The sequence below is a fragment of the Macaca fascicularis genome, chromosome 7, assembly GCF_037993035.2.
Source record: "Macaca fascicularis isolate 582-1 chromosome 7, T2T-MFA8v1.1".
In the NCBI taxonomy this organism is placed as follows: Eukaryota; Metazoa; Chordata; class Mammalia; order Primates; family Cercopithecidae; genus Macaca; species Macaca fascicularis.
This window is the reverse complement of record NC_088381.1, coordinates 107,813,273-107,885,361: the sequence shown is the minus strand read 5'-3', so window position 1 is coordinate 107,885,361 and position 72,089 is coordinate 107,813,273. Positions and strand designations below refer to the sequence as shown.

The 72,089-nt window shown below is 36.8% G+C and overlaps 1 long non-coding RNA gene across 1 annotated transcript; it reads right to left on the bottom strand.

Moving 5' to 3' along the window:
- Nucleotides 1–22,984: 22,984 nt before the first annotated feature.
- Nucleotides 22,985–45,862, bottom strand: LOC102137020 (uncharacterized). The gene is made up of 3 exons (XR_010587911.2): nucleotides 45,718–45,862; nucleotides 25,359–25,433; nucleotides 22,985–24,206 (listed from the first exon to the last, which is right to left on the bottom strand). It is a non-coding gene; the product is annotated as an uncharacterized lncRNA (long non-coding RNA).
- Nucleotides 45,863–72,089: the final 26,227 nt, after the last annotated feature.

Here is a 72,089-nt window from a genome sequence, read left to right as displayed (position 1 = left end):
AGCACAGATGTTATTACCTGATACCTACTCTATTGATACCTTAAGCTCTGAATCTGTTCCCAAGAGCTTCTGGGCTAAAAACAGTTCAGATGTAGGGCACATAAATGATGCTGAACCTATAATAGCCTCAATTGATCTGGCTGAGTCCCTGGTAAAATTAGCCCAATACACACTAAGGGAGAAATGCCAACTATTCTATCTGGTACCTTCTGAAACAACTCATTAGTCTCTGTATTAGACCTAGTATTAACTCTGTTCTGTTCATTGAAAAGACAAATAGGTGCAGCTACTGTTTTTTGCAAGTTTTAAAGGCCATTAAAAGACTGTGCTTCCTGCTTCCTGTGTTCCCTAACCCTAATATCATTTTCTCCTTGATCACTGACATAGCTATTTACTCTCTAGTGTTAGATCTATTCTCAGCACTCTTTAGTGTACACTTATCCCCAGACTTAATGTATCTATTTGCAATTCTCCTGGGAAAATCAACAATATACTTGAATAGTTATACCCCAGGATTTACAGAAGTACTCTCTTACTCCTTGCAAATAATTATAAACTTAGAGACATTGACATCTCAGTAATCCACTCTTATAGAGTATGTTGATGATCTTCTATTTTACTCTCTGAGAATCTTACAGAACTAATTCTCTTCACTTGAAAAGAGCATTACCAGAAAGGAAACACAAAGTGTCTTAATATAAACTCCAATTTGTCAGTCCTTTACTCTACTCTTTTACAGATTAATATGGCTTAATATCACAAAGGTTTAAGGTATATACTCAAGATTACCACCAATAAGCCAAAATGAGTTCTCATAAATATAAACCACAGGAACCCCTGAATGACCTACAGCCTGGAAACCTGGTTTCAGGGAAATGACATCACCGTAAGACTGCTCTTATACAATTCAGTCCACAGCACTCCCCGATTGTCAACATCCTGCAACATAGTGATACATTTGGTAACAATCAATGAACCTACATTGACACATCATTATCAAATACCTTTTCAAACAATATAATTTTAAAATGTTGACTTTTATCTAAAAATAAAAGTTTACTGGACAGGACCTTATCAGGCACTATTAACCACAAACACTGCAGTAAATTTCTAATCAACTCTTGAATTCATATTTCCTAGATAAAGATGAAAAAATGTGTATTCTTCAATTGTTGATATATATATATTATATATATAAAACTTTGTATATATTCAAAATTTGTCCATATAGTAAGGCCACAAAACAAATCTTAATAAATTTCAAAGGACTGAGGTCAAACACAGTGTGTCCTCTAGCTTCAATGCAACTAAAATCAAAGCAAACAGAAAACTAGAAAAACTAGATATTTTTTAACACTAAGAAGCCATTAAATGGCTAATGCCTCAAAGAAATCATAATTGAAAATAAAACATATTTTGAACAATAACAAGATTCTGCAATACTGAAAATTTTCAGATACAGTTAAAATTACTTGGAAGGAAATTTATAGACCCAATTGCATGCATGAACTGAAAAATAAGAAAAATTAAAAATTAGTGATTTTAGTATCTATATCAAGAATTTAGAAAAGAACAGTACCCTAAACACTTCAGAAAAGAAGAAAATAAATAATTAAATAAACATATAATAAAAGAATAAATAAAGCCAAAACTCAGTTTTTTGAAAGTCCTAAAATGAAAATTCTCTAGGAATCATCAATGGAAAGAGAAGACATAGATATCCAGTATAAGGAATTCAGAAAGATGAGCTAACTACAGATGTTGCTACTGTTAAAAGAGATAAAAGTATATTATAAATAACTTAAGCAATATATTTAAAATCTTAGATAAAACAGTCATTTCTAGAAAGATATAAGTTACCAAACTGTTTAAAGAAGAAAGAAAAGAAAAAACTGCAGTCTTTCTATTACTCCATAGGCAAACTTTCTCCACACATTCCTGTCAAACATTTAAGAACAAGTAATTTCTATCTTACAAAAGCTCCTCCAGAGATTTTAAAATGACACAACGCTGCTCTTTTTACTGTGTGAAGCTAGCATAATCTTTATAACAAATCTATGAAGGACAATACTGAAAAAGAAACACTCAGTTCTTTCTAATTCAAATATATATACAAACGTTCTAAACAAAATTTTTCAAAATGAACATTAAAAATTTTACAAAGGATAGTATAGCAGAACCAACTTAATTTATCACTGAAATGCAAGGTTGATTTAACATTAGAAAGTAAACTAATGCTATTTCCACATCAGAAGATTAAAGGAGAAAGGTTATGCCATCATGTTAATAGATGCAGGAAAAACATAATAGATAAAATTCAACATTTTTAATTACATTGTTTGAAAACATATTTGATAATGATGTGTCAATGTAGGTTCATTGATTGTTAGCAAATATATCACTGTTTCAGGATGTTGATAATCAGGGAGCTCTGTGGACTGAATTGTGTTCCCCCAAAATCATAAATTGAAGCCCTACCCCTCAATGTGATGGCATTAGAGATAGGGCCTTTGGGAGGTGATTGGGTTTAGATGAGGGAATGGGGGTGAGGTCCTCATGATGGAATTAGTGCCTTTATAAGAAGAGGAGAGTGCTCATGCTCTCGCTCTCTCTCTCACTCTCGTGTGTGTGTGTATCTCCACCATATGAGGACACAGTGAGAGGGTGTCCATCTGCAAGCCAGGAATAGGGCCCTTACCAGGAACTGAATCTGCTAGAAAGAACCTTGATCTTAGACTTTTCAGTCTCCAGAACTTTGAGAAATAAATGTTTTTTGTTCAAGCCACCTAGTCTGTGGGTAAATCTGAAGTCTCATCTAACTAGCGTGGGACACAAAGTAAAAAATATATATTTTTTAAGTAAAGAGTTGAGCTTCATGACACCTGTCATCTGCTATTTGGAAAGTATTTACTATCTTCATTTGGTTCAAGGAAGTCAGCGTCCCATCCTTGGGAATAAATTCATGAACTATAAGAAAGGAAGAGACAGGTCATGGGGACTAAAGCACAATGTTGTCAGAGGAAGTGATTCCCAGGAGTTTTAGCCTCACGTTCTGGAGACAGGTGAATGAGTCTGTATCCCAGCTCTGCAGAAAGAGACAGGAGGACAAGGAGGGAAGAACCTTTGATAGTTCTAGTATGCTATTGTTACATATAGAACAATTATTCTATTATATATGTAAAATGATGAGATAAATTGATCTTAAAATCCCATAATTTTTTGGTTATATACCCAGTAATGGGATGGCTGGGTCATATGGTACTTCTAGTTCTAGATCCTTGAGGAATCACCATACTGTTTTCCATAATGGTTGAACGAGTTTACAATCCCACCAGCAGTGTAAAAGTGTTCCTATTTCTCCACATCCTCTCCAGCACCTGTTGTTTCCTGACTTTTTAATGATTGTCATTCTAACTGGTGTGAGATGGTATCTCATTGTGGTTTTGATTTGCATTTCTCTGATGGCCAGTGATGATGAGCATTTTTTCATGTGTCTGTTGGCTGTATGAATGTCTTCTTTTGAGAAATGTCTGTTCATATCTTCACTGGGTATATACTCAAAGGATTATAAATCATGCTGCCATAAAGACACATGCACACGTATGTTTATTGCAGCACTATTCACAATAGCAAAGACTTGGAATCAACCCAAATGTCCATCAGTGACAGACTGGATTAAGAAAATGTGGCACATATACACCATGGAATACTATGCAGCCATAAAAAAGGATGAGTTTTTGTCCTTTGTAGGGACATGGATGCAGCTGGAAACCATCATTCTCAGCAAACTATCGCAAGAACAGAAAACCAAACACCGCATGTTCTCACTCATAGGTAGGAACTGAATAATGAGATCACTTGGACTCGGGAAGGGGAACATCATACACCGGGGCCTATCATGGGGAGGGGGGAGGGGAGAGGGATGGCACTGGGAGTTATACCTGATGTAAATGACGAGTTGATGGGTGCTGACGAGTTAATGGGTGCAGCACACCAACATGGCACAAGTATACATATGTAACAAACCTGCACGTTATGCACATGTACCCTAGAACTTAAAGTATAATAAAAAAAAAAATCCCATAATTTTTTTAAAAATTCTATCTTACCACTAATGGGACAAAATATTGCTTTGCTGAGATAATAGACTTACTTTTATTATCAACTTTCTATTCCATGTACTCTGATAACAAACATAGTTTTTATAATCCATGTCAAACTACCTTCTTCAAGAAGTTCGGGTTGGATATAAACAGAAACATGAAGCTGTGACTTGAGTCACACTAAAAGGCTCAGGCCATGGCAGAACAACTGAATAATCAGTGTCAGGGTTAGGTCTTGGATGGCATTGGGATATATCAAGGAAGACAAGGAAAAGTTTAGCACAGAGGTAGACAAAAGTAAAAAGCTATTATCAGGTAATGAAATCATTGAGTAAATACCGGGATAAGTGCTTTGAGATGACCATATTAAGGTAAGTCTAATGCCAGGAGTTGTATATAGTTGGATAAAAGGGCCATTAGTCAGAATTTTATGCTGAATCCAAAATCAGAGTGTCTCTTCAACTAACAACAGAACAGTCAGCTAGCACAGATCCAAGTATAGAGAAAGTGTGAAGATTCAGACAGGCAGAGTAAGTGTTGTGGAAGACTGTTATCATCTCACTGAAGAAATTATGTTAGAGCAAAGGTTAATCAGACATCCTCTGCAATATGTCCCTTCCATATACAGGGCTAAAATGTCATGGCCTATGGTATTTCTCATGCTAAATTACATTCAACCACTTTGTCTAATAGGGCCTAGTAGGGAGGGGTTTTACAGTAAGATAAAAAGACAATATCAAATTTCCAACAATAAAATACCACCATTCTAGAAATGTCTCAAATTTAAATATAAAAATCCGATGTATTATAAAAATTTTCTATGAGAAATTGAATATAACTTTTTTTTTTTGCAAATTAAGGCTGAAATTTAAAATCCCAAAGTCCAGACTCAAAATATCTCACCTTTGTGGATTAATTAACATTCAATTATTACCTCCCATCCCAACCTTCTAATTCTCAATCTCAGCTGTTATAGTTAGGGTTCTTTTACCAGATGAGGTTCTGGCTTTTTTACTGGAATCAGTGTGCAGTCCTTTAGGAATTATGTTGTTGAATTATTCAGTAAGTTTCTCTTGAGCCTTGCTTTAAAGAATTCAAAGTATAGTAAGACAAGATTTTTGCAGTTCTGTTCTGATACTCTCCAAATTTAGAATATAAGCCAATTCCCAGGCCATAGAAGTATTATTAGAAGTAGTTAGGAATGCAGTTGGAGTCAGTTTACCTCAGTTTTTTTTTTTAATCCAAGAGCTGTGAACATAAACACAAATGGAAGAACTAGCCTATAAAAATTTAGACTGTGCTAATTTTGTTTATGTTATCTTAGAAGGGGTAGAAATCCATCAATACAAACTATTCTCTCAACAAGTGACACTGGAAACATTACTGTATTTTCTCAACCTATAGAAAATTTAGAATGTCGATAGACCATACTTACTAATTTTAATTTGAAACATCTTTCTTTTTCAACCAGCATATTTCCCCCAAGTACTGAATTAAATGAGGACTCCACTTGAAACTACTGTGTTCACTTTCTCATGAGCAGGCATTTTCAGTCCTATATCACATTGGCTATTTCCTGTGCCTCTTGTAAATTTCTTCAGGACTATCTCACCTACTTCCTAGGGAGCATGTTTTCTCATGCAGCCATCCCTGTAATGTGCTGTGACACACTGATGTGCTGTGAATGGCTTACTCATGTACTGAGTCTTGTGTCCTCCAGGCAAGTCATAGCGTTGGTACATTTACTCCACTGAGCAGCAAGATACATTATCAGGTTCAATACGTGCAATGACATGAAAAAGGTTAGGAAATACTGAAACCGATCCAGAACCAAACTGAGGACACCTAATGAGGTATCTCCTGAGTCTGCAGACAGGCAATATGAATACAAGATTATTCCCTTTCTTAATCTTCAATGCCATATACAATAAAATGCAGTTTGGGACAGTAAATCTCACTGTACCTGGCCAGGTCTGTCAATTTATATCTAGAAGAACTACACCAAATCTCAGTGGCCCTCACAGGACTCAGCTGAAAAGCAGTAAATACTCTTCTGCATTTTACATGCAGAATATATTTTCCCTATAACCAGTCCTTGCCCCTGTTGCTTCAGATTTATAGGATTGTTTGTAGAGTGACCATATAACTGATCAAACACTTTTGGTCATAAAATGAAACACTTAAAAACATTATCTAAGTTTTTCCTGAGGAAACTGGCATATATAGCCACCCTAGCCATCCAGAAGCAAGCCAAAAGCTAGACAATAGGTTAATTTGATAAAGTGAGACCCTGAGAATGTATACTGACCAGAAACTAGGATTGCTTTCCTGAGGATGAGTCAGGGCACCACCAACAGGGGGAAGTTCATGGCCCAAGGAGGGAAGATCACCACTTAGAAGCAAATAGTCACCAATGGTTCTCCATCTTTATCTTCTACTTCTCAACAATTTTTGACATGTTTGATTCTTTTCTCTGTTGAAAATCTCTATGTACAACTAGGTAAACTCTCTTATCAGATTTTTCTGCTACTTCACTGCTTGCACTTCCTCAGTTGTGTTAGTTAGCTCCTCTTCCCCGTCAGACTTTTAAATGTTGGATTGCCTTAAAGGACTCCCCTCAACCTTTTTCTTAGTGCCATCTCCCCTTAGGTGACCTTTCTTCCCACAAAATCCCTTAAAACAATATCTATGCCAATAGTCCTGCTAGTCATATCTCCAGACTAGTCAATTCACCTTTGCTACAGATTAATAAACTACTTGACTTGTCACCACCACTGCATCTTAATAAAACCCAAGTAGGACACACTTTCTACCCTATAAAGTGTACTTATCCTCAAACATTCACCAAAACTCAGTGAATGGCTCACTCTTCATATGGTTTCTCAAACCTAAAAACTTGGATTGATGCTTGAGTACTCTTTTCTTTCCCATCACACTCAACAACCAATTTACCAATTACTTTCTGTCTCTATCTCAAATATACATCACCTACTGGATCATTTCTTACTTTTTCCATTGCTAGAACCCTAGTCCAAACCACCATCACCTCTCACCCGGAACACTGCATTAACTTCCCAACAGATATCCCTGTCTCTCGCTCTCCCCAATGGTCCATCCTCTACAGTGTTTTTCTGAATTGATATCCCCATATTCTTCTTTTCTCAACACTATTGGCATGCCATTACAACCAGAATAAACTTCTACCATGGCTCCTAAGATCCTGTGTATTCTGGCCCTTGCATACCTCTCTGATCTAATCTCTCTCCACATTCACTACACTCTAGCCATACTGTCCTTATTTCTGTCCCTTTAATAGCCAAAGGTTGCTTACATCCCCAGGGCCTTTGATCTTGCTGTTCCTTCTGTTAGGGATGCTGTTCTCCAGGATTTTTGCACATTACTCAAGTTCCAAGCCAATTTTCTCAGAGATACCTTTCTTCACTGTGCTAAAGTGGGCCCTCCCATTGTATGTCCTGTTTTACATATATTTACATATGTGTGTATGTATTTGTCTATGTGTATGAAAAACACTTTTCAACTCCTGAAAATATGGGCCAATGTGACCTCCTGGATGCAGGAACTCTGAATTATTCACTGCTTAAAACAGTACCTGGCACCTAGCAAGTACCATTAAATATTTCTGAACTGACAGGTATGGGATATCTGTCATTCTGAAAAGCATAACTTAAATTCATGGAAATACTACCTACATCTCAAAACTGTATGCCAAGATTTTTATTTTCACAATCAATTTCCACTCTGAACTTTTTGTTCATTTCTCAGTTCGTTTTTCATCTTCTTCCACAAGACTGATAGCTTTCTTTGTTTCAAGTCTTAAAATAGCTATCATCATAGACTAATAATATCCACAAGTTGGAAATTTTACAATATGCTTGTTTTTATGTACCATCATACTTAAAAATATTTATGCAATTTCTGGTCCATCTTTGTTCTTTATTTCTTTGCTTGCCAGTGGAACACAGATACAGGTCTTACAGATCTCCTTCTCTAAATATAGTTCCTTGGTCTTGTTGCCACCACTACATACCTCTCTTGCACCCATACCTCTCATAAATTCCAACATCTGAGAGTTACGGAAAATAGGAAAAAGGGTAAAATAATTTCTTTCTTAACATGCAGCTCTACTTGTTCATTCCCTGCCTATGGCAAAGAATACACAGATCTCAGGGATGCCAATGCTATATACACTCGCCTCCAAGCTCTCAGTAACTAGGCTTTTTTTACTCACAGCTTCACAAATATATTCAGGCACCTTGGAAATTTAATACCATATTACCATTTTAAAATTATATTTCTTAAAGGTCTGTTTCACATTTTTAGGGGGTGGAAAGAGACTGACTTTTTGTTGACAAAAATACTATATAAAAACAAATTTGCTTCCTAAGCCTTGTCCACTGGTTAAGTAGAATCTGGTTATATAAAAAACCCTACAAAGCCACTTTCCTGTATTTCTTATTCTTTTGTCACATTTCACTTTTCTTTAGTAACTGTATAAACCAGAGTGCTTCCTGGGAGACATATTAAGGAAATTAAATTCAGATTTAAATTACATTTTATGAAAACCACTCCTTCCAAGTAAACAACAGTATACCAAGGGTTATTCAAGATCAGCGTTTAAGCAGACTATAGCTTCTGACTTTGGCAGCCTACAATTGCAAGTAGGTTTAGGTTGCAAAAAATGTAAAATTAGGATTTTGAAGATACATTAGCACTCACATATTCATTGCAGCAGTATTTACAACGGCCAAGATGTAAAAACAACCTAAATGACCATCCACAGATGAATGGATAAGGAAAAGGTGTTATACACATACAATAGAATAATATTCAGCCTTAAAGAAGAAAATTTCTTGGCTTGAGACAACATGGAGCTAGGTGCAGTTGTGTGCTTCTGTAGTCCCTCTGCCTATAGTCCCAGTGCCTCTAGAAAGCTGAGGAAGGAGGAGGGCTTGAGGCCAGGAATTTGAGGCTTTATTGCATTGTGATAATGCCTGGGACATGGATGAAACTTGAAGATATTATGCTAAGTTTAAAAAGGGAGTCACAGAAAAACAAATAATGCATGATTCCACTTAATATCAGGTATCTAAAATAATCAAACTCATAGAAGCAAAAAGTAGAATGCTGATTGACAGGGGCTAGGGAGAGAAAGAAATGAGGAGCTGCTAATCAATGTGTGTAAAATTTACTATGTGAGATGAATCAGTTCTAGAGATCTGCTGTCCAACATGGTGCCTAGGGCTAACAATACTGTTTTGTACTACAGAAAAATCTATTAGAACGGTAGATCTCAAGTTGTGTTCTTACCACAATAAAAAAAAATTAAGGTTTAGCCTATGTATCAGCACTGTGAAAAGGTTTTTATTTTATTCTTTTCATTTAAGGGCACTGTCTAATTTGGCAAGAGCATAGACAATTTACATTTTTCCAGTTATGTAAGGAGTTATGTGTGGAAAGTTGGCTTAAATAAGTATGTTTCGTTTCAGTGATATTTCAGCTTCTCTTGTGGATGGTGCCTGAGCTGCTTGGCTGTTCTGTCTCTAAATCTAGCTCAGGTTTTACTACCTTGTTGAGCCTTTGCTTTGTTCACCACAAGTTGTACCAGTTGTGCCGGCACCCTTGGGCCAGCTCTACGCAGCCAATTGACCTCAGAGCTGGTTTTTCTACTGTGCTAAGCCCACTCACAGGATGTATTTCATACCTATTTGATATGCTAGTTCCAATACTCAGGAACTTCACCAGAGAGAAGAGGTTGGAGAATGCTAGTAAGAGGAGATCATAGCCTCACAGGAAAGAATAACCAGAAAGACATGAGACTAGAAAAACAGGAGGCCAGAGAGGCACAGGTAAGTAAAGAAGAGATTGAGGGAGGACGTCAATTAGCAGTACAGTGAATCAGGCACTATTTTTAACATAGTATTATTCCTAGACATAAAGTGACCCAGATAATAGAAAAACAGAATTAATTGTAAAATGATTCAGTTGTTTAAAAGTAATGCTAATCAAGTTATATTCTTAAAGCACATACTATTTATATCTAATTACTTTGCAGGAAAGTACTGCATATTGTTAAATGCTGAAGAAACCTGAGTGATTTCAGTTGGTTAAAACAATAAACGCAGCCTGTTTGTGCTCAGTCCTCATGGCCTCAGCATTTGCTTCTCTAAATTGGCTCATCGAGTATGACTGTACCTTAGAGAAAATCTGATTTCACTGCAAACCACAGGAAGAGTATCAATTCAGAGATGAATAATTTCTTTACAATAATCCAGTTGATAAAAGCAGAATGTAAAAAGTTTTAAGTACAAAGAAGGAATTGTTGGACCGGGAAAAAATAATAATATTAATTGGTTTCAGGTTTAGTTCAAGTTTGCAAACAGTAAATCTTATTAGTCATTTTAGGTATTTGGTTTCTACGAATGACAAATCCTTTTATTTATATTTGCTTCCACCTAGATACATATAATAAAGAAAAGGATTATGATAATCCACTTTAATGCCATCATACAATAATAGAAATCTTTTTACCCCAGCAACCAAAATTTTCCAACTGGAAAAAAAAAAACACTAGGAAAAATCAGAAGCACATATAGCTAGGAGTAGGAGGATGGCAAGTAACAAGAGAGCAAAAACCCTTTGCAAATACTTCTCACTTATATTTTTTATTATCTCAGCCAAAAGGAAGCCTATCTTTTCCATTCCCTTTTTTGCAAAGCTATGCTCATTTCTTTCTAGTCATTCCCACCTTCTAATAGCCACTGTTTCATTTGTTGAGAAAACAAAATTATATGCTTAAATAACACACATAAAGTTTTCCATTCGTAGAGTCCCATTAATCCCATACTATAAGAAAATAAATGCAGTATATTAAACTTCAAGCCGAAGTAATGCCTGTAAGATTGCTGTGCCTTCATTATTCTTGTTAGTCTACTCCTAGTAGGCTTTGTGTGCATGTGTATTTATATGTGTACATGTGTATTTATATCAAATTTTATTCTTTAGTAGGCTGCAAAAATGTAAAATTAATGTATAACTGAAAAATTGTAAGGTAAGAAAACACCTATTGTATGTGATTGAAAATAATGACACATAGTGAAATATGTGCTTTTAATGTAGCAAATTTAAGTATTATGACATTACTAATGCATTGGGTGTTTTCCTAATCTAGCCTAGCCAGTAAAACTTAAATAATGTTGACCACAGAACCCATCCTAAACCATTCTTCTGAATAAAGGTATGTTTATAAAATTAGAATAGATATTTCCTTCCTCTGTGACTCTCATGGCATTAAGAACATCTAAAATTTAGAATTAAAAGGAGTGGACACCGTTTTTCTACCTAGAGAAAAAAGTAAGCACCAGAAGCCTGGGTTGAATTCAGTGCAGCATCTGAACATCATGGCCAGAACCTGAGTGAAAACATAAAAACAACCGTCAGCACCCTTCATCCACAAGCAGGGCTCTTCAGTGCTTGCTTGGTGGCCTTCCTGATTTTACCAAGAATGCATCCATTTCCAGCATAGTCCAAGTGTGGTGCCTCAGGTAAAACTGACCAACTTCAGTTTCAGGGACTCCCTTTAATTTTTTTTTAAAGCAATTCCATTGAACTCAGTTTCCAGAGACTGGTCCAGGATGGTTATATGTGGTAGGCCATGGCCAGGCCTGCTGCACTAAAAATTGGGCCTGAAAAATGCAGTAAGAAATACAGCCTGGAAGAATGTACCTATATTTCCTTAGGTGGTAATAGGTGGAAACTAATAGTACATACTCCATTCTGAAGCAAAATAGTACAAAAGGCAGAAAACCCAAGTGGCTTGGCAGATGTCCCACTTTGCGCAAGCTTCAGAGACCACCAAATTTGGGTGTGCAGACTTCAAGAGATTCAAAAGAAGACACTGGGACTTTATGCTCTTAAAGAATACTTTATGTATGCCTTCTTCATTGCCTCTTTGAGAGTACAAGAGTAAACAAAACTAAAAGTAAAATAAGCCAACTCCTATGTATTGTCACCATTTCTCAGACATGAAATAGATGATTTGTTCTGGCCAGCTCTTGGAAGAGTCAGTAGGACTGGTAAGTACACAACAAGGGAGGACTGATGTTAGAGTGACACCACCAGGCTACCCAGATAACCTACTACCACTAGGATCAGGGTCACTTGATCCATGGAATTTGAGGGAAAACTTCTTGGAAAACACATGTAATTTAAGGAGTAGGATGTTAAGACAGAAGGTTTGCCAGCTCTGCCAAATTCCTGTCTTACAGGACCGCACATCAGCTGAAAGCTTCTAAGATGTGGGCATCTTTGTGGAGATTCTGGGGCATTTGGGTGTAGAACAGCCAAGTTATGAAGGGTTGGGACAAGAGTTTCGATGCAGAGCTGACTTTGTGTATGGCCTGAGTCTTTCCTCTATAATTCTTTAGCAGTCATGGCATTCATAAAAATGCCCATAGACCTGGAAGCCTAGAGACCAGGCCTTCTGGCCATAGGTTTACTAACCTTTTCACTTTCTGCCTTCTCTCCTTGGAGGACTCTAGGTGAAGGTTCCCAGCAAGAGTGACCACCTCCTTCCTAAGGTCATCCTTAGGCCACAGTGCCAAGTAACGTTCTACCCCAATTGGACCTGTTAACTCAAAACTAACGTGGATTAGGTAGTGTGATTGTTCAGCAATGCTATAATTAAAGATACTCCAAATTAGAGCTTAGGGAATCAGGATGTCTTGGTAAGCCCCACCTCGTCCTTCTTTCACAGGTGATGGGCTCTTTCCCAATCTTACTGGCTATTCTACTGAATCATAAGTAAAGCTACAATTACAGGAGGGAGTCCCAGGCCCTCTCCTAGTAAAGAAGCAGCAGAAACATTAGACTAAGCAACAAAAGAAGGGAAGGAATTCAGGTACCATCTCTAAAGTAGAGATGGGTGGTGCTGTTTAACTCTCTTTACATAAAGAGAAGTTCCAGGTTTGTGGGGAGACATCAATGATGTCTGTGATAATGATTGTCGTCCTATTGATGTTTTGTGAGACACCTGGTACTGCTAACTTTGGGTAAACTCCACAAGGGACAACAGAGGAAGAGAGGCATAGCATCATAGAATCACAGAAATGTCTGGTATGACCCAGACCCTGCCTGGGGTGTATATGCAGTAGTTTAGGGACTCTTACATTTAATAGTAAGAACATGCAGTACTATGATGTGCCTGTGAGCCAGATGGCCCCTGTCCCACTACATATCTCATGAGGCCCAGACTCTCGGCACCACACCATTCCACCTCTCCTGTTGCCCGGAAATTGCTCAGCACTGATGGAATACTAATCAGTAGTTCTACTTCCAACTGCAGAGATATTAGGAGGGAATGTTAAGGAGATAAGATATGTGGCAGGCTAGAAGGTATTCTTCACAAATCACCCAGCACCCCAAGGATGAAAGGACATTTTCAGAGCTAGTTAATGAGGCAACAGAGAACTTTGTACCCAAGACACATGTTACTTAGTTCTAACTAGCTTTGGCACACAACAGTGTACTTCAGTGCATCACAATGGTGAAGGATAGTAAAGAAAATATTCTCCAATTTGTTTGGGGGGGAATCTTATAAAGTATATTTCTTATTAATTTATATTGGAATAAATGGGAAAAGTAAGTTATCCTTCTCAGTAGAAATGCCTTTTTAAGGTCTCCATAATTTAAGCTTAATGCAACTGTTCTTAGTAGAGGTCAGTAAAATGAAGAGCTATCAAAATGAAGGGGTCACAAAGACCAAACCCACTAAATTTAAATTCCACTTTTTAAATTCCAAGAGCCAAGCCCTCATTATCATTTGTGCCGGTCTTTAAATCTAGATCGCCCATTTGGTCTGGCCATCTTCTACTTTAAACCAGTGAAACATGAGTATAGAGATTAGATTGATAGCAGTTTTTTATAATGTTCTCTGTTCATTAATTGGTTAGGTGTTTATCCAAATTATATATTTATTGACTATTTAACAATGTATAGACAACAACCTTACTTGTTTGACATTTTAAAGTATTTCTAAATCTACACATTTATTGTATCAGGGAGACACTCTCTTTTATCAAATTAGACAAAAGATAGAACCTAGGCAATAGTTTACATTAAAGATGAAAAAGGCAGAAAAGTTACAATTGGATAAATCCAAGAAATTAACTTGAAAAGTCTATGAAAATGTTATTACAACCATGAGGGAGTCTATCTTGTTTGCTAATATCACATGTATCATATGTATCCTCTATGAAGTACATAAAAATGGATAATCTTACATTGATTTTTAATCTATCGTATTCACAAGCACTCAAGAAACTAAATATATCTTTGTATAAGCATGAATTATAGCTGTACTTGGGTCCAATGAGAACATCAATTGTTTCGACTAGTTTATAACTTTTACAGGTGCTTGAGTCATTGATCTTTGGAATTTACCACATTGGCCAATTTTCTTCATATAGCATTGCTATCAATAAATATTGATAAACTTATATAGATTTGCTTTAGTCATAATTCATTGCCTCTGTTTTTCTTTAGTTTCAGTTCTTTATTTGTTGCCATTACTTTATTTTGTTTTCTTGTCTCACCCATCTTTGTATTGACATTCTAGTGTTGTTTACAATGGCTTTCCCTCTTGAAATATTCATTAAAAGTGTTTAATATCTAACTTCTTTGGTATATTCAGTAAGCATCCACTATTATCATTCATTTATGAAAATTGTGAAGGCTTCTGAAATACTAAGACATGCATAAATAAAAGACTATTTCTTTTTCTTTTTTTTTTTTTTTTTTTTTTTTTTTGAGACGGAGTCTCGCTCTGTAGCCCAGGCTGGAGTGCAGTGGCCGGATCTCAGCTCACTGCAAGCTCCGCCTCCCGGGTTCACGCCATTCTCTGGCCTCAGCCTCCCGAGTAGCTGGGACTACAGGCGCTGCCACCTCGCCCGGCTATTTTTTGTATTTCTTAGTAGAGACGGGGTTTCACCGTGTTAGCCAGGATGGTCTCGATCTCCTGACCTCGTGATCCGCCCATCTCGGCCTCCCAAAGTGCTGGGATTACAGGCTTGAGCCACCGCGCCCGGCCATAAAAGACTATTTCTAGTTACAATTTTATTAGAAGGTTTTGTGCTTTCATGTGTTTAATGTGAATGTTGGCATTATCATTTTTACTGCTTAATTAACATGTTTAACGTTCAATGAAATATTTGTGTATACCTACACACTCACAAATATTTCTTTGAGCATTTGAGAATACACACACATGTACACCACTTGAAAATGACACTGCCCTGCTAATACTCCTAACCCTCCAAGGTAACACTCCAGAATGAAATGATCAGCCTTCACATCTCCTACATCATCCCAGAAACATGCTAGCATCCAATACACTGCAAGTCATCGTGCACTTAGTCTTCTTTCACATAATTCTGAAGGACAACCCTGTGTAAGTTTACAGATTATGGATCAGATGTTTCTTTTAAGACATGGATGTATCTTCAGTGTAAAGTAGCTCTATTAGTGAAGTTCAGTTCCAATCTTTCAAATAAAATTCGCACTGATTCTATTTTCAGGAAAAACTAAGCTGCTTGCTTTCTTTCGTGGCATGGTCATATAAATGTTAATAATTTTCTCCTTATGGTGATATAGTATGCAGTGCACAAATTGGCAGACTAAGTGTCATTGTGTCAATGAGGCTTTAGATCAATAAGTTATTCTTTCCAGGTAAAGGTCTAAGACTTTTATTTATGCAGGCTGGACCAATGGTCTTTAATAACATTTAAATTCAAAATAAAGCTGTGCTTTATGAAGTAGATGTATGTAGGTGACCTCATCATGACTTGGCTCATCTATAACATGATTTCATCTCTATAATTTAAAGGCAATTCTAAAAAAAAAAAGAACTAGTATGTATACTGGGGATTGAAAATGACAAATCCTCATTCCCTAAAACAAAAGATAATTCAGCTAAGAGATGATAGCACTGAGATTCAAACCAATTAGGCAAAATTGATATCCATCTTGTACTAATATGATGTGAAACATACATCATTTTGGCAATTTAAATTTCCCCATAAACAATTTGGAAGTTCTTTATTTATCAATAATGACAGCCAATATTTGAATTCTGCTTTAACTATTAAACACATTCATAAGTATTGTAAGTGGGAAAGTTGATAAGTGACAGTTCTGAGACTCAAATTTCGATCTTTTTCTCCCAGTCCAGTGCTCTTTTCGCTGGACTTGAGACTATCCCCCGGATCTAAACCCAGATCCATTAGTCATGTGCTGAAATGTTGGAGTTTAACTCCTCTGGATTTCAGGGTCCTTGTAAGTAAAATAAAAAGACTGAATTTAAGAGATCTCGAAGCTCTGTTTTTAAGTCTATGATTAGAATAACAATAAAAGAAATTGATGAAATATGAAATTATGTTTTCTAAATGGAGCCTAGTGATTTGCAAAACATGTGCTTGTCTATAGAACTAAGAAGTATTGTAATATAGCAAGTAAATCATTTTGTGTGTGTTTCTTTATCCATAGCACATACTATCTAAACTCATAGGTTCCCTAGGAGGATTAATAGTAAACTAAAAAAAAAAGAAATATAAACACATATTGTAATTTTTTATGAGGTAGAGCAATATGTAATTTTATTGTTTTATAATTTTTGTTATATATTCTGTTTTATAACAGATTTACTGAGATATAATTCACATTCAACAGAAGTCACATTTATAATATGTATAATTCAGTGACTGAAAATACTCTGCTTTCAGCCCTTTGCTCACTTAAAGCTTGTGTCAATCTGCCTAAAAGAACATGTAGCTTCTTGGATCGGAGATTGTAAAGTGGCAATCCTCACTTTTATTTTGTTCCTTAAAATGCTCCAGATGTATTCAGAGTCATTGTTAAAGTCCTGCATGTTGTAATTCACTGAAAAATGAAAAATTTAGGCCAAGAGTTAGTCCTTTGACACCAGCTGAACAGTCCTCCCTTGTATTTCTTCTTTTCATACCTTTTCCAGAAGCCTTTATGATGACTGAAAATGACAAAGAGAGAGTGAAAGCAAATGTCAGCCAAAAGAGAGTTGAGTGGAGTAAGTTAAATGTTCTTTTCTAAAAGACCTTTAAAGTATAGCAATTATAAGGAGGGAGAGATGAGTTATGAGTCAGGATTTGTGCTCTGAATCTGATAGCATATTTGAACATATTTATACAATGAAGAAAAATGAAGTTCAGTAAAGACTATAAAATACCTGATAGTTTTGCTATTTTCTTCTGTGTCTTTTTAGTCTGCTACATTTTTTCAAACTGTTCTACTCAAATAAACCAAAGAAGGGCGTGTGTGTGTGTGTGTGTGTGTGTGTGTGTGTGTGTGTGTGTGTGTGTGTAATATGTATCAATCCATCATGGACTGCTGTGTATCTCTATGTTTTACCATTAACTATATTCCTAAAATTTTCAGTAAAATAGATTCTCCAGAGATACATTTATTTTATCTTAGAGTTTCTATAACTCCCTGGCAAATTACTATAGTATGAGAACACCAAATAGATTTGTATTGCACATCCATTCCTGTGTCTTGAATCCATAATCATAATTTACCTTATTTGTTTTAATTTAGAGGTTTTGAAGTTAATGAATGCTGAACCACTTTAAATAGTCTCTAGCTGCACTTACTATGCTCTTCTCCTTTAACTACCATTTGTGGGACTGGTAGGAATATACACATGGTAACTGAGCCTATAATTACCAAAAGGCACACACAGTTGGGCACTCAAAAGGAACATAAAAGTTTTTCATCCTTTACTTTAGGTGCTTTTTCAACCTTTGTCCTTTAATATACATGTGAGCTTAGAAAATACTTTAAAAACAAACAAATGAGTTAATTCAGGATTAATGATTTTCAAATTAAGATAGAAAACAAGACAGTAGGAGTGGTCTTTATTTCTCTTTTTAATCTTTGTTCCGTCTTCCAAACTCAATTAATTTACTTAAAAAAAGCTTTCTAAGCTATTGCCCCATGTCTTTCCATTCCCAGTCTACGTTAGGTGGTACTTTGAGCTCTCAGAATATCTTGGACTTGCCTCTAATAGAGCATTTATGACACATTTATAAAATAATGTTCTATTTGCTGATCTACTCCCTAGAAAGTGAGCTTCTTTAGTTCAGGAACCATGTGTTTCATTTATCAAACCCTAGTGTCACCCTGTGTTTAATACGTGTTTGGTAAGTGATAATTAAGGACTTCATACACCCAAAACCATGGATTCTCCTGTCCTCCATTCCATTTTGGTATTTACTGATCTTCTATTACTTGTTTTAAATGGATGTGGACCAGAGCCAACCATTTTTAATCTCAGCTAGAGCTCTCATTTGGCCTTTTCAGATGAATTAGATTGGATTTGCATTCATCTTACAGTTTAAAAATCTTCTCTACAGAAAAAATTTACTTTTGATTCAGAACAATATCTCTGCATACAATGCAGTGACCCACTGAAATTTTAATTTAGAAAGGGAGGTCTCATTATATGTGAGATTAAGTTGATCTCCAGGGGATAATTTCAGAGGCTTCAGGAAAGATCTCTATCTAAATCCCTTTCTTATAAGTCCAACATTGTCCAGTCCATTTTTTGGTCTTATAAATAAAACCTGGGATGCCTACCTCATTATCAGCTATTAGCAGTGGCATCTCAGTGTGAATTGATTTTTCTGCTATATTCTCAACATCTACCGGAGATCAACAGCCCCAAAAAGTATGGTTTTGTTAGACAAGAAGTAAAAGATAAAAGGTTCGCTCAGGAGCCTGTAACACTAACTTCCTGGGAGGGAAGAGAGTGGTGGTATCTCATTAGCAGTCTGTAAAAAGTCAGAGAGTAGCAGAGGCCACTGGGCCTGAGAGGTAAAAAATGGAAATACCTATTGCTTGTAGGAAACTACAGTAAGGTATTAAGGGAAGACAGGGCAAAAGACAAAGTTTCTCAACTTTAAAATGTTATGTGTGGCCTGTGTAATGTCATTTTTTAATGACGATGACACAGAAGAGGGGAGTAAGTGGCTGATATGGTTTGGCTATGTCCCCACCCAAATCTCAACTTGAATTCCCATCTGTTATGGGAGGGACCTGGTGGGAGGTAACTGAATCATGGGGGCAGGTCTTTCTGGTGCTGTTCTTGTGATAGTAAGTCTCATGAAATCTGATGGTTTATAAAGAGGAGTTCCCCTGCATAAGCTCTCTCTCTTTGCCTGTCATCATCCATGTAAGACATGACTTGCTCCTCCTTGCCTTCAACATTGATTGTGAGGCCTCCCAGCCATGTGGAACAGTTAAGTCCATCAAACCTCTTTTACTTCCCAGTCTCAGGTTTTTCTTTATTAGCAGCATTAAAATGGACTAATATAGTGGCCAAGTTTACCCTTCTAGGTCTAACCCTACTCTACTCTCACATTTAACAAATAGTCCTGCAATTCAATATTTTGGCAACATATCTTTATACACAGCAGATTGTGTAGTCACTTAGTGAATTAATGCAATCAGTTCTATTTGTGTTGGTTTTGTTCATGCAAAGTGAAAGACAATTTTGCATTGCAGAAATAACCCTTCATATAGAATATCTGCATAAGTATGCTTCAGACTTAAAGTTCACTTCTCACATGACTGGAGCCTCCAAAATACAAATAGTGTCCATATATCATTTCAGTTGGAATCACTTATACAAATATCTACCACTGGCATTCTGATTTTTAAGCTATTATTTCATTTTAAACTGACAATAAAAATCCTGCTGGACAGTTTATGATATATAATCAAATCAATGTCACTAGAAGGGTGAGGAATAATTTGTAATTCAAAGCATAGAAAATCATGGACTTGCTTCTGGTTATGAAGAAAGGGCTCTCTAAAGGAAATACTGTTGACACTAAAGACACAGGAAAACACTACCGATAACTAGCACTACACAATCCCTTGCTTTTAAACTATACTAGAAACAAAAACATTTTACAACCTGATTATTTACTTGGGTCTCACATCTACCTCAAGAGATACCTGATGCAGTTTTACTCAGCTTAATTACATAAAGCCAAGACCAATGTTACATAAGTAGTTGTAAGATCCATCAGGGCTGGCATCAGTTTTCCTACATCTTAGTCCATTGTTCTTTTCTCCATACATGGTTACACCAGAATCCCTTAACCCTTTTGTTTGGTTATATTGGCATGTACGAACACCCTAGATCAGCAGTTCCCAAGACTTCTGATTTCACAGACCAGTAAAAAATTAGAGAAACTAATATAGAGATTCTAAACCTTTATTCTTATAACAATCAAGCACTTCCCACCACAAAAAAAGGAGAAATGTTAATTTTCAACAAGTCAAAAGAGCAGCAACACAAAATAAAAGGCTTTTTGTAAACTTGAATAAATTTAGTTTCATAGAAAAGTCACTATTTTACCTTTACCTTCTCATTTTGTCACATACAGTAAAAGAGAAGAGCCTTTCATGAGTAAGTGTAATGGAAATCTCTTTTAAGGTAACATTAGCTCATTGTTGGTAGGGCCTCATGCACGGCTAAAGGGGGTTAATTAGTTTTAACCCAATACACATCTATTAACTAACTAGCTATTATTTATCTAGATCTTAAGTAACATAAACATCATAACAGCTTGACCCCTGCCTTCAGATAGCTTAGGATCTAATAAAGAAGAAAAGAAACAACAAATATAAGCAAAGATTAAGAGAAATACCATAACAGAGGAATAAAGCAAGATGTGAAGGCTGAAAGAGAAACAGACTATTTACTTAAGTAAATCAGAAAAGCCTTCAGGGTGAAATTGGAAAATGAAAAAGGACTTAAGGAATGGGTGGCACCTCAGGAAACAGAAGAGAGGGAGAAAGTCTATATGTGTATGTTTTGGGGGAACCATAAGAATGGGGAAAGAGCATTCCAGAAAATAATAGAAGCAAAACATTGGGTACAAAGTTTACATCCTATTTCAGTAATAGGTTATGTGTAATTATTAAAGATTTAAAGAGGAAATTACTATAGTATAAGAATACTTTCAGAGGAAACAGTTTAAATTTGTTATTTGGGAAAGTTATTAGAGTATATATTATTTCAAGTGCAAAGTTCATTGATTTTCAAATTTCAATCATTGAATTCATAATCCAAGGGGCAAAAAAAGTCTCCATAAAATAAAACATTTGTTATAAGTCCTTCGTTGCATTTTGATGATCCAAAATATGTGTCCCTCATACTGAATTCCATGATGAAGAAAGAACATACCACACAGCACTGGCTACAAGATACATGGAAGAAAAGGAACATGATCTAAGAGAGAGAAAGCAGACTTCTGGGGAGAAGCTACCATAAAGTCAAGGAAGAACTAGGGTGGGGGAGGGGGACTAGAAACCAATTCTATATAGGTATTAAAAAGTCATTCCAATTATAGGATGGCATCAATCAGGGTGACCAGCAGCCATGGAACCCTTAGCAAGGGTTGAAATAATGAGAAAAGTAAACAGGAGCACTGGTTTTCCAACTGAAGTTTAGAACAGGGAGATCTACACTTTTCTGCACTCTTCAAAAGCTGGTATTAGAGACACAGAATAGAGAGTTATGAAGCCCCAGTTAGACCATACACCCAGGCCCAATAAAGTCAAGCAAACTGGCCTCCACAGGTAGTATTTAAAGAGCCAACCATGCAATAGCATTGCTGGCATCAAAAACATTTCAAAAGTTTTAACCCTTGGCTATAGAACACCAAACAACTTATTTCCAAACCTCAATCGCCACTGCCTAATACTAGACTGAGTTAAATTGGTTCCCAAATAAGCAAGGCTGATGGAAGATGGCAGACTTCTCATCCTGAAGCATATTGATAAGTTAGTTTGGGTTCAAGTAATGATGGAGTACAACCCTAATTTTACTGTTAGTACCCTCTTGCTTATTATTCATTATCAGCTTAATCTGTTAATTGATCACATTTTTAATTGTATTATTCTTTTATCCACTGAAAGAGATTTCTGTTCCCTTACAATTTGTCCTTTCACATTGGCACCACTTTTTGGCACCACTACCTTCAAGTATCCTTCCACTACTTCATTTTATTTATAAGAGGAGATTTATATAGAAACATGTATTTCAGTTTTTGTTTTATAAAAATATCAGTTCCACTCATGTTAGATGGAACGCATAGTCGAAAATGGCAGCTGTAGGACTGAAGGCTTCGTTTCTTGCTGACTGTTGGATGGAGGCCACCATCAGCCTGTAGGCTCTCTCAGTTCTTTCCTCTGTGGGTCTCCCAACATAGGCAGCCCACCACATGGCAACTTCCATCTTCATGGTCAACAAGAGAGTGAGAGACTCCAGCAAGACGGCACTTCATCTTATGTCATGTAATTATGTAACCACGTATGCACAGTCACATATATCTCATCCCCTTTGCATATGCTAGAGCTTAGAAGCAAGTCATATTTCCCACTCACGCTCTAGGGGAGAGAGTAAGGACATGAACACCAGGGGTCAGGGACCATGAATGCAACCTTAGATTCTGTCCACCACAATTTATTTATTCCACAGGCTAAGTAGTTTTAAATAAGGGGAGCCACATTTATAAGTCAGGTTTTTCTTTCTCCTTTAGTAAATATGATGAAACTGAGGATATAGTCACATGTAAAACCAATTATTATATTAACTTTCTTTTGGATGTCAAGTTACCCAACCTTTACCTTTATAAAAATGGTGCCAGAATCCCCAGTACAATTTTGAAGTACTGTCAGACCAAGCCAGGTGCAGAGAAGACAAATGTGATCTCTTGGTGGCCATTTTTTGCTGTGCTGCAAATCTCTTTGTTGCTTCCTTGTTTTGTCTTTTTACATTTTTAAGTTTAATTGAAATATCCAGTAACAAATTTTAGTACTATCACAGGCAAATATATTTTTTCCATTGCATTAATTTTTATATTTCCTTTAATACCCTTTGTTTACTGAAAAGAAACATACGCAAAATCACAATTCGATATTTTATTTTTAGAATATCAGCTATGTTGTAGTTAAGTATGTTCATATGTCAATATATTTGTAATATGTGTATCTATCTACTTATATATGTATACTCTTATACAAGATCATAACCCCTTCCTTTTAAGGTTTCTTGTGTTATAAATACTAATATTTCTTTCCTTCTTGTTAGGTTGATTTTCCTTTCATGGGCATCGTTCTTAAATTTGAAGACATTTGTTTGGCACTATATGTGCAACTTCTTACATACACATACACCTTTCCCAAAGTAAAGAACAGCAATACAATAATAATTTGAATTTTACTGAACTGTCTTCCTGACCTTGGTATAATACCAAGGTCTTATACTAATTTATTTCATATTCTGTTTCTCATTTTATCTTTTTGTTCTAACTTTTTAAATGTTTCTTAAACATTTTACTACATATAAAAAAGACTTTTTAAGAGATTTATCAGCAGCAGTTCAATTTTGAAAGTCAAATTAGTGCCAAGTTACTACTGTAAAGATAATCTATGGTACAAAAGAGCATACATCTATTAAGAGAAGATACTATTTACTTTCTCTGAATAGTCACTGCATGGAATAGGTTTAAATTAATGACATGATCTTGGTTTTTGGAATAATGCTATCAAGATTGTATGGAATATGTTAATGACTAGAAAATATGTCTTAGACTCTAATTGTAATTATAACTAACTTCCTAGCAAGCTAACAAAGTTGGGCAGGTGATCTATTGGTTTTATTTGAGATGAACCACCTATTGTTGGCATTTCTGTACCAAAATATTTATTCACCCAACATCACTGCTTCTTTTGCAGCAATCCTTGGTAGTAACTGCCTAATTCCAGTACCCAAAGTACCACAGGCCTAGGAGAGGAGCAGGTTCAACATTATCCTATTTCTGTACTTCACAGATTCTAAATCATTATTCTTCCACCTTTATGCAGAACATATTTTGCTTTTAAGACTTACTTGAGGCATATGGAGATTGAAGGTTTGTGTCTTACTACTCACCGCAATGAATGAGCAAGTCAATCTTAAAGTTGTGTACAAGGAGAAAAATCCTGAAACAGAAAACAAAATACCATTTTAGTAATGGATGAGTACATATCTAGTGTTCCCAGTGTGGCATCAGAGAACAAGACAAAAAAGACTTTCTGCATCTGTACCTTTGAATGTGTTTCACACACAAGTCATGAAAAACTGAAAATGTAGGCAGTATGGTTCCCCAAAGAAACTGCTACTGTTTATATGCTTAATTCAAGGGATAAATAATATAAGAGAAAGCATCATGCATATGTACCAATCATTATGAACAGTAACATCATGTGGCATGGTTTAGCTGTGCCCCCACCCAAATCTCACCTTGAATTGTAATAATGCCCATGTGTAAAGGGTGGGGCCAGGTGGAGATAATTGAATCATGGGGGGAGTTTCCCCCATACTGTTCTCATGGTAGTGATTAAGTCTCACAAGATCTGATGGTTTTATAAATGGGAGTTCCCCTGAACAGGCTCTCTTGCCTGCCACCATGTAAGATGTGTCTTGCTTCCCCTTCGCCTTGTGCCATGATTGTAAGGCATCCCCAGCCACATAGAACTGTGAGTCATTAAACCTTTTCCCTTTATAAATTATCTAGTCTCTGATATATATTTATTAGCAGTGTGAGAACAGACTAATACATCATCTATTTGTGAAGCATTAAAAATTATCCAGTGAATATTCCAGCTTTGTGCTAAGTTCTTCGTTTCAAGGGGGATATTGGGGGACAGGCCACTGGGAAAAGTAATGTCTAAGACTATCTTCAACAGCTTGACATCTTATATCACTGGCCCCTAACACATTTTGCTCTCCATACATGGATGATATCTATCATGCCTACAGACGCTTGTGCCCATTTCATTCACTATATTTTAGCTAATTTCATCGAATTGAACAACTAAATTGTCCTATCAGTTTACTTGGGGAAAATCAACACAAATTTTTGTGGATATTCTTTTTAATAATAATTTTATTGATCTTCATTTTTGGAGTAGTAAAAAGGTATTTAATAATATTACTTTCTATTGTTTATCAAAATGTAGTCTATGATAATATCCTTAAAGCCAGTATTGAACAAATTAGTAACCAAGCTATGTTACTCAGGGTTCTCTAGAGGGACAGAACTAATAGGATGGATGTATATATGAAGGGTAGTTTATTAAGTATTGACTCACATGATCACATGGTGAAGTTCCACAATAGGTCGTCTGCAAGCTGAGGAGCAAGCAAGCCAGTATGAGTCACAAAACCTAAAAAGTAGGGAAGCCAAAAGTGCAGCCTTCAGTCTGTGGTCTAAGGTCCAAGAGTCCAAAAGTTGAAGAACTTGGAATCCAACGTTCAAGGGCAGGAAGCATGCAGCACACGAGAAAGATGTAGGCTGGAGAACACAGCCAGCGTAGTCCTTCCACACTCCTTTGCCTGCTTTCATCCTAGCTGTGTTGGTAGCTGACTAGATGGTGCCCACCCAACTTGAGGGTTGGTCTGCCTCTCCCAATCCACTGGTTCAAATGTTATTCTCCTTTGGCAATACCCTCAAAGACACACCCAGAACAATATTTTGCATCTTTAAATCCAATCAAGTTGACACTCAATATTAATCATCACAAGTCCACCCCTTGTCAACTTGAACCTATATACATTTCCTGAAATCATATATAATCTTCAGAGAAATAAAAGAATAAGGTCATAATTACACCTAACATAAGACAACTATCTTTTGTACAACTGGAAGCACACCAATCCCAACCCAATTGCTATTACATAAAGTTAACAACATTTAAATGCTGATATGAAGTCAATAAATCTTATGTCACATTATAAAGGAAAAAGAAACTAAAATGAAGATATTTTCTTCATACAAGTGTATACATGCACAAACATGTTCTTAACAGACTAAGAAGGAAATACGACAATTATAGTCCTTGTTTCGGCAACTGGTCACGTAGTCATAGCTGGTATTGACTACCTTCTTCTACTACCCATTCTGTATTCCCTTTGCCTTCAGCAAGCACCTCAGCAAGTTATGGCTTTTTACCTGGTGGAGTGACCCAAACCTTCATTCCTGAAGGGTCTGGGCAATTTGTAGTCCTGCCTAGAGGGGTTTAGTTTCCCATTGACCTTAAAAAGGGCAGGGTAATACTAACAGATGCCCTAAGGGATCTCCTGTATTCCACACATACTCTTCCTTACCTCCATTGTGGCATAGTAGACTGATTTCATCTTGATAGTCTGGGTCAATCATCTAGCCAACACTGTAACTCCTTTCTTAGCCTGCTGACTTAGAGGTAGAAGGAGCCCAAAATGGCCAGGTGGCAATCCTAACTTCCAGTTTAATGGAATCATTGTTATGTCTCCTGGGGCAGCACTTCTTCCTCTGGAACTAAGACCTCTAGACCAACACAAACAAATGTTGCAGTAACAGGAAGCAAAAATTTTGCTAGTGGGTCACTAGAGGTGATGGTGAGTCGTGCCACTTCTACTTCCAACCCTTGATTCTTCGACCCGTGAATCCTGGCTATGGGAAAAACAGTACCATATATTGGACACTGCTTTAGAGCATACACAGTCTTCTGAGAACTTTGTCCCAGCCGTGCAAAGTATTCTCACCTAATTGGCATTGTAACTGTGACTTGAAAAGGTCATTCCACTGTTCCATCAATCTAGCTGCTTCAGGATGATGGGGAACATGGTAAGAATCATGAGTATGAGCCCAATGTCACACTTCCAGGGCTATAAAGTGAGTGTCTTGGTCAGAGGCAACGCTATGTGAAATACCATGACAGTGGAAAAGGCATTCCATGAGGGCATGGATGGTAGTCTTGGCAGAAGCATTGCATGCAGGATAGGCAAACACATAATTGCAGTAAGGGTCTAGTCTAGTGAAGACAAACTTCTGCCCTTTCTTTGATAGAAGAGGTCCAGTATAATCAACCTGCCACCAGGTGGCTGGCTGATCACCCCAAGGAATGGTGCCATATCGAGGACTCAGTATTGATCTCTGGGGCTGGCAAATTGGGCACTCAACAGTGGCCATAGGCAAGTCAGCCTTGGTGAGTGGAAGTCCATGTTGCTGAGCCCATGTGTAACCTGCAGCCCTGCCACGATGATCATTTTGTTCATGAGCCCATTGGGTGATGACTGGCATGGCTGGGGCAAGAGGCTGAGTGGTGTCCACCAAACGAGTCATCCCATGCATGTAATTATTAAAATCCTCCTTTGCTGAGGTCATCCTTTGGTGAAAATACACAGCAGATACAAATATCTTCACAGTTTTTTTACCACTCAGAGAGGTCCATCGACATACCTCTTCCCCAAATTTCATTGTTACCAATTTTCCAATTATACTTCTTCCAAGTCCCTGACTATCTAGCCAAACCATTGGCTACAGCCCATTAACCAGTATATAATCACACATCTGGCTATTTTTCCTTCCAAATAAAGTACACAATGAGGTACACTGCTCAAATTCTGCCACCTGGGAAGATTTCCCTTTGCCACTGTCCTTCAGGGATGTCCTAGAAAGGGGTTGTAGTGCTGCAGCTGTCTACTTTCATGTGGTGCCTGCATATTGTACAGAATCATCTGTAAACCAGGTCCTTGTCTTCTCTTCCTCTGTCAACTGATCATAGGGAACTCCCCATGAGGCCATCAGTGCAGGCTTGTGGAGAGAAGGCAGGGTGGCAGGAATGGGGACCATAGGCATTTAGGCCACTTCCTCATGTAACTTATTTGTGTCTTCAAGACCTGCTCGATCCCAATCACGTATATACCACTTTCATTTCATGATTGAATGCTGCTGTGCACAACCCACTTTATGGCTAAATGGGACAGAACGCACCCAGTTCATGATAGGCAGTGCAGGTCGCATGGTGACTTGAGGACTCATAGTCAAACGTTCAGTTTCTACCAAAGCCCAGTAACAGGTCAAGAGCTCTCTCACAAAATGAGAGTAGTTACCTGAAGAAGATGGCAGGGCCTTGCTCCAAAATCCTAGAGGCCTCTGCTGTGATTTACCTATGGGAGCCTGCCAGAGGCTCCAAACAACATCCCTATCTGCACTGACCCCTCAGTCTCATTGGATGCGCTGGGTCATATGGCCCAAGTGGCAGAGCAGCTTGCACAGCAGCCTGGACTTGTTGCAGAGCCTTCTCCTGTTCTGGACCCCACTCAAAACTGGCAGCCTTTCTCGTCACTCGATAAATGAGCCAGAGTCACACACCCAAATGAGGAATGTGTTACCTTCGAAATCCAAATAGGTCCACTAGGCATTGTGCCTCTTTCTTGGTTGTAGAAGGGGCCAAATGCAGCAACTTATCCTTCACCTTAGAAGGAATATCTTGACAGACCCCACACCACTGGACCCCCAGAAATTTTACTGATGTAGAGGGTCCCTGAGTTTTAGTCAGATTTATTTCCCATCCTCTGGCATACAAATGCTTACCAGTGTGTTTGCTACTTCTTGCTCACTGGATCCAACCAGCATAATGTCATCAATGTAATGGACCAGTGTGATATCTTGTGGAAGGGAAAAGCAATCAAGATGTCTCCGAACAAAATTATGACACAAAGCCAGAGAGTTGATATACCTCTGAGGTAGGACAGTGAAGGCATATTGCTGGCCTTGCCAGTTGAAGGCAAATTTCTTCTGGTGGACCTGATGGACAGGAATGGAGAAAAAGACATTTCACAAATCTATGGCTGCATACCAGGTACCTGGAGATGTGTTAATTTGTTCAAGCAATGAAACCAAATCTGGTATAGCAGCTGCAATTGGAGTCACCACTTGGTTAAACGTATGATAATCCACTGTCATTCTCCAAGATCCATCTGTCTTGTACACAGGCCAAATGGGAGAGTTTAATGGGGATGTAGTGGGAACCACCACCCCTGCATCTTTCAAGTCCTCAATGGTGGCTCTAATCTCTGCAATCCCTCCAGGGATGCAATATTGTTTTTGATTTACCAGTTTTCTAGGTAGAGGCAGCTCTAATAGCTTCCATTTGGCCTTTCCCACCAAATAGCCCTCACCCTACCAGTCAGGAAACTAGTGTGGGGATTCTGCCAGCTGTTAAGTAAGTCTACGCCAATTATGCATTCTGGCACTGGGGAAATGACCACAGGGTGAGTCCGGGGACCCAATGGACCCACTGTAAATTGAGCCTGAGCTAAAACTCCATTAATACTTAACCTCTATAAGCCCATACTTTAACTGGAGGACCACAATGACATTTTAGGTACCCGGGAATTAACGTCAGCTCAGAGCCAGTGTCCAGCAGTCTGTAAAAGGTCTGATGATTTCCCTTTCCCCAATACACAGTTACCCTAGTAAAAGGCCAGCGGTCTCCTTGCGGAAGGATGGGCAAGAGATTAACAACATAAATTGTTTGTAGTATAGTGTAGTGGGGTCCTTCCTCAAGGCCTTCCCAGCCTATTCCTTCATTCATGGGGTTCTGGGTCTGTAAACTGGCTCAAGTCTGGAATTTGATTGAGGGACTGTGATTGTCTGTTTTTGTAATTTAAATTAGTCTTTTGTCCACTTGACCCAGAAGTTTTCTGCTTATATAAATTAAGAATGCAGTAGGCTTCCTACAAATTTCACTTCTAGGAACACCATGATTAATTAGCCAATGCCAGAGCCCTACACAAGTCAGATTATTCTGACTGCTGCTCTGCCTCTGCTGTCCATTACAGTAACTATACCTACCTTGCCATTGGCAGTTGAGTGCCACCACTTGGCCCCTGCCATCTCAGGATCCAATTATTCCCACTGTATTTAAATTTTGTAGTTGAGTAACTGCAAGTCCCACTGTAAGATCTGGCATACAGAGAAGAGCAATCACAGAACTCTTCAAGGATGCAGGTGCTGCCCTCATAAATCTATTTTGCAAAGTTCTGGTGAAAAGTATGTCTTCTGGAGCCACGAGTTAGAATCCCTGAATTTATTGTTTTCTTTCATCACTTTGTCCACTAAACTTAGCAACAACCAAGCAACTTAATCATATTTTTGGTTCTCCATATATGGTCAAAAGTAATATGTTTATAGACAGTCTAGTCCTTTCACATTCCTTTGCCTGCTTTTATCCGAGCCATGCTGGCAGCTGACCAGATGGTGTCCACCCAGCTTGAGAATGGGTCTGCTTCTCCCAGTCCACTCACTCAAATATTAATCTGTTTTGGCAACACCCTCACTGACACACCCCAGAACAATACTTCACATCCTTAAATCCAATCAAGTTGACACTCATATTAACCATCACATAGGCCATTATTAATAAAGGTTTCACTTTCCTGCAAAACACAATACATTTAGTTCATATATGACATTGTGCTTGATCTCTCGTTATGGAGACCATAACAGTTGGAAATGTGATAAAATTGAAATTATCTAAACTAAATTTTAAATTAGTTTTTACATGACCTTTCAAATTCTTAAATTCCAAATGGGCTTGACTTGAGAAAAGGGTATAAAATGTAAATATATAGCTAGGCCTGCTTATAGAACTTAATAATATAGTCTTTAGCAGAATTGAAAATATTCATTAAAAATCACACCTGAAGATGAGACAAGTCTATGAAAGGAAATATCTGAATAAACATATAAGGATCTGAAAAAAAGTCGATTAATTAATGTATTACCTGAAAAAAAACTTTATAATTCATATGTAATGGTTTCAATAATGTTTTTAAAATAATAATATGTTTCTTATTGTTTAATTCCCAATTATATTCATTTAGCAAACTTTCAAATGCACTTGTTGCCAGGCTCAAATGCAAATGCTTCATTATTGTCATCTAAAAAGAAATGATTTTATAAATTCAAAGTACAATTATTTGGCTGCTTCTGGAAACTTGAGCTTTATTCTATCTCAAGCATCTCAAAAATAGATAACACACACATAAAAAGATAAAGCTGAGGTTATTTTGACCCAAGTAATGAATAAAACCTTAAGCTAAACCAGGACTATTTCTAACAGAACTTTCCTCTTTTCACATTATGTTCTTTTAATCTGTTTATAACTTTGAAAAGGCATATAAAAATAATTTATTAGAGTCAAAGTATAATATTTCTGAATTTAAAAATAAAATAGCTATAACACACTAATAGTCCCTGAAAGCTAGGCCTTAATACCTATATATTGTTTTGCTCATAAAAATGATATAAAAAGCTACTTAAAACAAATGTAGGAAAAGTATACTTTTCTGAGTTTTTTACGTTTATAAACAATTAAATTTTAAAACCGTCATTACTTCAAATTTATGCATCTTTACACAGAAATTCACTTCAAACTTGGCAACTGCTTTAAATTCTAAAATGTTTATATAAACATCTAATTAGAGAAAATTAAGACATCTAAACTATTAACAAATTTAGAAATTACCTAGAACTGAATTTTAGTATAAATTTTTGTTGTTGATTTCAAGTGAAATTCAGAAAAAAAAGTGGTATCGGGATAATTTCCATCACATTACTCTCTTCCTCCCTCTCTAGTATGTTGTCATTATTTTTGCCAAATGATTGAGTGGCATTCATGTACTGAACTCCCAACTGATCCAACTGACTATTTAGTACCTTTTCATTTTTTTCTCATTTTATATTACACAAAAAATTTCAAAGGGGTCAACTAATTTTAACCAAATGTAGATGTTAATGATTAACACTAGCATAAGTCTTAGTTACAAAAAGCAACAATATCTTTCAATACGATCGGTAAAACTTATTAAACACCTGTTGCATAAAGCATTAGTCACAAAGGTCAGGAGTAAAATTATAGATGCTCTGTGTGATAGTCAGCTGTCTGCTACTCATTCCCTTGTATAATTATTTACTCTCCTTGAATGTGGGCGGGACGTAGTGACATGGTTTTAACAAACAGAATATAGCAAAGTGATGGGATGTCATTTCCAAGGTTAGGTTATAAAAGACTGCGACTTTTGTCTCTCACCACTCTCCACTTGATGAAGCAGGCTGTCATGTTGTAAGCTGTCCCATGAAGAAACACACACATACATATATGGTAAGTAACTGAGGGAAGCTTTTGGCCAACAGCCAGTGAGAAACTGACAACCTCTGTCCAATAACTGGGAAGAAACTAAACCTTGCAACAACCACTGAGTGAGCTGAAAAGCCGACACTACCCCACTTGAACCTTATCATGACCATACCCTCAACTGACATTGTGATTGCAGCCTTGTGAGGGATCCTAAGTCAGAGGGTGTAGTTAAGATGCACCCTGGACTTCTGACTCAGTGACACTGTGAAATAATGATCGTGCATTATTTTAAGCCACTACATGTTGGAGTAATTTGTTATACAGCAACAGGTAACTAATATGCTCTGTCTTCCAAAAATGTGTAAGTATTTTAAAAATAAAGTTTATTTTAATATAAGGCAAGATGTGATGTTATCAAGATATTTTTAAAAGCATTATGGTGTTACAAAGAATGATGATTTCTGACAAGCAATATTATTAGGAAAGAGATTGCAAAAATAAGGAAAAGTGGCAAAGATTAGAAGTTATGTCAGGAAATTCATATTTTAGGAAGAAAATTATGACTCAATTATGCACACTGGATTAGAAGTAAAACAGAAAATAAGTAGGATAGTAAAAGGCCATTGCAAAAATACAGATGAAAAAGAACAGGAGTTTAAGCCATATGGCATTGGCAGTAGAAAAAGAAATAGGGAAATGGCCATGAAGTGCTTGGGAGCAAAAGTGGTGGGTTCTGGTAAACAAAATACTATGGGGAAACAAATAAAGAAGGAAGCTGAAGATGGCACTAAGATGTTAATCCCAGTTGATTTGGAGAAATGTTGCCATTATGAAACAAAGAAAAGAGCCCAAGTGGAGGAACAATGTAAAGGGACAAAGTAAGTTTGTCTGAACTGAACTTGCTTGAGTTACAGCAGGATAATATGTTCAGTAATAAGTTAGCACTTTAAAATACAATTATGATACTTAGGAACAAAGTCAGAACTGCAGGTATGGATTTGGGAATAATTAACTTAAGGATGCTGGTTAAAGCCATGAAAAGAAATGAGATAGCCCACTGAGTGCTTAAACACCTCTTGTTACTCTCCACTACCCGCAGGATTTATACTCTGCTATACTTGGGAGAGTGACATTCCAAACACACAAAATGACTAACAAGTCTCCAAGATACCATCCATTTCTGTGCCCCATGCCTGAGTCCTTGCAGTTTTTCCTTCCTGAAATGCCTCCTCCCCACTAACTCGCTTAGCCTTCATGGAACTTCAGATGTCACCTCTTTTGTGCTTCTAGAACACATTTTCCTAATCACTGTAAAGACTTTATCACATTTTACAAGTTTTCTTGCCTTTCTGTGCACAACACACCAAAACTAGGGCAGAGATCATGACTTATTAATTTTGTACACCCAGTGGTGCCTTGAATATATATAGCACAAACTTGACATTCAAAGTCAAGATAATTATTGGAGGAAAAAAAAAAGAAGGAAAGGAGGAAGATGGAGAGGCTTAGAAGAAAAAGTTGGAATAATTCTCCTTTAAGAGGCAGATCAAAGAGGAAGAAATGGGGGAGACTAAAGAAACAGAATAGGTTCTTGTATTTTAAAGGATGGTGTCTCCTAATATCAAATGTAGAGTTTGCTTCCATCACCACTCTCAAACTGGCTATTTATCATTTCATTCTTTAATACAGTAAAATTCATCTTTTGCAATATTTGATTTTTTTAATAAAAATCAGAAAACTTTTATCAAATCTACTAGGAATTGGCACTGTGCCTTAAAAACTCTCTGCTGTACTTGGGAGAGTTGTTAATAATTTAATAGTTTTTCCCTAATGCCTCCCATACTAAAGAGTCATAAAACATAAGCCCATCATTATTTCACATCTTTTTAAGACTCCTAAATTTGCCTCACATTATTTCTTAGTACATATTGATGTAAATTCTTACGGTAACCTAAATAATTATCTTCAATAATATGTCCTGTTGGTCAAACAAGATCCTTCTCCTCCAACCTTCCATGTATTCAAGACCTTTCCCCAAACCCAGCTGCGTTTTTGCTCTTCAGCAGTTTTACAAAACTGGGTAGTTGAAATGTTATCCTGCACACAGACCACTGTCTTTACCGCAGTCATTACTTGCCACAGTTGGCTATATAAGGAATACTGCTTGTTCTGGACACCACAGCCAGCACGTGTCAGATTTATCTTGCTTCAGTATTTTATTTTTGATGGAAATTAAAATAACTTAGTTGTTACTCTAAACTCTTTCCTTTCTAAGGTCACTAAGAACCAAAAACAGGTTAATGCATGTGGTTTGGGGGGTTTTATTGTTTCTTTAACAGTTTATATACTACTGTAAAATTTTGTTTTACTCCTTAGAGAAATTGGATGTAACTTTTTTCCAATATAGGAGAAGCTCTCTTCTTCTTTACAAGATTAAAAATAATAATAAATTATGCCATTCTTCACCTGACAATACATCCCCGTGACCACCTACCCTTAATGCTTGCCAAAAAAGATTGACAGTCAAGGGTTATTTTATGATTTTATGGAATACATTTGCCTTAAAATCAGATACCATATAGTAAACATATAAATAGTATCTGTCGAGCTCTTAGTAGGTGCCAGGCAATGAAATCCTGGGCCTCAGAGCGGTCAAGAGGCATCCCCATAGCTGTGCAATTAAAATGTGTGGCAGAAAAAGAACTCAAATCTAGGATCTGGCTTCAAGCACCAGGTCTTTAACCACTGCTTTATAACCTGCAAGATCTGAATTTCTATAACACCTTATTATTTTTAAAAAAACTTTAATACATTATGATCCCCAAAACACCAGTGATGTCAGAGCAGACATTTGTAATTAATAAGTGATGAAGTCAAATTTGCTAATTTCAAGGACTATTTTTATGAATTGTCACCATGGGTTCCAGGAACTTCATGAACATATTTCAAAAGACATTATCATAGAAACAGAAAGAAAAAAAAGGTATTGAAATGTAATTCTTTATTAGAGTCCTCACAACAAGTGACTCATTTAGCACTGTATTTCTGATTCAGTTAAGAGTATATATATTTTGGCAGCAATCATTGCTAAGAACTCTCTGAGCTGGTACAAAGTGTCCAGTTGAGCTGATGAGTTTTCCGCCTACAAAGAGAATCTCCTCGGATTCAGTATCTTGCTTGTTGTCTCCAGCCACAGACCATGTCTTCCCCCAAATCCTGTAATCCAACACTTTCCTCCCCTCTTCCTTCAAGGTCTAGTTCCCTAAATCTCTAGAGATAAAAGCAAACCCCCTCATCTATTTCACTTGCAGGGAACATTTTATGTCAGACAAAAAGTTCATAATGTTTATTCTAAAGAGGGACACATGTTAGAGGACAAAAGTAGTTCAAGAAATACCACGGTGTACCTGCTTGCATTTCTGCACATAGTAGGTGTTCAATAAGAGTTGGTTGATGAAAATTGGGCCCAGATATCTTCCTTTGGCCTATCATACTCTTTCTAGCTCTTTCTTGGTGTTTAAAGTGGCTAGGTAAAAAAATCAAGAGGGAAGATTCTGGGCTACAATTTCTAATAATGAAAATTAATTTAAAAGGCCCAGGGACTGGCACAAAGACAATATATTATTAACAATGCAAAATTCCCCCAGGGAGAATTTGGCAAGAGAGTTGGCAAGATCTCTAGTTTAAGATTTCTCCCGGGAGCTGCAGGATGAACTCAATCCTGGCTTTCAGCTGCATGTCTTATTTGCTGGTGATTGGACAATGACAGATCTGGAGACACCTCAGGCTACCCTAGGTCCTACTGAAAGCACACTTTCCTTTTCAGACCATGCCAGGAGATGTAAGAGCATTTCAAGGGCCCTGTATCTGCAGCGACCACCAGAAATTTGTAGATGCTTCTGTTGTGGCTTTACTGTCTATAGTTACAAGACAGCTAGCTGAGCCATGACCACTTATTTCACAGTGAAGTAGATGTCTTTGAGGGAATTTGCTTTAGAAATCGACAGGCCTCCATGTTCACTGCAGTAATGCAATCTCATCTGCTGCTCAAGGAACACAATTTCATAATGAGAGAGTTCATTTCAGCGCAGGAGAAAGGAGGAGAAACGGAAGCTGAAATTTTTAATAATAGTTTTCTCCTTTCTTCCATCAAAGACGCCTAACTGCTTATCAGAGCTTCTGATCAGCATGAGATACCATTACAGAATTATCAACTGAGTGGATATAATTCTATTATGGAGGAGATATTTGACAGATAAGTTAGTTCATGTCATCTTATCATGCATAAATATTAGATTTCTGTTAGACTTTTTAAATAATTGGAATATCTCAGAGATTCCTTACTATATTCTCAAACTTCAAGGAGCCCAGGAATGCCAAGCTGCCTCCACCAACACAGTTAAAACAAGGCCTTCTACATTTAAAATTGCTGGTAAGCTTTCTGAATATGAAAGAAATGCCTTTTGTGTGGAGAGCCAAAAGCAAATATAATCCAGATGTCAGCTGAAGCTATCATCTGCTTTATGATTTTCTCTAGCCTCTATCTCATATCTAGGGGAAAGGCAATTCCTTCAGGCAGAATTTTGCCAAATTTGCCAATTTTGCCTGTATCCTGTTACCTCTAATTTTGATTTCCTCTTCTGCTAAATTCACTGTTACTTGTGTTTGACCCAAAATATTTATTCTCTCCTCTCTGCTCAGCACAATCTCAGATATTATAACCCTTTTTCTCTGATTCATCAAACACCATTTGATCAAGAAATTTGTGTATATGACAGATACTGCCGAAGTTATGTGTGGAGCAAGATGCTGATGATGACAGCTCCTGATAAGAAACACCAAAAGACTGAGTATGGACAATCCTTTCATCATCCCTCTCCTAGGTTTCCACTCTTAATAGTTCTCTACTGTCCATCACTCGGTACTGTGTTCCTGACTCTCTCTTTTTCTCTCCTGGGTTTACTCCCACCTTCAAATAACCACTTATTTCTGATGCTGAGCAGTCCAGCCATCAGTCTCCTTCAAAACCATAGCCTGGAATGCTCTTGCTTCCCAATATAAATAGGTGTCTCAGGGTATTTGTTAAAAAACAATCACCTATGTAGGAGAAAAAAGCTGCCACTCCCTTAGGGGCAGAGCAGCAACCTTCGGGGTAACTTGTAAATAGCTCTGTTTTCCACTCTGTTCTGAAAGAGTTTTGCCAACCAAACAAAATGCAGGTGTTAACAAAAAGTCAACTCAAAAGTGCAATATAATTCTTTGACAATTATACTATTGTAATATCTGTCTTGTTAAGTACAACATAAGCCAACAACTGAAATAATTTATTCATTTATAATAATATAATAAACCATGATTTAAAAAGAAAAAGGTATGTAATCTGGCTATTCACTTTTCCTTAAATTGCTACTTTTTTAACCTTAAAACAGTGGTGCATTTGTCATGCCTTTAATCAGATTTCCATAATATTTCTGTGAAATGCAAGATTTAAGCCAGAAGTAAACTACAGAAAACCAATTTGTTTTATTATTTGTCATTAACTAAATCATATTATACAATGGCTATAAAAGCAACAGCTTTCTTGAGCTTAACCCTACCAGCTGATGACATGTCTAAATATTACGGGTTTCTATGTGGGGGCGGGGTGCATGCACATTTGTGTGTATGTGTGCACATGCATGTGTACTGAGTTCATGTGGCGGCCCGTGAATATTTAGAATGTTAGCCAAAAGTTATATTTTTACAGTTTCTTTATTTTACTAAAATCAAATGAAAAGATCATTTGGTTAAAGTTTATCATACCTACTTGTGTTATCTAATACAACATCCTCCAGTAGCAAAGATGTCATTAAAAGATAATTGGGCAATTAAACGTGATTCTCATATTTGACCTAAACAAAAGAGCATTGTAAAGCTATCTGTTTAGGATAAAAATCTGATGAATAAAATCAACATTGTTGCAGAACTGCAATGTTTGCTCAAACCACAAAAATTGCAATTTTCTTGAACAGCATGCTTTTCAATTAATATTTATGAAGTCCTCAAATGTGCCTCTTAACTGGATCAAATTTTGTATTCATAATGGCCTCCCACAAAGGCTTTGGCCAATAATAATACAATACTACATGTCTCAGAATTTACAGGCATTACATTAAAATGCAACTATAGTTTATAACATGCCATCGAAGCATACCAACTAGACAAGCATAATCCAGAAGATTGTATCAGTCTAGTATTTGGCTATTCAGAGATGTGACATCAAAAATTTGTGTGTGGGAAAAGCAACTTGAGAACATATTTCATTAAGAACGATTGCAAAAAGTACAGGAAGAGTTATTGTCACTTCACAAATTATCTCTATTATGTACATATCATGAAACCTACCAGATGCATTGTATTTACAAGGTCTAGTGTTTTAAATGTAGCAATAATTGCAACATAAGCAGAAATTTTAAAATGTAGATGAATCTGACTGTAATATATTAATATTAAATTGAGATATCTTACAAAAGATTTTTTCAGAAGGTCCTTTGACAAATTTTTCATACAGCTAACTACAGGATTCCATTATCACAAAGAAAAAACTATAGATTCTCTATTCCTAATACATTCTTAATACATGCAGAATCCATCTATTTCTTACCACTTCACCGATGGGCTAAACCATCATTTTGGCTTGGGTCTCCTACTTCTACTCTTGTGCATTCCCAAAGACTATTATTAACACAGCAGCCAGAATCATCTTTTAAAAGTCAAATCAGATCAGGTCATTCCTTTGATCAAAATCTGCAACTGGGCTGGATGCAGTGGCTCACACCTGTTATCCCAGCACTTTGGGAGGCGGAGGAGGGTGGATCACCTGAGGCTAGGAGTTCAAGACCAGCCTGGCCAACATGGTGAAACTCCATCTCTACTAAAAATACAAAAATTAGCCGGGCATGGTGGCACACCCCTGTCGTCCCAGATACTCAAGAAGCTGAGGCAGGGGACTCGCTTGAAACTGGGAGGCGGAGGTTGCAGTGAGCCAAGATCGAGCCACTGCACTCCAGCCTGGGCGACAGAGCGAGACTCCATCTCAAAAAAATAAATAAATAAATAAATAAATAAATAAATAAATAAATAATAATATATGCTGCTGATTCCTTCTCACTGCTAATAAGAGCTGGACAAGGTCCAACATAGTCTACCTGGCCTCAATTCCTACTTCACTCTTCTTTGCTTACTCTGCTAGCATCCACAGCAGTCGCCTCCAGATACTGACACTCGCTGGACATGCTCCCACCTTGAAAACGTGCTGTACAATTTCCTCTGCCTGAAATGCTCTTTCCCCAGGTATCCACTTGGCTAAATCCCTTACTTCTTTAAGATACATTTGATCAACCTCACCTTCTCAGTGAAGGCCCCTGCACTATTTAATATAGCAACATGCCAAGCCCCAAGCCTCTTTCCCTCACTATACTCCTGATCCTATTCATCCCATTTCAGTTTTCCCAGTCTTTTATCACCTTTTTAAAATTTATATATTATTTCTCTTGAATGTTAGTTCCTTTTTAGTTCACGAATGTATCCCCCACCCCACTATTTTTTTTTTAAAACAGAGTCTCACTCTGCTGCCCAGACTGGAATGCAGTGGTATGATCTCAGCTAGTGCAACCTCAGCCTCTCATAATTAGGCAATCCTCATGCCTCATTCTCCTGAGTAGCTGGGATTACAAGCACATGTCACCATGCCCAACTATTTTTTGTATTTTTAGTAGAGACGGGGGTGTCGCCATGATGGCTAGACTGGTCTCAAACTCCTGGCCTCAGGTAATCCACCTGCCTCAGCCTCCCAAAGTGCTCGGATTACAGGCATGAGACACCATGCCCGCCCTAATATATTCCATTTCTAAATAGGCTGGGCACTCCATAAATATTCATTGAATGTTGAATGAATAAATACATGATATGAATGCGCATGAGAAAGCTTCCCGTCACCAACACAGACAGTATAAAAGCTTCATGGAAAAGAATTATCTATATCACTAAGTATTCAAACCTAAGTAAATGATATAAGATGGCCCTCTGTAAGTGCCAACAGACATCCGGACATATCCTTCCAGAAACTGAGAATAATTTACTCTCTATGCATTATTACTGATAGTCTTATAATTTTATAATTTACCATGGAAAAAACAGACACTAGGATCTCGGATACTGATATGGTTTGGCTGTGTGCCCACCAAAATCTCATCTTGAATTGTAGCTCCCATAATCCCCATGTGTTCCCCTGGAAGGTAACTGAATCATGGGGTGGGTTCTTCCCATGCTGTTCTCGTGATAGTTCATAAGTCTCATGAGATGGTTTTATAAAGGGCAGTTTCCCGCAACGGTGGAGGACATGGAGCAATAGGCTTAGGATGATGCACATGTGAGGCCGCAGTAGTCTGAAAATGTGCATAAGATGTATCTGACACATAGTTCAGCCATTAAAAACAGTCCTGCTAAGTTACTGAAAGGATAATGTCTCAGGATTTGCCTAAAACTTTTGTCTTTGCAGACATTCTTTCCTATATTTATTCTTTGTTCATTTTTAAGTAATATTGTCTGTTTCCCATAGAAAAAGGACAAGGTATTTGCCTATCTTGCAAGACATAACCCATCAGTTGCATCTAATTTTCCCAAGGAAGCAACCCAGAAGCCTGAACTAAACAACACCCAGAGCACAGATGAACCAGGCATGATCACACATTCTATCAATTCTAATGATCACATATTCTATCAATTCTAAGTATTTTTCTCTGAGAATATAAAACCATTTTGATGCAACTCCCCCAGAATTATCTCACATTAGTTTTTCAACTAAAATTCTTCACAAATATCTGCTAGATGTACATAATACAAAAGTATGATAGTTACAATGGAAAATGCAAAGGTATTAACAAGAACTATTTATCTTCTTCTCTATGTACATTTTGTATTTTCCAACATATTTAACCATAAAGTATATATTATTTTTATACTAGAAAAATAATAAAAACTTGTAAGATGTGATTATAGGGAGAAAAATGGTTTTTGTATTCTAAGGAGTTCTAAGGTTCAAAATGTTGTCTCTTTTGTTCATTGCTATTGGTTTATGGTTCTTTTAATTAATGAGAGGAAACATTAATTTAGAGCCACTAATGAACTTGGAAAAATTATCTTTTAAAAAAAACACGGCCCATAAACTAAAAAAAGAATTTAAAGTGTCCTGGATTTGCCATGAATCTTGTAGTAAGTGACAAAGCTCAATGGTAAAGGGTTCAGTTCATCAAGAAGAACTAACTGTCCTAAACACATATGCACACAATACAGGAGCACCCAGATTCATAAAGCAAGTTCTTAGAGACTTACAAAGAGATTTAGACTCCCACACAGTAGTAGTGGGAGATGTTAACACCCTATGGACAATATTAGACAGGTAATCGAGACAGAAAATTAACAAACATATTCAGGACGTGAACTCGGCTCTGGATCAAGTGGACCTGAGAGATATCTACAGAACTCTACACCCAAAAACAACAAAATACACATTCTTCTTATTACCACATGACACTTACTCTAAAATTGATCACATAATGGGAAGTAAAACACTCCTCATAATATGCAAAATAACTGAAATTATAGCAGTCTCTCAGACCACAGCACAATCAAATTAGAACTCAAGTTTAAACTCAAAACCACAAAACTACACGGAAATTGAACAACCTGCTCCTGAATGACTCCTGGATAAATAATGAAATTAAGAAAGAAGTTCTTTGAAACTAATGAGTAAAAAGAGAACAACATACCAGAATCTCTGGGATGCAGCTAAAGCACTGTAAAGACGGAAATTTATATCACTAAATGCCCACATGAAAAAGCTAGAAAGATCTCAACTTAACAACCTAACACCTCAACAAAAAGAACTAGAGAACCAAGAGCAAACAAACCTCAAAGCTAGCAGAAGACCAAAAATAACCGAATTCAGAGCCGAGCTGAAGGCAACAGAGACATGGAAAACCCTTCAAAAAATCAATGAATCCAGGAGCTGGTTTTTTGAAAACATGAATCAAATAGATAGACCACTAGCTAGACTAACAAAGAAGAAAAGAGAGAAGAATCAAACACAATCAGAAATGATAAGAGGGATATTACTACTGACCCCACAGAAATACAAACAACCATCAGAGAATACAATAAACACCTCTATTAACATAAACTAGAAAAAAAAAAAATCCTGGACAAATACACCCTCCCAAGACTGAACCAGGAAGAAACTGAAGCCCTGAATAGACCAATAATGTGTTCTGAAATTGAGGCAGTAATAAAGAGCCTACTGCCAGTAAAAAAGCCCAGGACCAGATGGATTCACAGCCAAATTCTACGGGGATACAAAGAAGACTTTATACCACTTCTACTGAAACTATTCCAAAAAATTGAAGAGGGAAGACTCCTCCCTAACTTATTCTATAAGGCCAGAATCATCCTGATACCAAAACTTTGCAGAGATACAACAACAAAAAAAGAAGACTTCAGGCCAATATCCTTGATGAATATCAATGCAAAAATGCTCAATAAAATACTGGCAAACTGAATCTAGCAGCACATCAAATAGCTTACGCCATGATCAAGTTGGCTTCATCCCCAAGATGCAAGACTGTTTCAACATACACAAATCAATAAATATGATCCACCACATAAACAGAACTAAAGACAAAAAATACTTGATCATCTCAATAGATGCAAAAAAAGGTCTTTGTTAAAATTCAACATCCCTTCATATTAAAAACTCTCAATAAACTAGGTATTGAAGGAACATACCTCAAAATAATAAGAGCCATATATGACAAACCCACAGCCAATATCATATTGAAAGGGCAAAGCTGGAAGTATTCCCCTGGAAACTGGCACAAAACAAGGATGCTCTGTCTCACTGCTCTTATTCAACATAATATTAGAAGTCCTGGCCAGGGTAATTGGGCAAGAGAAAGAAATAAAGGGTATTCAAATAAGAAGAATGGAAGTCAAATTATCTTTGCAGATGACATGAACCTATATCTAAAAAACCCCATCGTCTCAGACTAAAAGTTTTTTAAGCTGATAAGAAACATCAGCAAAGTCTCAGAATATAAAATCATTGTGTAGAAATCACTAGCATTCCTATACACCAACAACAGGCCATCAGAGAGACAAATCATAAATGAACTCCCATTCACAATTGCTAAAAGAAGAATAAAATATCTAGGAATACAACTAACAAGAGAGGTGAATGACCTCTTCAAGGAGAACTACAAACCACTGCTCAGAGAAATCAAAGAGGATACAAACAAATGAAGAAACATTCCATGCTCATGAATAGGCAGAATCAATGTTGTGAACATGGCCATACTGCCCAAAGTAATTTATAGATTCAATGCTATTCCATTAAACTGCCACTGACGTTCTTCACAGAATTAGAAAAAAATACTTTAAAATACACATGGAACCAAAAGAAAAAAGGCTGAATAACCAAGGTAATCCTAAGCAAAAAGAACAAAGCTGGAGGCATCATGCTACCCAACTTCAAACTATACAACAAGGCTACAGTAGCCAAAACAGCATGGTACTAGTATAAGAACAGACACATAGACTAACGGAACAGAATAGAGAACCCAGAAATAAGACCACATATCTATAGCTACCTGATCTTTGACAAATCTGACAAATACAAGCAATGGGGACAGGATTCCATTAATAAATGGTTCTGGAAGAATTAGCAAGAATTAAAACTGGAACCCTTCCTTAAACACCATTTATAAAAATTAACTCAAGATCGATTAAAGACTTAAATGTAAAGCCCCAAACTATAAAAACTCTAGAAGAAAATCTAGGCAATATCATTCAGGACACAGGTATGGGCAAAGATTTCATGATGAAAATGCCAAAAGCAATTGCAACAAAAGTGAAAATTGACAAATGGGATCTAATTAAACTAAAGACCTTCTGCACAGCAAGGAAATAATCACCAGAGTGAACAGTCAACCTACAGAATGGGAGAAAATTTTTTCAATCTATCCATCTGATAAAAGGTCTAATATCCAGAATCTATGAGAAACTTAAACAAACTTACAAGAAAAAAACAAACAACCCCATTAAAATAGTAGGCAAAGGACATGAACAGACACTTCTCAAAATACAACATACATGCAGCCCACAAACATATTTTATAAAGCTCAGCATCACTGATCATTAGACAAATGCAAATCGAAACTACAATGAGATACCATCTCATGCCAGTCAGAATGGCAATTATTAGAAAGTCAAGAAACAGATGCTGGTGAGAATGCAGAGAAAAAGGAATGCTTTTACACTGTTGGTGAAAAATGTAAATTAGTTCAACTATTGTGGAAGACAGTGTGATAATTCCTCAAAGACCTGGAGACAGAAATACCATTTGACCCAGCAATCCTATTGCTGAGTATATATCCAAAGGAATATAAATCATTCTGTTAAAAAGATGCATGCACATGTATGTTTACTGCAGTACTATTTACAATAGCAAAGTCATGGAATCAACCCAAATGCCCGTCAATGATAGACCGGATAAAGAAAATGTGGTACATATACACCATGAAATACTATGCAGTCATCAAAAGGAATGAGATTATGTCCTTTGCATGGACATGGATGGAGCTGGAAGCTGCTATCCTCAGCAAATAAATGCAGGAACAGACAACCAACACCACATGTTCTCACTTATAAGTGGGAGCTGACTGATGAGAACACATGAACACGTAGGGGGAAAAAACATACACTGGACACCTGTGGGGTGGGAGGGAGACTATCGGGAAGAATAAAATGGATGCTGGGCTTAATACCTGGGTGATGGGATGATCTGTGCAGTAAATCACCATAGCACACGTTTACCTATATAACAAATCTGCACATCCTGTACATGTACCCCAGAACGTAAAATAAATGTTGAAGGAAAATGATGTATTCACTACTGCTTGTTCTTATATTAAACAGCATAGTACAAATGCTCAAAAAGTTATCTAAACTAGTTATTGAGAGGTGGCTGAAGTCAGAGCACTGAAGTAGACTGGAATATGCTGGCAATGAGTCTTCTTACACTAGACTCTCCAAGCTCACAGAATTAAAAAAAAAATAGATGCATTATGTATTTTAAATAGAAAAAAATACATATAAGCCACATTTTACTCTCAAAACATTTTTACTTTTAATTAACATTTTAAAGAAATTTAACTTTTCTACACAATAAAAAGCATTTCAAAACTTAAGGAAAAAGAGAGACAAGGCTTAAACAGCATATGCAGAGCATAAGCTGTAAAAGATATGAAATGAGCATCCATAACAGTCTCCTCACTGCAGGTACACCATGCTGGGTTTGCACGAGGTATTTTAACTTAAAGTGCACTCAGTCAATCCCTTGTGCTCAGAGACCTTCAAGGGTTGGTAGGTGGAAATTCTCACATACAAAAACACTGTAACACAAGAGTGTACATCTACAGTGAGAAGTATCAGCTTTCAGAGTCTACATTACCTCTGCTTCCTTCACTATGAAAAATCATTAATGATCCATGGAACGCTCAGTAGGATTGCAGGTGTGCCTCTTTGTGCCAGTCAGAATGTCAAATAATCAAAGAGCTGGAAAGGATCTTCAGGACTCGCTAATGCAGTGCTTCATTCTGGAAAATGAGATCCAGGAAGAATAAGTACTTTGTTCCTAAAATGTTCTATACAAAAAAAAACAAAACAAAACAAAACATCATCAATGTATTAAGATAATGCCTCTTAATTCCATAGTCTATCCTTTTATTATTGTAAAAGATCAACAAACTCCACACAGATAAACATATAATTTTCTCAAAGACAAGTCAACTTTAACATAACAACACCAACTCCAAAACAAACATATATACTTGAAAACTAAGATTGTGGCAGTGAAGACCTACATTATTGACTCAAATTTAAGAAAAATCTCCTATCCTTATACCAATGAAAATCCACCCCCCCCCACCACCAAATAATCATCTTCCTTATTCTGGATTCAAATTTTAGCCTACAGATAAGAAGCATTTGTCCATACAGTACCAAACTCCATTTAGTATACCAAATAAGAATGTCACAGATTGGCCAGCTTTGAAATCACCAATTAAAGAAGTGCTGTGAGAAGAGAAAATTGACATTTTTCTCAACTTGTTTTTGCCAATAATCAAAGCTACAATTGGGATAGTTAGTAACTCCATATTACCCTGTCTAGTGCAAAAACAGACACGAAGTATAAGAAGTTAGCACTTGATTATAATAAAGCATATTTTCGCTGAACCACAAAGTGAAGGATGGAAGGTATATAAGCTTCACAAAACAGAGACCTGGGATCTAGCACTTGCTAGATGTGAAACTCTATGTGAGGTAATCTTTCACATAACATTTCCTTATCTACAAAATGACAAGGATAATGTCTTAAATGAGATGGTGTTGCCAAAGTTGTTGGCCCAAAGAAGGTAACTAACATAGGTAGATATATATTTTTCATATGTACCCCAAAGGGTAAGGTCATTTTATCTCAGTTTGCATTTGTTTTATACATTTTTATATGTAGTTTTATTGAGATATAATTCATATACCATAAAATTCACCCTTTTAAAGTGTACACTTCCATGGGTTTTAGTATATTTATGGAATTATAAATCATAAATGAAATCTAATTTTAAAATATCTTCATTACCCTAAAAAGAAATTCTGCACCCATTAATAGTTACTCTCATTCCCTTGTCCTACTTGGTAAGCCTAGGTGTTCACTAATCTTTCTGGATGTACAGAGTTGACTTTTCTTAGCATTACAATATCAATGGAATTATATATGTTTTCTTACTGGCTTCTTTCACATCATGTTTTCAAGTTTTATCCAAGCTACAGAATATGTCAGTATTTTATTTCTTCATATTGATGAATAATATTCCACTGTGTTGATATGTTACATTTTAGTTTTCTACTCATCAGTTGATAGATATTTGAGTTTATACTTTGAAGTATTATGAATAATGCTGCTATGAACATCAGTGTACAGGGTTTCATATTGGCATGTTTTTCTTTTTCTTGGTTTTATAAATATATAAGAGTAGAATTGAAGCAAGCATGTATAGTAATTCAGTAATTAATATTTGTGTATGCATCAATGAAATTTCTGGATCTAATTATGATAATTCTGTTTACCCATTTGGAAGTACAGTCAAACTGTCATAGTTCATTCATTAGAAATGGTCTCTATAAACAAATATTTTCACTGTAGTGCCATTAATTTAAACACAGCAGCTACACAGGCTCTTTGAATCAGCCAGATCTAGATTAAAATCCTGGGTCTGTCACTGACTTGCTTTGTGAATATTAAGTATCTTAAATTCTTTCAGCCTCAGTTTACTTATTCTTAACACCTACCTATAAGAGCCACCGTGAGCATTAAATATAACCACACATATAAAAGAACAAGCAACGAATAGATTTCAATACATATTTCCTTTCCCTCTTCCCTTCCTTTCTAAAATCTACATTTACTTAAAGAATGCCTGAGCTGTGGTGTTTGGTTTCTTAGTGTAATAATGCCATCTGCTGGAAATGCCAATATGGTACTTAAGAGAAAATGGATCACACAGAGACATTAAATATGAAGTTCTACTATTCCTGAAATCAAAGCAACATTTTTCTCAATCTATTTATATTTAAAGGTGCCTCACTCTCTATATACATACATGTCCATTTTCTTAAGATTGTTCATGATTATATTTTCTTCAGTATATCAAAGGAGTAAATTAGTAGTAGAAACAACTTGCCATGAGTTAAAGTAGTTCTCTTAATAATATATTTTCCTAAGAACTATAGTTTGCTTTCAAATGTTTGTTATAGATCTATGAATTTAGCTATGAACTCAGATTTTTTAATTACATGGGAGCCTTGTTACTAACAAAAAAAATTTTTTTAACTCTCAGATCACAATACTTTTATTTCACAAGAAATGACCCAAAGGATGACCAGTCTGTTTACTTCTTAGAAGTAAACTGAAAATGTACTTTTATAGGGTAAAACTGTCTCTGAAAATTTTCTAATTGTATAAAAATAGATGATTGATTAGATGGATTGAAACATAGCATATACTTATTATGGAATACTAGTCATTAAAGATCAAGTCCTCAAAAATGTGTAATAATATATAAAAATCACAATTATATATGTGGATTAAATATATCATAAAACAACATGTATGACTTGATCAAAAGTTTGTTCAGATAACTAAATAGAAAAATTATAGATAGGTTGGTAGCCCCAAATGGTCACCAAAATGTTGATGATGGTTTTTATATATTAACTGTGAAATTAATGTATTTTTTTATGTGTCTAGAACAGAATTCTTTAATTTCCTGCAATAACTGGCATTGTATCACAATGACTCTTTTCTTGCTTATTGGGACATATTCATATGAGTACTAATCTTTTTCCTTAATATCTTTACAAGCTATATTTGGTAAAATTTTAAGTTGATTATTTCCCTTTAAAATATCCTTCCCAGTTCTTGCAGATTGCTTGGGTGAAATTTAATAATTCTTTGTATAGTCTTCCTTCATTAACAGTAACCCAAGATGTGACCTGACATATAACTAAAGAAAAAAAATCCATAAATACTCAAAGTTACTGTGGAGGTTTTATCACTAAGAGATGCTGTCCTTCCAGGAGTTCTACAGTGTTCAATGCTGCAATGACTCTTGATTTTTATGCATTTTAAAGACTGAGGAGAAGTCTAAATACAGTCGGAAAGACAAAGAAACTTTAAATGTGTTCAGCATAATGACAAAAAGAAGCATTTCCCCTCATTTGTTGAAGGGTAGTTCTGCAGGATTCCAACCACAGTAAAGAAAATGTTTGTATTTGAAACCTGGATTTTAGTTTTGCCATTTGTGTATGTGTAAGTAATCCATTGGACACCAAAAAAAGATGGAAAAGGATATGGATACCTCAATAGATAGAATCCTCCAAGGGACCAGATTTAGAGGGCTAAAGCCCAGCCTCACAGTCTGTTGGCAGATGTCCATGTCCCACAACAGGAGCAAGGAATGTATCCCATGGCAAGATAGTCATGTGAGGGGGTGGAATTTGCTACAGGGGCATGGAGATCTCCATGCAGAGTTTTGAAAAACAAAGCAGAAGAGATACCCCTGAAAGCAGAAGAATCTGAGGTACATCCACAAAATCTGAAATAAATTTAACCCTTTTATTCTCTTTCCATGGCTCATGAGTACCATGATATTTCAACATTTGGTTAAATATTTATTTTCATGTCTCCTACATAGTAATCTCTACCAGATCAACTCCCTCAGTAAAACCTGTAATAGCCATATAGACTTGGAAAATGGTCAATTAGAATTAGCAATGATAAAATAGAACTGAGGCTTTCCCACATTCATTTCTTTAAGATCCAAATGTGGTAACAGCAACATGAGAGGAAAGGAATTCTGAGAAGTATCCAGCGCTAATCCATCTTTTTTTGCCTAGGTCAGATCAAAGTAAAGCAGGGAAAGGTAAAGCACAGAATTGACTTAGGACTGGACATTATACAAACAAGGATTTTTGCTGACTATCCTATTGAGAGGTAATCTTTGAAAGGGGTAGAGCAGGAGGGAGGGGTACTGAAATCAGGATTACCCATACACATTTGGAGGCTAAGTGATCAGTTGAAATTAAGAAACATATTGAATTTCCACACGTAGTGAAAAGCACTGTTTTTGTAAATGAGAGAAAATTCCTAATCAAGTTGAAAAATAGGTCAAATAGATCCTTTGATATAAATCACCCAGACTATATCAAAGTCACATAGCTGTTCCTGGAGAGACCAGAGGGGCCTAATTTTAACTTGGGTAACTACAATTTTTGGCTTAGTTTTATTATTATTTTATGGTAATTAATAATTCATGATGATCACACTTATTTAGATGCTTTTCACAATTATCTCATTAAAATATAATAAAGAAATCAATTTTTGTTTCCACTTAACAGAAGGAAACAGAAATCAGAGAGATTAAGTAACAATTGCAAAGCTTGCAAATGACAGGAGTTCTATAGCAGGTCTGCATGACTCCAGACTTCCAAAAAGAGATTAAACTTTTCTTATTTGTTTTTACTAAGAGATCATTGAAATACATTTTGGATATGAAAGGAAAATAGGTAAATTAAGTCTGAATTTTTTAGTGTATAATTGGGCAGTGGGAAAGAAGGCATGATATAAAATGTCCTTTCCCGTTTAATGTCTGATGTACATACTATGTTTACTTCTTGAGGAAATATATGTGTATAAATAGGCATCACAGAGAGTGCCAAAACGTAAACCAGCCTACAAATTTCTCAGGAGCCAATCAAAAACACGATTAAGTACTATATATATGAGTACTTACTTATTTAGGTAGATACACTTTAAAAATTTAATCGCAAGTAGATATCAAATATTATGAATTGCTAAATAGATGTTATAAACAAAAAGTCAATCACAAGCCCAAAGGAAAGGATATTAACATATTCTGGGTCAGATAAGAAAACTCAGACCTGGAAGAAATTAAATGGAAAGGGCTTGAGGGAGCACGAAAGGCAAGAATTTACAGATGAGAATATTATTACCTTAAGTGAACAACCTAGGTAAAGAAAGCTGTACTAAAATGACAGGCCAGCTAGTAAACTGTCCTGGGATCAGTCTACAAAAGACACTGAATTATAACAGAATAAAGCATCAACGTGATGCTAGAAACTCAGGTCATTCAATAACATATAGATTTGTCCTATTCCTGCTAAAGAAAAAAAATATATGGCTAGAGTGAAAATTGAAATAAACAAAAAGAATGTTTGTTGTTGCAGACTCCACCACCAATAGTATTGAGCAAATACTTTAAGAATATTGGTTTCATAGGGTACTATTTATTAACTGGCCCTGCGAGTCTTAGTAATCAGCCTATCTGAGGAAACTAAATGCCTCCATTTAGCCTATCCTAGGAGAGTGGGTGAAAAGATATGCCTGGAATAGAGAAACTACTTCGAGTTTGGAACTAATTTGTATAGGTCCTTAAATAACAGTATCTTTAAACCAACATCCCTTACCTGTACCTATTGCCCAAGATGAGAATGTAATTACCTTGAGTGAAGAAATTAGGATAAGTTCCTAGCATTTTCCAAAGCGTTGTCTACAGATGTCTCCATTTCATCTTCTCATGTTAACTCCTCAATCCAATCCATTATGGCCTCCGACCCTTACACAACATGGAATTATTCCTCTTAAGGTCACACATGGCTTCCTTGTTGCCAGATTAATGGACCCGCCTTTCTGGCCTCATCCCGTTTTATTTTAAGTGACATTTGACAGAATCAGCAGTTCCTTTCCTTGAGAAACACCACATCCTCAGCCTTGAGAAAACCAGACTGTTTTTCCTCCTGCCATTTTGGCCACTGCTATTCAATCTTCCTTACTAGCTCCTCTGCCCATCCCCAATATCTACATGACAGAGTTCCTCAAGATCTTGCACAAATCTCTTTCTCTCCCTCTACACACCCAATCTGCTGGTCTCACCTTTCCCATGGCTTACATAAGGGCCATATGCTGCCATCTCCCCAATTTACATCTCTAGCTTACACCTATCCTTTGAGTTCTAGTCTTTGTAATCTAATATCTTATTTGATATCTTCACTTGGATGTCTCACAAGAGGCCAAACTTACAGATGAGAATATTATTACTTTGCAGATGAGAATATTATTGAAAGAAGTCTGATACTGACTTCTTGATTTTACTTCAAATTATGTTTCTCGTCTACTTCTCTCTCAATGAATGGTAAGCTAAGAACCTGAGGAAAAAAACCTTTATTCTTCCCTCTCCCTCACCTCCCAAACCAGTCTATCTGTAATTCCTGTTAATTCTATTTCAAAATTATATCTTGTTTATTGCTCCCCATCTCCATGGCCACCACTGTAGTCCAAGACCGTACTGTTTTTCTCACAGAATGCCTCCTAATCAGTTTCTTGCTGCTTCTGTTGCCCTCTGCTAATCCATTATACCCAGAGCAGCAGAGTAAACTTTCATAAATTAAAAATGTAAACCAAATCTTGTTAACATCTGCTTAATACCCTGCAGGGTTTCCCATTATAATTGGAATGAAATCTAAAGGCTTTATATGCCTTAGCCTCTGATTATATCTCCTCTTGGACCTCTCTCCTGCCGTTCACCACACACCAGCTGCACTGGCCTTCTTTCAATTCCTATAACAGGCCAAGTTCTACGTCTGGGAGGCTCTTCTCAAGGGTATTCATAGGGTTGGCTGCTTCTTGTCCTTTGGGTCTTGGCTTTAAACTTCCACAGCTCAGAAAAAGCCTCTTCACCACTTATCTGAGTAGAGTCCTTTTCCCACACTGCCACTGCTCTATTCCATCACAGCACAACTTGTGTCTTTCATAGTACTTTGCAATGTCAAATGGCACCTTCATATTAAGAACTTCTAGTTGTTTTTTTTTCTAATCCCTTATTTCTTAGAAGTTATTATTTCCTTTTATTTCTGTAAGCATCCTCACCATTTACATTGTATTTTATTTATTGCTTTTTCTGAGGCCTTCTCATTTTATTTTTTAGTTCCTTTTCATCTCCAAGTTCGTCTTCACTCCCTGCCCCATTCCCAGACAACCATTCTAATGTTTTAGATACATAATCCTTCAACGGTCTGTCTTTTTAAATATGTAGAGCTATTTCCTAAACAGATATGCATAATTTACATACATGTTATTGCCTTGTAGACTTCATTCTATTTCTGCTATTTTTGTTCAGGTACATATTTTTTAAATCTATGCTGGTCTATGTCCATTAGTCATTGTTTCTAAGTGCTACATACTATTCCATTATGTTCAATTTATTTGCTGCCTCAAGCCTCCCACTACCACTAACAAGCCTGCAACAATTTTTTTCACTTGTTCTTATGAAAATGCTTCTATGAAAAAAAAAAGCCCAGGAGTCAATGGGTTATAGGAAATATTGGTATATAATTCAATAAGTACTCCAGAATTGCCCTCCAGAATGGCTACTCCAATCTACATTTCCACAAGGGTTCCAGACTTCTTCACAAGCTGATGAAGGGTTCTAGGAAAGAACAGAAGAGCTAGGTATTTTGAGACCTAAGATCCAAACAGGCACAACACCTCTCTTCCCCTTCTATTGGCTAAAGAAAGTTAATAAGGCAACCCAAATGCAAGGATAGTGAAATAGTCTCTATCACTTGATGGGAGGAGTTTGCAAGGTCACAGTGTAGAGGACAAGATTAAAAGAAAGCCATTAGTTGTGGCTATCAATGCTACCAATCTACTGTAAAAGGTAAAAAGTAACTTCTAGGTCAAAAATATCTTACAATAAATGATTGAAGGATTAACATAAAGGAGATATCATATTTTGGGTCATTTTCTTCAAATTAGAACCTGTGGGTAGGAGTGGGAATTCACTCATTATTGAGTGCAGACTACCTGTATGGGACTGAGCTAGATGCTGGAGACAGAAGGAAGAGACAGCTCTCCTGCCCAACTTCCATGGCAGGATACAGACAAGCCAACAAAGGTTTATCATAGCAATATGGTATGTGGTAAATGAGATCAAGAAAGGCTTTCAAGTGACATCTAAGAAAAGTCCTATAACATGAGCAAGTAGTGAGGAGAAAGTCTGAAGAGGAAAAAACATGTAGAAAGAAGTTAACTATATAGATTTTGTTGTTGTTGTTGTTGTTCTAATCCAATGGCAAAGACACATCTGGGACACAATATCAGGATTAAATACTATCACTTCTTTCTTTGCCTTCTACCAGTCTCCACCCAAACCTGTTTTCCTCTTATCCTGGAAACCACTGCACTGACCACAGTCTTTGTAACTCTTAACTGAGTATGTAGCAACTAGTTAAGCTTCCAATTACTTCATCTCACCTATCTGCTTCCAGAATTCACCAGGGTGCTTATATCTCACTCTCCTGTGCCTATGCTTCCTCTTCAATGTCTTAAACTTCATAGAATGTTGTGTTTTATTGTTCATAAAAATGAGCAACACTCCAAATCACACTGCTTTGAAAGCACTAATAGTCTAAATTCAAAGTCTCACAACTATTGTGATGACCCCATCAAAAAGAAAAAGCAAAAATTCAAGAAACCAATGTCAAATTAATGCTAGAAAATGCTAGAAAGACCTCACAGGCTACAATTTATTTGGCAATTCTTTAAAGAAATGAATTCTGATAAAGAACCATAGCCAAAATGGTCTTTAATAACAATAAAATAAACTATGTAAGTACACGGCATGAAGATACTTATAGGTACCTCTAATAAGCACATTTTTTGTTGAAAAGTTGTATAATGAAACACAAACTGTCTGCTAATTTCATTAGGGATCTATTAAGCTAGCAGGACTCTAATACACAAATGGAGTAATTGTCTTCATCAACAGCAGGAGGACAATTTACCAGAAGAAGAAACCATTTAGATGGCACAATTAAGTTATATTTCTTCTCCTTTTCTTCCAGATAAATTAAAAAGATGAGCATTAACGTTATTTACTGTTTTCAGAGTTTTCTTCCATTTGCTTTTTGCCTTGTTTTACCATCACTTACTGTCAAGCTCCTTCTATGTGTCAGACACTCCCGATTACCTATTCAGCAGCCATTGCCCTTTTTGTCCTTCTGCATAAACACGGGTCCCAGGCCTAGCCCCAGAAGTAGAGCCTGATTAATCCAGCCAGTCACAGTAATTCCAGTCCCCCTTGGCATGAACATGTGATGTGATTTTTGGCCAATGAGAAAGAAGAGGAAAGCTACCAAAGTCTTTTGGTAGAAGTTTCTGTAGCCATAAAAAGAAGCAAGAAGGCCGGGCGCGGTGGCTCAAGCCTGTAATCCCAGCACTTTGGGAGGCCGAGGCGGGCGGATCACAAGGTCAGGAGATCAAGACCATCCTGGCTAACGGGGTGAAACCCCGTCTCTGCTAAAAATACAAAAAATTAGCTGGGCGTGGTGGTGGGCGCCTGTCATCCCAGCTACTCGGGAGGCTGAGGCAGGAGAATGGCGGGAACCCAGGAGGCAGAGCTTGCAGTGAGCTGAGATCCGGCCACTGCACTCCAGCCTGGGCGACAGAGCGAGACTCTGTTTCAAAAAAAAAAAAAAGAGGCAAGGAAAAGATGGTCCCACTTCTTCTCCTGGATGTTATTGTATTTCCACGTGACTGACTTCAGGACTGTAACAACCATCTTGTAACCCATGAGAAAAGGAACCTACCATAATGAAAATGGCAGAGAGACAAGATATAAAGAATCAGATCATTGATGACTTCATTGCATTATATCCTCTAATTAACTAACCTTGGAACAGCCCTATCATACATGATAAAATAAATTTCTTATGATCTCTTTTTTGGTTGGGGCTTTTCTGTTATATATAGTAGAAAACATTCTAACCAAATAATAGACCCTAAATACAAATTTCTTCATTGTCTTGTAGTATATAATTTGGAAAGAGCCAGTTGTACATCAAACCGACCAGTATTTAATAGAGAGAACTCAGCACTATGAAGGAGACCTCGATAACTAAATTAACTGTGATGAAACAATTCAGACAAACCAAAACCATCAAACAGAGGTGAAAACTTGTCTTTAAAATACTGATATTACTATACTGACATGTTTCAACTTAAATGACTACAGAGACAAAATCATGATACTAAATTGTAGTAAATTAATAATTGTGAGTCAATAAAAGTATTTGCCTTTTTAAACTGGAAACAAATATTTCTCTATCTATATTGTATTTTAAAATTTATAAGTGCCTTATAAAAAGTAAAACATTTTACTAGCCTCACATCAAAGGCAATGTACTCTAGTTGTCATGCTAAGAAATCAGACAGATCTTTTCGGTGTTTTTTGTTGTTGTTGTTGTTTCATTACAGTCAAGTTGTCAAAACAAAATTTTATTTTTTTTAATGTAGAGAAGTGGGGTCTTACTATGTTGCTCAGACTGGTCTTGAATTCCTGGCCTCAAGCAATGCTTCTGCCTCAGACTCCCAAAGTTCTGGAATTACAGGTGTGAGTCACCATGCCTGAGAAATCAGACAGATCTTGACTGAACCTGCAAATTATTTGTCTTTCTATGTCTAAGTTTCTTAATCTATAACATCAAGATTATACTAATTACCTCATAACATTTATATAAGGGTAAGTTGAAATAATCCCTGTAATGTCCTAATATATTTAAAGTGGTTGGTATTATAAGCTATCATTGTTGTTCCTATTTTAATTGATATTAGTTTATAATTCCTTAAAGAGATGCTCCCCAATGTCAATGGTAATGAACTCATTTCCCAACCTATAAAGTTTCTATTGATCATGGCAGGTTCTTGAACCCAATCCAGAATAAAATTCCAGAGATTCGCTGGAAGAACATTGAGCAATGGAGACTACTATTTGAAATTCTTGCGTGTTTCCTTACTGCTTATGAACTAAAATGTTGCAACCATGGTTGTTACTATTTATAAGGTAATCATGAAATACTAGTCCTGTCTATGATGACAAAATATAGAATTCTGAGTTTCTTGCAGAAAATCCTGCAGAATAGGAGATAGCAAAACACCATGAGTAGTGATCTCAGTGAGAGTGAGCATTGCTAGCTAGCATTTGTTTTGGCCCTGCCATCCAAATATATGACCTTGGGTATGTCTCCTTACATCTCTGATTGTCCTGTAAAATAAAGGAATTGTGAGTCATCATTTTAATAGTCCTTTTTATTTCTCACATTTCATCACTATTATCACTACCACAGATATGAGATAACATGTGTTGATTATATTCTAAAAACTGTGCTAGGTGCTTTATGTGCAGGTGCCATTTAATTATCCCAATAGATTTAGTAGGCAAATATTCTTTTCCCCGTAAAAATTGTGAAACTCAGACTGAGAGAGGTTAAATGATTTGCTTGACATATCAGTCAGAATGCTTATAATTTCCTATTCTGGATTCCTTATTTCTAGTAGCCAACAAATAACTACATAGAGAACAGTCTGAAATATATTATGATGCACCCCTGTTGTGGTACTTTGCTCTCAAAATTACAGACACCTGAGTTAAGTTGACTCATATTTTTAAAAACAAAAAAGAAAAATTTTTATTATGACATGTTTGTCAAGTCATAAAAAGTGAAAAGATCAATTTTCTATGTTAAATATCCTTTTTAAAATCAATATATATCAGGTTTGCTTACCTAGAAATAGCTTTGTAATATTTTAATCATATTTTAAATGTACATCTGTCTTTCTACACAGTATCACCATAAATTCCATATATTGTTCTTTATGGTAAAGAACCAAAGAAATTTTTAAGATAAGTAATATATTAATTTTCTGATATTTTTGCCCTTTCTTAAGTTTCTAGTTCACTTACCAGCTGGATATCCAATACATATATAATTTTATTTTGAGAAATGAGAGTCTGTTCTAGACATGACCCACCTGCCATTGTAATACATAGAATTACTGATTATATATACCATTCTCAACAGATAAAGGATACACAATTGCCTCCTACGACTGTGATAGCAAGATGGCAGTTACAATTGGCACCTAAAGAAACAATACATAATTGCCATCCACTAAACTAACAGAGAGACAAAGAGAGGAGGAGAGAGAGAGATTACAGGCACAATAGCCAAAGCAGTAGAGAGAATAAACAACGCTCAGTCCTTATTTTGAGCAGAAGAGAAAAAAGGCAATTTACACTTAGAAATACCATCTCAGGAGTAATCTATTGTTGAAGGATGACTCATATTATGTCTTTTACAAGTTCCTTTTGCTCACTCTACAGATGAAACAGGAAAAGGTGAATATAAAATCTGACTTAGCCAGCCCACAGGCACCAGGAAAACAAATTATGATGACTTCGCCAATGACAATTATAAATGACTTTATATACAGTGAAGTTTTACAGAGCAAGACATAAAATTGATATTTCCTCTGGAAGTTAATTTTTTCCTAGAAAATCAGGTTTATACCATAGTTGCTTATCTTATATTGGTGGGAAACACACAATATAGATGGTCTAATAATATGGGTACTGGGCTACATGCTATTCCTACAAGGTATTTCAATGTACAGATTTTTAAGATACTTTTCATCTTCACATTTCTTGCTAATTTTTTTATGTTTAATATCAAATTACACTAGTTTTATAACTCCTTCCTCTAAATTTGTTATCAGTACTTGAGAAGAATAAAGAGGACTGACTTTTCTATCAACACAAATACAGATACAAATGTGTGTACAAATAAAAATGTGTGATCTTAGACAGAGACAGAAACAGAGAGAGAATAAGACTGATTCCTGCTGATTGACAGCTGTGGGCCTGGGTGAACTAAGTTTATATGGATATTTTTATAAAAATAAATACTGACAACTGCTGGGTTTCTTCCTATTTTTGAAAAATATGAGGGGGAAAAAAACACTTCTGCATCCCTTGAACACAAAACCCAGCCAAGACATGAACAGATTATTAGCATTCTGGAGCCTTGCAAAATTTAACCACATATGTGCTATCTCAGCAGTATAATTCATAAAGGATGACGTCTGCACAATCTGCAGAAGCATGAATTGTACTGCAAGAGAACAATATTTCGGAAGTTACAATATTGTGATGTTTGTGGCAGGGCTGGTAAATTGAAAAGGTAGTAAAAGCCCATAAACAGATAGTGATGTTTCTTTTTTACAAAGAAATTCATATAATGAAAGAGATTATGGTATAATACATAGAATTCCTAACACTCTAATGATTATCTCCATTATAAATTAAACAAGGATCTTTGACATGTTTATCCTGCCTTTGCCTTAGTGTTGAGGTGGGGAAAGAGGCTCAGAGTTCACTCTTCTTATTGAAAGTGAAGCCCCTTATATAATCTAAGAAAAAGAAAACCAACAGCAAAGCAAATAGATTAAGATTAAAAAGCATTTCATTTTTAAGGTCATTATCCTATATTCTGATATCTCTTTCATTGGAAAGGCCTGGTGTCAACATCTATACAATATAATATTCAGCACCATATAGTTCTAGAAACACTTTCACCATGGGTCTGTTTAAATAGTAACAAGAATCTCCACCAATATTTACAGGGTACTTACTGTGTACTGGGCCTTGTTTTGGGATCTTCACATGTATGTACCTCTCACTTAATCCTCATAGTAACTCTTTAAAGAGCGATAATTACTACTATTTTGAAAATAAGGAATTGAGACTCAAATAAATTAAGGAACTTTCCTAATGTTGCACAATTATTACATTAGGGAATTGGTATTCTCTTAATTTTTTCAGTTCCCAAATTCATCAACTAATATACACATCATGCTGACTTTTGGCATAACCCCATCAGGGAAAAATGCCAATCTCAGGACTGCTTGAGTCAATCTGGGTTATGCACAGCATTTCCCAACATGGTCATGTATGTGGTTGCCCAAACAATGATCATACAATATCATTAGCATTTATAAACCAATGTGTTGACAGGAAAATCAGAGCAAGTTAATGGCATCACAACACTGCCAATTCTTCCTTCATGTTGTCATATTTCTCAGCTTTTACTAATGATAAACAAAAGCAATAACAATTTGTGGCATTTTTTATATTATGAAGTTGTTATCTAAGACATGAGCCATTATCCCTTTGAATGCATAAAGACTCATACAATCAACTCCTTCTATCTGGGGGAAATGTTTTAACTCTAAACAACTATTAATGTATCTTTTATTTAGATTTATAGCTGCACAACCTGTTTCTCTCTTTGTCTTGGCTGACTTGAAATTAAGAACTAAAATCCTTTTATCTACTATATCAGCTTCTTCAGTTTAGGGTTTTCATATAATACTTTCCTCCTATGGATTATATGGTTGCAATGAACTGACAGGATGTTCATTCATCTTCACTAGGCTTCCCTTCTAGCCTACTGGTTAAAAAAATACTGGTGCTAGGATTACACTCCCCAAAATTCTGATTTATTGATTTGGGTTGAATTCCAAGGGTTATAATTTTTAAATATGTCCAGATGATTCTAATGTTCAGCTGTGGCCTAATACTATTAACAGAGCACTCTTGGATCAAGAGTTAAATAGAATGTGCTAGGATTGCTGAAGGAATCATTTCAACTAGGAAAAAACCGTCAGACTCTCACTGTGTTGCTAACCATCTTGTCTCAGGGATTACTAAAATAAAGTATCCCATCAAATCCTAAATACCAGTCTACACACTACCATTCTTTTATATAAGGGAGCTAGAGTGCCTAAGGGAAGCCATCTTTTCATGGAGCAGTACATAGCATCAGCTCTTCCTAATCTTCAATGGAGGATCCTTCACCATGGAGGAAGAGGGCACATTCAACTCACCCCTTCAGTAGGGGCAGAACAGAAGCACTGGCACAGTTTTCTGCAACTGTGTAGAATGTGATGGCATTTTTTTATGATTTGCTAAGTTATTTGCTGAGTGTCAGGAGAGGGGGATCATGCAGGTGAAAGTAAGCAAAGTTGAGAGCAGGTGTCACTAAGATATACGAGATTCTCTTCAATGAAGAGGAAGTTGTGTGGATACCCAACAGTTCATGAAGACTCCAATAGCAAAAGGTTTCACCTTTGTTAGGAAGAAAACTTACTACAGAACTGTGCACAGCAAAGCTGAGCAGAGCCCTCAAAGGATTAATAATTATACTGCAGCTAACAGTCAGAACACCAACCTCAGTCACCCAGGGAACCAATGACCAGTTTCACATCAAGTTCATCAGTAACCAACAGGCAGTAAATAGCACCTCTCACCCATTGGCCACACATACGTGAATATCTCCAGGAACCCACTCCAGCATACACCCACCATGCCATGTCATCAGGCTAGGGCAGGTTTGGGAAAGCAAACCCAGGAGGAACAGGAAGCCTGAATCTTGCAGATCTCCACCACCAAGAAGCCCCTTCTTACATCCACCCCGACTGTTCTGGAGTTGAGACTGATAAATTGGGAAGTGGTTAAGATTTGGCTACTTACAGGACTGGGCTGATATTTGAACTGGAATGAAACAAAACATAAGCTGTTTTCTTAAGGAAGCTTAGGTGATTCAAGGTCAAGAATGATCCTTGGAGAGTTTCAAATTATGCACAATTCACATTTGTACCTATCTAAGTGTTGACTATTCAACCAAGCTTCTCCATAATTATAACATTTCATTTTCCATTTGTGATTCAAAATTTTTGGCTCTTTTCTCATTATTCATGTTTTAGGAGCATAAGTTGAGTACTTTTTAACCTTTTAATTGGGAGCTGCTTCAAATGACATCTATTTTGAGCAGTAATGATTCACATGATGTATGACAAAAATACATTTACTAAACATAGTTCATTAACTACCAAGTTATGTCACTGTATGTTTTAGGAGCATAAGTGGAGTACTTTTTAACCTTTTAATTGAGAGCTGTTTCAACAAACATCTATTTTGATCGGTAATGATTAACATGATGAAGGACTAAAATACATCTACTGAACATAGTTCATTTACTACCAAGTTATGTCACTCTGTTACAATCTGGGATTGTTACCAGGAAGCACAGAAGTCCCTAGTCCTTGTCAACTTGGGAAAAAGATTTCAGTCAGGAGGCAATTTAAAGATAACGGAGAGTGTCACTGAAGGAAAACAGGGAAAAAAGAGCTTATTGCAGAAAAAAATAAGCACACACCAAGACAGAAGTGGGCTGCTCTTGCAGGAAAACAGCCCCAAGGGCCCTGCACTGTGAGTTTTATCATGTCAGGTTCCCTTTTCAAGTTCCCTCCTCTGTCTCAAGTTTCCACCTTTTCCTTTTGTCTAGTTTTCCCACTCCTGGCTTAGGTCCTTGCCTTTGTCCCCATCCAGACTTGTGGGACCCTCCTTTACTGTTGGTTAATCCACATACACGGGCCAGAGATCAATATGAATCTTGATAATGGTGGTACTGCTCATTACCACAACCCCAGAAAAGTTGTATAGCAGTCACATCTCTACTTATTGCACCTGTGTATCTCTTGGGAAGGCCCCTTTTGCTCTCTTTCCTCCTTTATCATCATGTACCTAGCAACATTCTCACATTTTAACTGTAGAGTGAATGATTATTGTGACATCTTCAGAGGCATTCCAGGGTGTTTCTGCCTAGGTACCTCCTCTCCTTGCTGCTTACCCACTCCAGCATTAGAGATGCTATTAATATGTAAATTTGGGGTGGTCCTTCAGGTCTGAGACTTTACAGACTTTTCTTTTCTCAAGGCTACCCCTCCTGCTCATGCCTGGCTATCTGCCGACTCTAACAGGTTCATACATGTAATAAGACATTGTGTTTCTCTTGAAGTTTTTGAATTATTGTACTGTTAACTGGTTAAAAGCTCACTGCCTGGATTTGGACATATCTGCGTTCAAACTACCTTCGCCAAAAGTTAGAAGAAATAGGCTATAAAGGAACTGGATTTTAATGTAAATGTGAAGTTTTAATTATTTAAATGTTCACTGGAAGTCAATTATATTTCCATTAAAACGCAAATGTGCATTTGAATTCAAGCAGAGGTACATTACAGAAAGGAATTGGCAGTGAAGTGCAGGGGATTTTTGTGACCAGGTGATGGGAAAGAGGATAAAGAGTTGGGTGAGTGCTGTACTAACTTGGTGTGCTTTTTGAAAAGAAAGAAAAGTGAATGAAGTAGAAGCTACCAAGGATACGCTCCTACAGCCTGGGAAGAAGAGAATTTTATAGTGAGGCAGAAGGAAATTAGTCATTCTGTTTCAGGAAAGGGGTCCTGATCCAGACCCCAAGAGAGGGTTCTTGGATCTCGTTTAAGAAAGAATTCAGGGTGAGTCCACAGTGCAAAGTAAAAGCAAGTTTATGAAGAAAGTCAAGTGGTGAAAGGACAGCTACTCCACAGACAGAGTAAGATGACCCTGAAAGTAAGATGAGGAACACATCCACCCTAGGTACAATGCTTGTATATATAGGGAGATGTGGTCAGCTACAAAGATTTGTGATCAAGGATTAATTTTCTTAATTAACTATATTTTGCAAGAATCAGTATTATTATCTTTAAAGCAAAATTAAGAATGCCTTTGTTCTCCAGATATTGGGATATCTGAACACTCCCTAGTCTGGGTTTGTTTTAGTAAACATTATTAATTTGTTTCCTTAACCGTAAACATCTAGAGGCTAGGAATGCCTGATTTTCTGAGAATGCGGCCCAGCAAGTCTCAGACTCATTTTCCTAGCCCTCACTCAAAATGGAGTCGCTCTGGTTCTAGTGCCTGTGACAGTTCTACAGGGAATTAGCTACTCTGGGAATACTAGGAAATGTTGACTTGAAGGGGAGGCCCAGAATTACCTTGATTGTCACTATAATATAGAGGAATAACCAAGAAAGTCTCAATGCCTTAAAGAAAACAGCTTGAACATGATATTCTTTATTTGTTTCATAGGGCTGCTATAACAAATTACCATAAATGTGGAGTCTTAAAGCTACAGAAATTTATTTTCTTACAGTTCCAGAGACAACAGTCCAAAATTAGGGGGTCAGCAGGGCCACACCACCTCCAGAAGCTCAAGGGGAGACTCCTTCCTTGCCTCTTCCCGCTCCTCGCAGATGCTGGCATTCCTTGACCTCCTTGGCTTATGGCCACATGACACCAGTCTCTGCCCCTGTCTCCACACTGCCTTCTCCCGCATGTGTATCTTTCTCTCTTCTCTCTTATAAAGACCTTGGCATTGAATTTAAGGCCCACCTGGGTAATCCAGGGTAATATCTCAAGGTTATTTAATTATATCTACAAAAACCTTTTTTCCAAATAAGGTAACTTTCATTGGTTTCAGAGATTTACATGTGTACATAGGTTTTTGAGAGCCAGAATTCAAACCACTGTAGTCCACCCTATTGCCCTCAAATATTTATATCTTTCCAATGTGCAAAACACATTCAGGTCACCCCAACATCCTCTGAAATATCAGCCTATTACAGCCATCAACTATAAGTACACAATCCTATCTGAATGTCGGGGGCTCAAAAGTCCCAAATCTCTTCATCTAAATCAGGTATGGGTAAAACTGTTAATAGCAGTGAATCCATATGGGTCTGCAGCAACCTTAATTCTTGCCTCCTCAGAAGAAACAATTTGACCAAGGGGCATAAGGTGAGTGAAAGACCTTGGCAAATTTTAGAGTGGGAGTGAAAGTTAATTCAAAAGCTTTAGAGCAGAAATGACAAAAAATAAATAGTATGCTTGGAAGATGGCCAAGCAGGCAACTTGAGAGATCAAGTGCACTGTTCGATCTTTGACTTGGAATGTTATATACCAGCATACTTCCCAGGGGTGGTGTCCCTTCTCTACTGACTCTTTCCTTGGGGTGGGCTGTCCACATTTGCAGTGTCCTGCCAGCACTTGGGAGGGGTCACATGAACAGTGTGTTTACTGGAGTTGTACACATGCTCATTTGTGGTGTTCTTCCCTCACCAGTCAAATGTTCCTAGAAGGTCATCTACCAGTTAAACTCCACTATTTTGCCATTTAGTGCACATGCTTGAGGCCATGCCCAACTCCTGAGATCTTACTGGGGAGTTGCTAATCACCAGTTTCAGGTGTTTCTATTTATTGGAAGACTTCCTTACCCTTGTACTGGCTATGACCAATTATTATTTTAGAGAGACAGTTAACAACCACCTGATCATCAACTGATGATTGCCTGACATTCCTGGGTTGGGTGGAGGAGGGCCCCCCGACCTGCTCATGTCTGACTAGCTACCTACTGTAACAAAACTAGATATGAATAATCCTGGAGCCAAATTCCTCTTCATCTGTGGACCTGCGAAACTAAAAACAAGTGATCTGCTCTTAAGATAAAATGATGAGAGTGGAATAGGGTAACAGTTATAGATATTCCCATTTCAAATAGGAGAAATTGGAATAAGGAAGTCACCCATCCTTAGAAAGTCTAACATGCAGCAGGGGAAATATTAGGTTTCAAGGCCCAAGAATAATCCTCTGTGACTCTCGGCTCCAATCACCGGGCCTACTGCTCTGCCCTAATAGGCCTCTGGGCCTGTGGCTTATATCTCTGTCTCTGAGGTTATAGCTCTGGCATTGGAATCATTCTTTTATCTTGAAGGGTAGCACATGTTTCTAGGCAAGTAGTTCTTGCAGCCCATTTCCTGCCTTTAGACTTCCAGTAGTCCAATAGCCTTCTTTCATTTCATCCTCTGTCTCTTTCAGTCCAGCCTGGTAGTGTGTCTGCAGACATAACATCTTCACAAACCTTGTGGATTTCCTAAGTATGTCAACCAGTCTTGTGTCATTAGGGAAGAAGGTCCTCCACAGATTTCCCTGGATAACCTCCTCTCTATTCCTGGCTCTATTCCTGACATGGTTGAGTGATTCCATAAATCATACATCTAATCTAAGCAAAAAGTGGTCCAGCCATACCCTTGGCTTCTCTCCAGAGCATGCTTTCCTAATAGTAGCATCTTCTGCAATCTGTATATATTGCAAATTTCCCAAATCACATGTGCTGCTTTTTTTGCCTCAATGGTTCCTTCCTCAATTTATCTTTTTCATTTTATTGTAATCAAAATGAAGAAACAAAGCCACACCTTTAATACTTAGCTTGGAAATTTCCTTGGCTAAGTATTCAAAGGCTATCACCTACAAGTTCTGTTTTCCATACAAATATAGGGCACAATTTGGCCAAAGTTTCTTCTACTAATTTAACAAGGATCAGCTTTCCTCCAGTTTACAATAACATGCTCCTCATTTCCTTCTGAGCTCTTATCAGAAACATTTTTGCTCATGGCACTATATGTGTTCTCGAAGATGATAGAAGCTTTCTCTAGCATGTTCCTCACTTCTTTTAAGCAATCACCATAATTTGGCTTTTTTTATCATGGCCTCAAAATTCTTCCAACCTCTACCTATTATCCATTTCTAAAAACCACTTTCACTGTTGAATGTTGTTGAAGGCCTTTTCTGGATGTATTGAGATAATCATGTGATTTTTGTCTTTGGTTCTGTTTATATGCTGGATTACATTTATTGATTTGCATATGTTGAACCAACCTTGCATCCCAGGGATGAAGCCAACTTGATCATGGTGGATAAGCTTTTTGATGTGCTGCTGGATTCGGTTTGCCAGTATTTTATTGAGGATTTTTGTATCAGTGTTCATCAGGGATATTGGTCTAAAATTCTCTTTTTTTGTTGTATCTCTGTCAGGCTTTGGTATCAGGATGATGTTGGCCTCATAAAATGAGTTAGGGAGGATTCCCTCTTTTTCTGTTGATTGGAATAGTTTCAGAAGGAATGGTACCAGCTCCTCCTTGTACCTCTGGTAGAATTCAGCTGTGAATCCATCTGGTCCTGGACTTTTTTTAGTTGGTAGGCTATCAATTATTGCCTCAATGTCAGAGCCTGCTATTGTTCTATTCAGGGATTCAACTTCTTCCTGGTTTAGTCTTGGGAGAGTGTAAGTGTCCAGGAAATTATCCATTTCTTTTAGGTTTTCTAGTTTATTTGCATAGAGGTGTTTATAGGATTCTCTGATGGTGGTTTGTATTTCTGTGGGGTCGGTGGTGATATCCCCTTTATCATTTCTTATTGTGTCTATTTGATTCTTCTCTCTTTTCTTCTTTTTTTTTTTTCTCTCTTTTAATTTAATTTTTTTTTATTATTATTATACTTTGAGTTCTAGGGTACATGTGCATAACGTGCAGGTTTGTTACATATGTATACTTGTGCCATGTTGGTGTGCTGCAGCCGTCAACTCGTCAGCACCCATCAACTCTTCATTTACATCAGGTATAACTCCCAATGCAATCCCTCCCCCCTTCCCCCTCCCCATGATAGGCCACAGTGTGTGATGTTCCCCTTCCCGAGTCCAAGTGATCTCATTGTTCAGTTCCCACCTATGAGTGAGAACATGCGGTGTTTGGTTTTCTGTTCTTGTGATAGTTTGCTGAGAATGATGGTTTCCAGCTGCATCCATGTCCCTACAAAGGACATGAACTCATCCTTTTTGATGGCTGCATAGTATTCCATGGTGTATATGTGCCACATTTTCTTACTCCAGTCTGTCACTGATGGACATTTGGGTTGATTCCAAGTCTTTGCTATTGTGAATAGTGCTGCAATAAACATACGTGTACGTGTGTCTTTAGAGCAGCATGACTTATAATCCTTTGGGTATATACCCAGTAATGGGATGGCTGGGTCATATGGTACATCTAGTTCTAGATCCTTGAGGAATCGCCATAGTCTTGCTAGTGGTCTATCAATTTTGTTGATCTTTTCAAAAAACCAGCTCCTGGATTCATTGATTTTTTGGAGAGTTTTTTGCATCTCTATCTCCTTCAGTTCTGCTCTGATCTTAGTTATTTCTTCCCTTCTGCTAGCTTTTGAATGTGTTTGCTCTTGCTTCTCTAGTTCTTTTAACTGTGATATTAGGGTGTCAATTTTAGATCTTTCCTGCTTTCTCTTGTGGGTATTTAGTGCTATAAATTTCCCTCTACACACTGCTTTAAATGTGTCCCAGAGATTCTGGTATGTTGTATCTTTTTCTCATTGGTTTCAAAGAACATCTTTATTTCTGCCCTCATTTCATTATGCTAAAAACTCTCAAAAAATTAGGTATTGATGGAACGTATCTAAAAACAATAAGAGCTATTTATGACAAACCCACAGCCAATATCATACTGAATGGGCAAAAACTGGAAGCATTCCCTTTGAAAACTGGCACAAGATAGGGATGCCCTCTCTCACCACACCTATTCAACATAGTGTTGGAAGTTCTGGCTAGGGCAATCAGGCAAGAGAAGGAAATCAAGGGTATTCAGTTAGGAAAAGAAGAAGTCAAACTGTCCCTGTTTGCAGATGACATGACTGTATATTTAGAAAACCACATTGTCTCAGCCCAAAATCTACTGAAGCTGATAAGCAACTTCAGCAAAGTCTCAGGATACAAAATCAATGTTCAATAATCACAAGCATTCTTATACACCAGTAATAGACAAACTGAGAGCCAAATCATGAGTGAACTCCCATTCACAATTGCTCCAAAAAGAATAAAATACCTAGGAATCCAACTTACAAGAGATGTGAAGGACCTCTTCAAGGAGAACTACAAACCACTGCTCAATGAAATAAAAGAGGACACAAACAAATGGAAGAACATACCATGCTCATGGATAGGAAGAATCAATATCATGAAAATGGCCATACTGCCCAAGGTAATTTATAGGTTCAATGCCATCCCCATCAAGCTACCAATGACTTTCTTCACAGAATTGGAAAAAAACTACTTTAAAGTTCATATGGAACCAAAAAAGAGGCCGCATTGCCAAGACAATCTGAAGCCAAAAGAACAAAGCTGGACGTATCATGCTACCTGACTTCAAACTATACTACAAGGCTACAGTAACCAAAACAGCATGGTACTGGTACCAAAACAGAGATATAGACTAATGGAACAGAACAGAGCCCTCAGAAATAATACCACACATCTACAACCATCTGATCTTTGACAAACCTGAGAAAAACAAGAAATGGGGAAAGGATTCCCTATTTAATGAATGGTGTTGGGAAAATTGGCTAGCCATAAGTAGAAAGCTGAAACTGGATCCTTTCCTTACTCCTTATATGAAAATTAATCCAAGATGGATTAGAGACTTAAATGTGAGACCTAAAACCATAAAAACCTTAGAAGAAAACCTAGGTAATACCATTCAGGACATAGGCATGGGCAAGGACTTCATGTCTAAAACACCAAAAGCAATGGCAACAAAAGCCAAAATTGACAAATGGGATCTCATTAAACTAAAGAGCTTCTGCACAGCAAAAGAAACTACCATCAGAGTGAACAGGCAACCTACAGAATGGGGGACAATTTTTGCAATCTACCCATCTGACAAAGGGCTAACATCCAGAAGCTATAAAGAACTCAATCAAATTTACAAGAAAAAAACAAACAACCCCATCAAAAAATGGGCAAAGGATATAAACAGACACTTCTCAAAAGAAGACATTCATACAGCTAACAGACACATGAAAAAATGCTCATCATCACTTGCCATCAGAGAAATGCAAATCAAAACCACAATGAGATACCATCTCACACCAGTTAGAATGGCGATCATTAAAAAATCAGGAAACAACAGGTGCTGGAGAGGATGTGGAGAAATAGGAACACTTTTACACTATTGGTGGGACTGTAAACTAGTTCAACCATTGTGGAAAACAATGTGGCAATTCCTCAAGGATCTAGAACTAGAAATACCACTTGACCCAGCCATCCCATTACTGGGGATATATCCAAAGGATTATAAGTCATGCTGCTATAAAGACACATGCACACGTATATTTATTTCAGCACTATTCACAATAGCAAAGACTTGGAATCAACCCAAATGTCCATCAGTGACAGACTGGAGTAAGAAAATGTGGCACATATACACCATGGAATACTATGCAGCCATCAAAAAGGATGAGTTCATGTCCTTTGTAGGGACATGGATGCAGCTGGAAACCATCATTCTCAGCAAACTATCACAAGAACAGAAAACCAAACACCGCATGTTCTCACTCATAGGTGGGAATTTAACAATGAGATCACTTGGACACAGGAAGGGAAGCATCACACACCGGGTCCTATTGTGGGGAGGGGGTAGGGGGGAAAGATAGCATTAGGAGATATACCTAATGTAAATGACGAGTTAATGGGTGTAGCACACCAACATGGCACATGTATACATGTGTAACAAACCTGCACGTTGTGCACATGTACCCTAGAACTTAAAGTATAATAAAAAAAAAAAAGAGAGAAAAGTGAAAACACATAAATTGCATCATTTTATTTGTGTAAAAATTTTTATAAATCTACGGCTAGACAGGAGGAATAAGTTCTTGTGTTCTATGCCACTGTATGATGACTATGGCTAACAATACTGTTACATAGGTTCAAATAGCTAGAAAAAGGATATTGGATGTTCCCAACACAAAGAAATGGTAAATATTTGAAATGGTGAATATGCTAATTACTCTTATCTGATCACTTTACATTATATGTATCACATCACTATGTACCCCACAAATATATGCAATTAGTATGTGTCAAAATGATTTTCTCTTAGGAAAATAACAAATATTTACAACTTTTAGAATATCTCTTTGCATTTTCAGAATAAAGTAATGAAAATTTTCACAATTATTCTGGGAAAAATATTCATATGCTATTTTCAGGATAACATGATATATGTCATCTGACATTTTGGGGTCTTTTGCTGGCAATGAAAGTTCATATGCAGAGGGTGGCTAAGCATGCTGCAAAGTGATTTCTCAGTTGCTATTGAGGTGTTTTAAGGTTTATTCCCTGTAAACACATTAATTTCTAGAGTGCTGTTTTTTCAAACCTCTCAAGAGTTTACATCTCTGTAAAATGTCATTTAATGTCACTGGGATTCATGCAAATTGAAGCTTTCACCTCTGGTGTAAAAATAAAGGTTATCACCTACAATGAAAAAAATAAAATAAAAATAAAACCACTTTCATGTTTTTAGGCATTTGTTACAGCAGCACTCCACTTCCCCATACCAAAATCTATACTAGTTTCCTATGGCTGCCACAACAAATTATCACAGATTAGATGTCTTAAAACAACAGAATTTTATTCTCTTACAATTCTGTCAGTCAAAACTCCAAAATCAAGATACAGGTAAAAAGTACAATCCTTCTGGAAGCTCTAAGGGAGAATTCTTCCTTGCCTCTTTCTGACTTCTGGTGGCTTTCTGCAATCTTTGGCTTTCTTGTCTTGTGGCTACATCACTGTCATGTCTGCATCCATCTTTCCATTGCCTTCTCCTTCTCCCTTGTGTGCCTATTTTGAGTATACTTATAGTTATGTACTTATAAGAATATAAATTGGAGTATACTTGTAAAAACCACAACCCTAAGGGTCAGATTTCAAAAAAAAATAGAGGGCGGGTGGGGAATTTGTGAATGAAAGGGAAATAAGAACAGCAAACCCCTAAATCAGCCAGTGATCAGCTGCCTAAACACTTGAGCCTCAGGAAGGAGCACTTGTGCTTTATTCTAACATAACATTTGGTCACCACTGCTCCTGTAGACCACAGCAACATTCAGTTATGTACTTTGGCCAGTATGTATGTCAAACATGTGGACCTCAGGACAGAGTGAGGAGGAGAAGATTACAAAGAGGAAATGAGACTGAAATGAGGAATGCCATGGAACTTTGGGGAATGTATATAATGAGGCAATGTTCTTAGTGTCATACCCTAAGACAGTGGCAAAAAAAAAAAAAAAAAAAAAAGTTTATAGGGGACTTTTAAAGAGTTAAAGAAAGGGAAACCATTTGGGTTGAAACACTTTCCTCTTTTCATCATACTATCTTTAGTTTCTAACTGAGCAACTTTCAAAATTTCCTCTTAAAAGCATTCTTAAATAGAATTGTGCCTACCACAAAGTACCTGCTCCATGAAATCCCCTACCCTCCTGGCAAATTGCTCTACTACTCAGCTTCTCAGGGCATTATTGCTCTGTAGTGTTTCTAAAATCAGATTTTTGTGATTGTTACACCATATTCCATGCTTACCTAACTAATGATCTTTGTTCTTTACTGCAAGTTGGAGAAGATTATTTTCTGAAGAGAAAAAATCAATAAACTTTAATAAACTTTTAAAGATTTACAAAGATAATTAATGCTTAAATGACGTTGAATCTTTTATAAATAAATGTCTTTTTTAATGAAAGAAATATTTTTCTCCTATGTCCCTGGAATTTCAATCTAGCATAGGTTTTTATGGTCAAT